A 64168-nucleotide genomic window follows, 5' to 3' on the forward strand; every position below is an offset into this window, starting at 1 on the left:
TTGCCTTTGAAGAGCCATTCAAAGGTTGTTGGACGTCACATGACTGGTTTCAGTAAAGCTAAGAGGGTGTGATGCTCCATCAGATGTGATTAGCAGCTAATTCATGTTCGTCTGTGGATCAGCTCCCTGAGACCTGAAGACCTGGGTCCTAAAGAGCTACCTGTCGTGAACGAAGAGGTGGAAGAAGAAGAGATGGAGACCCTTGTTGTGGAGGCTCCACAGGACAAGTGGGACTGTGAAACCATCATCAGTGAGTCATATTTCCAGTAACACCAGTATCAGTGTGGATTAGCTCATTAGTCTTTGTATTTTCACAGAAAACATCAAGTCCACCTTAAACGTGTCCATGTTGCTTTCGTGCCTGCGGACTTCCTGTAGTCTGTAAGGACGGAGGTCCGTGTCTGTTTGGCTCTTGTTGCTGAACCAGCCAGACGCTGGTCTACAGATCCTTCAGACACAAGAAAGCTGTGAAGTGATGATCCAACCAAAACCACGAGCAGCCGTTCGTCAGAAAGACACAAAACTTTCACAAATAAAAAACTGGACACGTTCGATGTGTAGATAGTTGTTATCAACGCCGCTGGAGCGTCTCTCAGGTCCACGCTCAGCTGCTCTCCTGTAAGACGTCCTTTTGTCTACTGCGCTAAGCCAGAAGCGGCTAGCGTCCGTCTGACTTCATTAGACTAAAGTCAGAGGGACGTTATGACCTCAGCCTCTGGTAAAGATGAAAAAGGAATGAATCTGAATTTGTTGATTCATGTTGTTAAACAATAAAACCCAAACTGCAGAAACCCTCCGCTACCCTCACATCTGAACCAGAGTTCATTTCTAGACCGACGGTGACTCTAGTCCAGAGTCTAGATGCCTCGGCGGTGGTAGATGTGTCTCACCTCCAACCAGCACAAACATTTAGACCTGATTATGTTGGTAATCACGGTTAGCAGCTACGCTAACACACCTGGTTTGTATCTTAGTTTTCCTGTTGTCTCTTCTGTCCTCCAGGTACTTACTCCAACCTGTACAACAGGCCCAAGGTCATTGAAGAACCATCAAAGGTGTGTGTGTGTGTGCGCGCGTGCGTGTGTGTGTGTGATGTAATTGTTGTACATGAACCTGAAGCAACAGAAAGGAGCTCTGTAGTTTCCACGTAAACCAGGTGGACATGGCGGTTTTTTCACTTAGCGCACAACTTCCCTGCAGAGCAAATCTCACGAGTCACGTGCTCACGTTGTACGTCTGGTAGCAACCCGACTCAAGTCAGACTGTACTTGTGTACGGCTTACAGGCATGAGCCCTGGCACCGCACATAAAACCAACACTGGCAGAGTAAAAGTAGCATTAGAAAAGGCCGAGTAGGTTTTCAGCCTTGATCTAAATCCACCACTGGTGTCCAAAATGAACATCTGCTGAAACTAGCCGTTATTACACTGTTGTCCTTCAGGAGTGCTGTAGGAGCACACACAGGGATCGTGGCGGTTGGATGAGGAAGACTAAAGAAACAAAGAATGTTTTATCAGTTAAATTGAACACAAACACGCTTTCTTCTCAATCCTAGTCATTGTGTGTGAATAAAAGTGTGTGCTAGTTAAGCAATATCACACTCGAGGTCGTGCGTCGTTGCTGAATATCAGCACTGGTGTGATTCGGTCGTGGATAATCAGCAACAACCACGACCTCGAGTGCGACATTGCTTTTATACAACAGTTCTACCTGCTCGTTTTATTTTTAGAGCAATAAGCAACAACAGATTATGATTTGTTCATTTATCAGGCTCCGCCCACACAACTAGTCCCAACACGAAACGGACTCAGACAAGGCTGTTGCTAGGCAACACAAACATTTTCTACAATAACGGTTAGAACGCCTGTGCACAGCCCCAGTGCTGTTACAGTCCAATATCAGCACTCTTGGAAAGTCTCTTGACCAATCAAATCACTCGGTCGGCACTAACTGTTGTATAATCGGCAAATAGCTGGCAAGCTGTGCTGATGCATATTTACGCAGTTCCAGTACTTTCTGGGCCGCAGCACCGCGCTCACGAGATGAGCTGGTCATGTGGTGTTAAATCACCTCTCGCTACCCTGTACGCCGCACCTCTCGGTACCCTGTACGCCGCACCTCTCGCTACCCTGTACGCCGCAACTCTCGCTACCCTGTACGCCGCACCTCTCGGTACCCTGTACGCCGCACCTCTCGCTACCCTGTACGCCGCACCTCTCGCTACCCTGTACGCCGCAACTCTCGCTACCCTGTACGCCGCACCTCTCGGTACCCTGTACGCCGCACCTCTCGCTACCCTGTACGCCGCACCTCTCGCCCCGATCGGGAAAATCAGCTCATAACAGTGAAAAAGGTAGTGTACGCCCGGCTCCAGTAACAAACTATCAGGCGTACATGTGCAGGGCTACTGATCTACACAGTTATAGCAGAGTTTGGTACGTTTGAATGAGATTTAGCTCTACCTGGGTTCTGCTGAAACAAGTAGAACATCAACGTGTTTGGAGATCACAGGAACATGGAGATGCTCTGGATCCAGGCTTTATTAAAAACATCACTATCACATGTACATGTATATATATATATATATATATATATATATAATGATGCAACTTGTGTAAAATACAGAGGCAGTGGTAATGGGGTCAAACATTTGTTTAGATGTTGGCGTTGTCAACAGGAAGTTCTCAGCCTCACTCACGTTGTCTCATCTGCAGCCAAAGCCCCTCCGTGTCTCCAGTAAGACCGGCATTCCTCTGGACGTCCTCCCCACCAGAGGTCTCACAGCCAAACAGGAAGAACGGATGACGAGAATCAACAACTCAGACCTGCCGCGAGTCTCCACTCAGACCCGGAACAAGGAGGAGAGCACAGAGGAGAGGAGGTCGAGGAAACAGGCCATCAAGGAGGAGCGCAAGGTCAGAGGTTACGGTCAGGAACTGGGTGTTTTTCTGCTGCTGCTCCACCTCCGTAGAGACCAGCTCCAACATTTCCTCAGTCATTGGCCTGTCTTAGAAGTTCTTGATGAGGGACATTAGTGTTCTTAGGACAACAACCTGAGGAAGAGCTGCAGTCTGCTGGAGTACTCGTGTCAGCTGGAACATCTCATCCTGACTGTCTCTCTTTTCTGTCCAGGAGAGAAGAGTAGAGAAGAAAGCCAACAAGATGGCGTTCAAGGAGGAGAAAGCTCGTCAGGAGAAGCAGATGTTACATCTGAGAACAAACATTCAGGGTGTGAAGCTTTAGTGTCAGTGGACTGGGTCAGAACGTTTCCATCATGTTCTACTGGAGCTTCTCTCTCTCTAATAAAACAGCTTTGTGACATCTCTGTCTCTTTGTCCTCTGCTGATAAAGATCTGAGACAACATTTATCTGATGGACCGTTCCGCACGAGCAGCTCGACACCTTCCTTCAGAAATACCCCCCGAGCCAGTTGAGCTGGTCAGGCGTCTCCCAGCAGCAGCAGTGGGCGTGGAAGTGTGTAGAGTTCAAACACACGTATGACTTCCTGCTGGAGGACAGGAGCTCCAGGCTCAAACCACTGTTGTCCCTCTCAGACAGCCTCAGTCTTAGATTACAGTCGAGTTAATCCTCACAGGTCTGGTTATTCCCCAGTGTAACCAGTCAGAGTTAATCCTCACAGGTCTGGTTATTCCCCAGTGTAACCAGTCACCATGTCTCCAACTCCCATGTCCACCTCCACAAAGTGGGAGCGGTCGTAGGGCGACACAGGCTGCTGCTCCTCGTCTTGTGAAGAGACGGACACGGAGTCCGTCCTCGTGGAGTCGTCTGTAGAGTCCTCTTCTGTCCCCTTGGACATCAATCCCTCAGCCTCCAGCTGCTGGTGTTGGTCCTCCAGCTGCTGGTGTTGGTCCTCCAGCTGCTGGTGTTGGTCCTCCAGCTGCTGGTGTTGGTCCTCCAGCTGCTGGTGTTGGTCCTCCAGCTGTGCGCCCCAGCTGTGGTACTCTGAGCAGACGCCACTCATCGAGGGTTTGATGGCAGGACTCTTGGAAGACGAGCACAGAAAGACGGGACTGATCTTCACCTTTTCCTGGGGGTGGTACAGCCTTTGATGGGGTTTAGACACCTGTTAGGAGATGAAGGTTAGAGGCATCTTCATCATCATCAGTCTTCTGTAGGCCAACAGCTCACCAGGATCACGGGTAGGTTGGATGTCTGCATGCTCCAGGCCTTCACCCACCAGATGATCACAATCAAAACGATGATTACAAGAACGAAGAGAGAACCCACGATGATGGCAGCAACCTTCTCATCCACCTCCTTCACCTCTTCTGAAAGAAAACATCAAGCTTCCATGTTCAGATCACGGTTCCCCTAGCCTGGGGGGCCCAGGGGGGCCGTGGCTCCTGCGCTCGGCAGCTGTTGCTGCACTGTGGCTCGCCACCACCAGTGTGTGAATGGATGAAGGCTACACTGTAGCTCATCACCACTAGAGTGACTGGATGAAGGCTACACTAGCTCATCACCATCGTGTGAATGGATGAATGCTACACTGTAGCTCATCACCAGCGTGTGAATGGGTGAATGCTACACTGTAGCTCATCACCAGCGTGTGAATGGGTGAATGCTACACTGTAGCTCATCACCAGCGTGTGAATGGATGAATGCTACACTGTAGCTCATCACCAGTGTGTGAATGGATGAATGCTACACTAGCTCATCACCAGCGTGTGAATGGGTGAATGCTACACTGTAGCTCATCACCAGCGTGTGAATGGATGAATGCTACACTAGCTCATCACCAGCGTGTGAATGGATGAATGCTACACTAGCTCATCACCAGCGTGTGAATGGATGAAGGCTACACTGTAGCTCATCACCACTAGAGTGACTGGATGAATGCTACACTAGCTCATCACCAGTGTGTGAATGGATGAAGGCTACACTGTAGCTCATCACCACTAGAGTGACTGGATGAAGGCTACACTAGCTCATCACCAGCATGTGAATGGATGAAGGCTACACTGTAGCTCATCACCACTAGAGTGACTGGATGAAGGCTACACTAGCTCATCACCACTAGAGTGACTGGATGAAGGCTACACTGTAGCTCATCACCAGCGTGTGAATAGATGAAGGCTACACTGTAGCTCATCACCAGCGTGTGAATGGGTGAAGGCTACACTGCAGCTCATCACCAGCGTGTGAATGGATGAAGGCTACACTGTAGCTCATCACCAGCGTGTGAATGGATGAATGCTACACTGTAGCTCATCACCAGCGTGTGAATGGATGATTGCTACACTGTAGCTCATCACCAGCGTGTGAATGGATGAATGCTACACTAGCTCGTCACCAGCGTGTGAATGGATGAAGGCTACACTGTAGCTCATCACCAGCGTGTGAATGGATGAAGGCTACACTGTAGCTCATCATCACTAGAGTGACTGGATGAAGGATACACTAGCTCATCACCAGCGTGTGAATGGATGAAGGCTACACTGTAGCTCATCACCACTAGAGTGACTGGATGAATGCTACACTGTAGCTCATCACCAGCGTGTGAATGGATGAAGGCTACACTGTAGCTCATCACCAGCGTGTGAATGGATGAAGGCTACACTGTAGCTCATCACCACTAGAGTGACTGGATGAAGGCTACACTAGCTCATCACCAGCGTGTGAATGGATGAATGCTACACTGTAGCTCATCACCAGCGTGTGACTGGATGAATGCTACACTGTAGCTCATCACCAGCGTGTGAATGGATGAAGGCTACACTGTAGCTCATCACCAGCGTGTGAATGGATGAAGGCTACACTGTAGCTCATCATCACTAGAGTGACTGGATGAAGGCTACACTAGCTCATCACCAGCGTGTGAATGGATGAAGGCTACACTGTAGCTCATCACCACTAGAGTGACTGGATGAAGGCTACACTAGCTCATCACCAGCGTGTGACTGGATGAATGCTACACTGTAGCTCATCACCAGAGTGTGAATGGATGAAGGCTACACTGTAGCTCATCACCAGCGTGTGAATGGATGAAGGCTACACTGTAGCTCATCATCACTAGAGTGACTGGATGAAGGCTACACTAGCTCATCACCAGCGTGTGAATGGATGAAGGCTACACTGTAGCTCATCACCACTAGAGTGACTGGATGAAGGCTACACTAGCTCATCACCAGCGTGTGACTGGATGAATGCTACACTGTAGCTCATCACCAGAGTGTGAATGGATGAAGGCTACACTGTAGCTCATCACCAGCGTGTGAATGGATGAATGCTACACTGTAGCTCATCACCACTAGAGTATGAATGGATGAAGGCTACACTGTAGCTCATCACCACTAGAGTATGAATGGATGAAGGCTACACTGTAGCTCATCACCACTAGAGTGACTGGATGAAGGCTACACTAGCTCATCACCAGCGTGTGAATGGATGAAGGCTACACTGTAGCTCATCACCACTAGAGTGACTGGATGAAGGCTACACTAGCTCATCACCAGCGTGTGAATGGATGAAGGCTACACTGTAGCTCATCACCACTAGAGTGACTGGATGAAGGCTACACTAGCTCATCACCAGTGTGTGAATGGATGAAGGCTACACTGTAGCTCATCACCAGCGTGTGAATGGATGAAGGCTACACTGTAGCTCATCACCAGCGTGTGAATGGATGAATGCTACACTGTAGCTCATCACCAGCGTGTGACTGGATGAATGCTACACTGTAGCTCATCACCAGCGTGTGAATGGATGAAGGCTACACTGTAGCTCATCACCAGCGTGTGAATGGATGAAGGCTACACTGTAGCTCATCATCACTAGAGTGACTGGATGAAGGCTACACTAGCTCATCACCAGCGTGTGAATGGATGAAGGCTACACTGTAGCTCATCACCACTAGAGTGACTGGATGAAGGCTACACTAGCTCATCACCAGCATGTGACTGGATGAATGCTACACTGTAGCTCATCACCAGAGTGTGAATGGATGAAGGCTACACTGTAGCTCATCACCACTAGAGTGACTGGATGAAGGCTACACTAGCTCATCACCAGCGTGTGAATGGATGAAGGCTACACTGTAGCTCATCACCACTAGAGTGACTGGATGAAGGCTACACTAGCTCATCACCAGCGTGTGAATGGATGAAGGCTACACTGTAGCTCATCACCACTAGAGTGACTGGATGAAGGCTACACTAGCTCATCACCAGCGTGTGAATGGATGAAGGCTACACTGTAGCTCATCACCACTAGAGTGACTGGATGAAGGCTACACTAGCTCATCACCAGTGTGTGAATGGATGAAGGCTACACTGTAGCTCATCACCAGCGTGTGAATGGATGAAGGCTACACTGTAGCTCATCACCAGCGTGTGACTGGATGAAGGCTACACTGTAGCTCATCACCAGCGTGTGACTGGATGAATGCTACACTGTAGCTCATCACCAGTGTGTGAATGGATGAATGCTACACTGTAGCTCATCACCACTAGAGTATGAATGGATGAATGCTACACTGTAGCTCATCACCACTAGAGTGACTGGATGAAGGCTACACTAGCTCATCACCAGCGTGTGAATGGATGAATTCTACACTGTAGCTCATCACCAGTGTGTGAATGGATGAAGGCTACACTGTAGCTCATCACCACTAGAGTGACTGGATGAAGGCTACACTAGCTCATCACCAGCGTGTGAATGGATGAATGCTACACTGTAGCTCATCACCACTAGAGTATGAATGGATGAAGGCTACACTGTAGCTCATCACCAGCGTGTGAATGGATGAAGGCTACACTGTAGCTCATCACCAGCGTGTGAATGGATGAAGGCTACACTGTAGCTCATCACCAGCGTGTGAATGGGTGAATGCTACACTGTAGCTCATCACCACTAGAGTGACTGGATGAAGGCTACACTAGCTCATCGCCAGCGCGTGACTGGATGAATGCTACACTGTAGCTCATCACCACTAGAGTGACTGGATGAAGGCTACACTAGCTCATCACCAGCGTGTGAATGGATGAATGCTACATTGTAGCTCATCACCACTAGAGTATGAATGGATGAAGGCTACACTGTAGCTCATCACCAGCGTGTGAATGGATGAAGGCTACACTGTAGCTCATCACCAGCGTGTGAATGGGTGAATGACACTGGTGAGGTCACTTGTCATGGTTAAACCTGATAGGGTGATTATGAAGTTACTCAGCCATGAAAACCAACAATGCCTTCTTAACATTATTTTCTTATGGACCCCATCATATAAATAGGTCAGCGATGTAATGGTTACCATGGGAACAGATTCCATCCTCATCTCTGAAGGACACCTGGCAAAGGCCCCTCCGGTTAAACAACACCCCTCTGAGTCGGACACACTTCGTCTGGCCCTCAACGAACGTTACGTCCACTTTGCAGATGGGATGCTGCTCCAGGCAGAGTCCTGTAAACTGAGAACAGACCGGCTCGGTCAGGATCGCCACTCGCTTTTTACTTCAGTAAACCACTATCAGCTGACTCGTGTGTGGTTTACGCGTTTATGCAACGCGTTGTCAGTGTTCTCTACACCGTACATCAATGCCTTATGAGTCCTTTCAAAATAAAAGCTATGGCGCTCCTGTTCTGAAATGCAGAGGTGGGCTGAAAACAGCTGGACAACTCCTTATTAATGATATGCACACACCTCGCTTCTGATTGGCTAACAGAACGCGTTCAGCCATGTTTCAAATCTCCTCACAGCAAAACTAAATGAAAAACTAGGAGCCTGTTTTCTATCAGAAGTTAAAGCAGGAGATGGGTGTAGGAGACTATTTTCATGTTCAGCCTGCATGAAGCACTCAGAGTGACCCGTTATGATCATTAAAACTGTGTTTTTAGTCATCCACACCTTTAAAGACTCTGAAGCAGAACTTCATGAGACCTGAACGTTTGTCTGACCTGTGAGAAATAAACGTGAGCGGTACGTACTTCCTGTCCCGCTGCGATGGCTGTGATTTGGAGCTCAGAGGCATCGTTCAGTTGTGGGTAGAGTTTGAGAGGATTCTCAAACGTCACTGATGTGAGTTCGCCCACGTCTAACTGCGCACGAGGGAAATCTAAAACACCTGAGGAGACATAGTGCAGCTGAAGCTGGAGGCCAACACCACATCTGAAGATCGAAACGCTCCACTTACATGTTTTATGCACCGTCTTCAAGTTGTTGAAGGAGAAGCTTTGGGACTTGATGGCTTCAGACTGGTGGGCCCCCTGCACGGCCTCCACGGTCACGTACAGGAAGTCCTGGTAGTGCGTGGCTGAGCGCCAGACGAACGGGCTCAGATCATACCAGGTGTGTTCTGTGGTGTTCTCCTCGTGAGAACTAACAGCAGACACATTCATCATGAACAACGGCTGTAGGGTCGGTACAATGGAGCATCCGCAATGGGATGCAGCAAAGTACTTAGTTACTGCACACAAGTATTTTACCTTATGTAGCCAGTATCTGTACTTTCTAGGTCATTACATTTTCTAAAAGTACTTTAATAGCATTTTGTGCAACAACACACTTAAATGTTGGTTCAATACTTTTTACTTTTCAGTACATTTAAAAATTCCAACTCTTAATACTTTTACCCAAGTCAAAGAATTCTTGGATACTTCCACTTTTATTTATTTGATCCTTTTACTCGAGTACAAAGCCAGAGGTGTGGGCTGGGTGGGACCGATGTGGAGGGGGATTGCCCATAATCCAGCAGCAGTTTAGCTTACCCCGAGGATCCTGTGATGGTGACTCGGAAAACGGTGCGCGGCTGCGGTGACCTGTAATCCCAGCTGACTCGGGTGTTCAGGTTCTGACAGCTCACAACTACGTTGGTGGGAGGGGCAACTGCAAAAAGAAGATGATGTCACAGTTGGACCACAGATGGTGTCATTAACCAAAACATTAGACTTCATCAGAACTGTACCCTGAAACAGGAGTGTGTGTGTGTGTGTGTGTGTGTGTGTGTGTGCGTGCGTGCGTGCGTGTGTTTTCTGTCCCCTGCCCATCCACCTCACCGTTAACCTGGTCTTCTGATCTGGCTGCATGACCCGACTAGATCCCTGAGCCTCCATCACCCTGACCTGGAACAAGTCCCGTGACTAAAGACGCCCGGGCGAACGTTACAACACGGTAGTGGCTTTTATCCTCATATTCTCTCCCAGCACTCGCAGAGCACAGATGCTTCTCTCCTTGCTCCCTTATCTTTTTTCCCAAGGCTCTTTGTCCTGTCTGCCCAGAGCGCTTCTCTGCATTTCTTCTGAAAAACCCTATTTTTACTAACCGTGGATTTAATTAACTGGTCATTCAACACGATCGATAAGATTTTTTCAACAATGAGAACGGAGCAGGGGGCTCCCACATGTCCACAGGGGACACACCCGGTGGGGTATATGCTGGATTCCTGGAGGGAATGGAGGATCGTATGCCTCTCCCAGCTGTCCATTGAAGACATGTGGATATTCGGCCTGATGATCACTGGATTTCTTCTGATTGGAGTGGGAGGATATCTGGTTTTCTGGAAATTTGGGAAGATGGGAGTGATTGGAGGGCGACCCGCACCCACGGAAAGCACCGTCCGTGTGGAGACTTCTCAGACTGGGACGTTACTCGAGGTGAATCATAAGCTGGACAATGTTCTAGCTGCGATACCGGTATTAGTGCGCAATATGGATGTAATCTTGGAGAGAGTCACCGGACGGTGTGGACAAGTTTAAAACCCAAAATTGGCTTCACTGAAGGACTGGAATGATCAGTTGAAAGACTGAAGGGAGAGAGGAAAATTATCTCAGCCTGACCCAAACAAAGTCTTGTTATCTGAATCTGACGCCCTGGTAGCCTTGAGAGGCTACAACCCCCCACGAAGAAATGCAGACAGATGCTGTGAAACCCCCCCCCCCCCCCCCCCACTCCGCCTTCGGATTGGTGGACTTCAGCCTGGCGAGGCCATCAACCTGCAGGAGTCAATGTGCTCTTCGCTTCTCCCAAGATCTCCCTCCCACCTGTGGCTGCGGTGGCTGAGCACCGTAGATGGCTGCTCTCGCTGGGGGAAACAGGATCCCAGCCCCAGGAACTTCCTGTAGCTCTGAGCTGAACAAGGAAATAAAAGTGACCTCTGCAGAGAAAGCGTGTGCCAACATGAACCTAGAAGTCACGCTGCAGTTGGGCAAACGCACAAAGAAATCATTTTAATCTAGTTTTAAACCACTACAACGGAAACATCAGAGCTTGGACCAGATTACCTGGCAAATCAGTTACCACTGATAATCAGAAGAGCCCATATAAGTGGACCTTGAACATGTTTATAACTACCCAGAAATGCTCACGGTTCAGCAAAGCACCTTCATTCCGACGTACGGCTGGGCTTCCACACCTGAACCTACACACATCACCACCTGACCGCTAGGGCGCAGGAAACATGACGTTTATTCTCATCATTATGGTATAATAAGGCAAATATCCTCTACTGATCATCATTATAATCCACCTCCCCAGCTGTAAGTCAGGGCTCTTTCTAGTCACTGGATTTCCTTTTGCAGGTCACACGCTGCTGAAAACAAACATTTATGAAACGTTAGGGAGCCAAATGTTCTCTAAGCTGACATGGTGAATCAGAGACATGTGTAGCCAGGCCTCCGCACAAGCTCCTCCCATCTAGGACAAAGTCTTGGTTCCACGCTACCAGAGCATCGTGGAGCACGCTCACGGGCATAAGCGTGTGGGGGGCTAGGGCTAAACAGGTGAGAGGTAAACATTTCATTTGCTGTTTTTCTACTAAAACAATTAAAATGGCTGAAGGACAGAAACCGTGTAGACAAGAGCCAGAAGGTGATGTTTGGTTGCCTCAAGCTGCGATCTGACGAGACGTTATGCAAGATACCTGGTCTCGTGGCTGTGCCTCCAACCAGGAAAACTGGGAAAAATTAGCCCGTTTCCACAGTTTTCCCTGGCGACCACGTGTTGAGCCCCGCAACACAGCAACCATTCACCGCGGTTCTGTAACACAACCCATCGAATGAATTATAAAATCATTTAGTCTGCAAGAGCGAGACTGGGCGCGCTGTCAGTAAACGTAAACGGTCTGTATTTGATATAGCGCCCTCTAGAGTCCTGGAACCCCCCAAGGTGCTTTACAATACAATCAGTCACTCACCCATTCACACACTGATGGTGATGAGCTACGATGTAGCCACAGCTGCCCTGGGGCGTGCTGACAGAGGCGGATCTGCTGACGCCACCGGTACCTCCGACCACCACCAGCAGGCGAGGGAGCTCAAGTGTCTTTCCCAAGGACACAACAGCAGCAACAGAGGGGCTCGAACCTGCAACCTTCTGATTATGGGGCTAGCGCTTGGCTCCTGTGCCACCGTCGCCCCACACTAGCGACAAGCAGCAAGGACTCGTATGCTGCCGATGGGGCGGCCGCGTCGGTGATGACGTCATGATCACGCGCCCTAAATCTGGCGAGTTACTCCCACAAGTGAATGCAGACAAGAATCCCCAAACCTCTGCTTTCATCGTAGTTTGTGAGTTTCTGATGGAATTTATCGACTTTCAGCCAAACCGTAGAACACGTCCCCGTGTCGTGGGACACCCGTCTTTCCGACTGGAGACTAGAATAATCGGACGTTCTGAGATGAAAAAGGTGTGATGAATGGTTTCACCACAGAGTGAATCAGCAGAAAACAGACGTGTCCCAACACTGCGTTGGTACGGTGGCGCTGCTGATGGTTCTGGTCTAGTAGGAACATCAAAACGACGGTCGCTGTGCCACGGTTAGTTCCTTAGAACAAAGATTTCTATATTTTTCTACCAATGTCCCATGCCTACTAGAGGAAGCATTTCACCCTCTGGCTCTGAATGGGTCTGGGCGTTGGGACGCAGCTCGTTAACCACCAGTCCCATCAGCCGGCCGGTCGCTCTGGCACAGTCAGCGCTCTCTGCAGTCAGGAATCCTGGGAATGTCCTGTAACACCCACATACCTGTTCTACTGGATCTCTGCTCTTTAATTATGCTGCACCTCACACCTGACTCATGGCTTCCTGCTGGGCTGCAGCTCACCTTTCACTGCTGGGATCAGCGTGCACGTTTCCTCCCCTCGTGTGCAAACGTGAACGGTGCTTTAACACAAACGTTGTTGTTGACGCCGCCTTGAGCCGTTGCAGTTCTCCATCTTTAACTCAACTTAGTTCGTTTATAAAGCAACACATCACAACGAGTCGTCTGAAGGCGAACGTTCCAGCTGAAGACACACAGCCTGGACTGGACTAAGCTAACAGTACGAGCCTGGCCCAGTCCCGTAGCTTCTGTTGTCCTTTCAAACACCGGCTCCTGTGCTGCCACACCTGACCTAAGAGAACGAGTGAATAACAGGCTTCTGCAGCACTTGATGTCCTCCTGAGGATGCAGTGCAGATGTGTAAACCAGGTGTGTTGAAGCAGAGACATGGAAAACATGCAGGACCGGACGATGATCTTTCAGCTGCAACGAGCTGCTTCTCAGGTCTTAAACAACCCGGTGGAAAGACACATCTGGTGGTGGAGAAGACGTGATCTGTGAGAGAAGAGTCAGATCACCGGCATCATGCAGAGAAAACATCTAAGGAGATGCAGGAACTGGATTAAGAACTGCCCAACCCTTTATTACTGGTATGAGTCCAGATGGACCCTGGTCCAGAGAGATGGTGCATCAGGGTAAGAAGAGAGGCAGATGAAGTGATGCACCATCATGTCTAGTGCCTACTGCACAAGCCTGTGGGGGCAGTGCTGGGATCTAGGCTTGCAGTCTCAATCGCGCCTCTGCTGCATGCCTCCAGCATGTCTGAATTAGGATTAGGCCACCTACCAGCGCCGGCGCTCCCTAAACGCATCACGCACCGTGGGTAGGGCACCGAGGGGCACCACGCAGTCAGGTTTATGGAAAAAACCAGATTATATTAATTCTAGTGTTAGCTACTGGACAGCACGCACGCACACACACACACACACACACACACACGCGCACGCACACACACACACACACACACACACACACACACACACACACACACACACACACACACACACACACACACACACACACACACACACACACACACACACACACACACACACACACACACACACACACACACACACACACACACACACACACACACACACACACACACACACACCTGTATAACCAAGCCCACGTGCTTCTCTTCGCTCTGGCTGTGAGGTGGGCGGAGCCATGAGCTTCACCTGCTGATGGGACGGGCAGGCCCGGTTCTCTCTCCCAGAACCGTGACAACAACATGACATGCTTTTATTTAGAAATGCAGCCGATTCTGACGGAGCTTCAGTCCCTAATGTGTTTAGTCTTGTTTTCACTCCTCAGCCACAGATCGCTGCTCTCACAGCAAGCTGGGCTTCCTACCGCGGTGACTCCCTCACGCCTCCTCTCCTACATAGGTTGGTTAGGCGGTGATGTTTTAATCCACCGTGTGGCCAGCGTGTTGTGAGATCAACCCCTGCTCTGTGACCAGGTCCCTGGTATGGAAGCCTGGAAAGGCCAAAATGTTTTTTCCTACTGGCTGATAAGGATTTATTGAATAGAACAGAATAGATTATTAATCCCATGGTGGGGACGTTCACTCATGTCAGCAGCACACACACTTAGAGAATAATTACAAGATTACAGTAAAACTGATTCCAGCCATGTTTGCTTTCATCACACCAATAATTTCATGATGACCACATGAACATAATCCTCTGTGTAGTGGATGCAGTTACATCATGAAGTTAGCTTAACGTGATGGATTATTTTTGCTTGGCAAAATACAACAACTGGTACTATTATGAATGACATGATGTAGGATGGGTGGATGGATAAATGATAAATCCACAAAAATAAACAGTCAATGATGAACAAGAGTCTGCTTCTAGACCTGCAGAAATGGGACACACAACAATACATCAGGAGCAAGCTATCACTGCGTCAACCTGAGGAGGAAATGTAAAATCAACATTGTTTAACTGAACAATCACACGATAATAAATCACAGTGCATTTAGTGCCCACCACAGCCTTAAGACGTGTGTTGAACGTGCCCAAGTCCATACTTATGAGAGCACCATGCGAGCACCTGTGTGTGTACACGCGCTTGTTTATGTAAGGTTTCTCTATAGGAGCGTCCAATAGAGAGTGTGAGGGACCACAGATCTGACCCCCAAAGACGTGTAGGAGATGGAAGGAGCTCCAAGTCCCAGAGATCCAGGTGCTGCCCAGAACACAGGAACCCCAAGGAGACTGCAACCAGAAAAGCCCCCGCCCCCCCTCGAGAGGCGCAGAGGATCGCCCAGGGGGGCCACAACCAGCAGCCGACAGAGTCCCGGGAGATATCAGCGGCAAGCCCACAGGTCTGCTCGCAGCCTCCCACCCCCTAGCCGGCCGAGCCCAGGACCCAGGGACGACCACCCCCGCCGGGGACCCAGCAGAGCCCAGGGACCCAGACCCCACCAGGCAGCCACCGGGATTGATCAGGCAGACGCCAAAAATCTTAAACTCCCTGACCCGGTTGCCACGAACACTCAGGCAGACCAAGGCACCACACCCCACACCAGGTGTGGCAGGGGGAGGGGAGACGAAGATCTATATCATCAAAAGAAGTCCCAGGAGAAGGGAGGAGTCAAAGGCCCTAGCCTAGTATTTCAATACCTTACAGTTTTAATTTTCAGTTCCTCTTCAATCACTTCACAGATCCTTTTAAATATCAGTGGTGGTAATATTATTATTATCATTATTACTATTATTATTATTATTATTATTATTATTATTGTTGTTTCTTTAATTGAGTTGTGGAGGCAAATTAGCTTCATGTTTTATTAGATTTCAATCCGTCGTTTTAGTTCAACTTAAATAAAGTAAAGGGAGATGCACCGATACACACGGCTGTATAGTTTTTGTTTTGGGTGGTGGGGGGCCACCACAGAGCATGTGCTTAGGACACCCGAATGGCTAGCACCGGCCCTGCCGCCTAACACTTTCATGTTAATTGTGACAGAGAAGACCTTTAAACTGGGATGGAACTAAATGACTTTCTTTCTGATTAACGAGCGGTTTAACCAGAACACACGAGCACTGGTGCTGGTTCTTCACCATCAGGATGTTTCCTCAGAGCAGCAGGGTGAGCCGCACCGACTTTAGAAAGGTGCTGTCATGTGTAGACGCTCCCTAGCTGAGTGAGCGGGTAATGCGCTCACCTGTCGGTTCGGTTCGGTTCTCACACCTGTACCCTTCACAGGTGGCTGAGTAGTGTTCTCACTCACCGTAAACGAAAGAGCCTCCGCTGACCAGAAGCAGCAGCAGGACAGTGGACGCACCCACCGGCTGGCGGCTCAATCCCATTTCCTCCTCAACAAGAATCAATCATCTCTCTTCTGCTTCCGCTCGTCTGACACAATCCACCGGTGTTGAAGCTGCTTCTGGAAAAACTCTGAACTACCGCGTCTGACGTTTACCTCAGGACATTTACCTGGAAAACACACCTGGCGCAGGCGCACGTCATCTGCGTGGCCCTTCAAAATAAAAGCACACATTTAGAATACGCGAGAAATTTCTAAAAGATCAACAATCTACTAGTACAGCCAAAGGTGTCAGGTAACGAAGCGCACTTAGTTACTGTACTCAAGTATAAATGTTGTGTATCACTGGAGTACTTATTCGTTAGTCTTTACTCCTAAAACAGCATTACTCCTGTTTCATTTCAGCCTGTCACTGCTAAAACACAAACACGTGTTCACATTAATGGTGTCATCCTTATTGAGTGAATTTTACTGAGGTTGGATATTAATTTGGTCTGTGCGACACACATGTGGAGTGTAGACTGGTGTTGCTGTTTGGTAGCTTGGTAAAGGCGACATCTAGCGGTTGTTTTCTGTTAGTTCATCTAAGGCAGTAGAAGAAGAACTCAGACAGGAAGTTGCTAAAACAGTCTTCATACATGGCAGCTACACTCTCCTGGTTTCATCTGTTTGGTGTCTGGTTGTCTTTTCACAAAGTTAAGATGCAGTAAACAACACTGATCATCCTACAGAGTCTGTGAAGTCTCTGGATCTGTGTTTAACTGTCTGAGCTAGCTAGATCAGCTTCTAGCATTTATACTGTGCACGACACAAACCCAGTTCAGTTTATTTATCAAGGGAAAAATCACAATAAGAGTCGTCTTCACACAGTAAACGTTCCAACGCAAGTCAGGTCATTAAGGTAGTCAATAAAATGTTTCCTATATAAGGAAACATGCGTTTCCAGAACATGTTTGATTTTGGCCCTCTTTTATGTTGAATCCATTCCACAGTTTTCATTGGTACACTCAATCCATCCACTCAATCCAAATGTGTTTCACACATTTGTCCTTTACCAGAATGTTTCATCTATCTTGTAATTTCCATTTTGTGTTTTGTAATTTGTATTTTGTAATTTGAATTTCTTTTATTGTTGATTTATTCAATATATTTACGTACAACTGTACAATGTTCAGCGCTTTGGGCTTCCTGACAGGGTTGCGGAAGGCGCTTTATAAATAAAGCTTTGATTGATTGATTGATTGAAAATGCATCGAGTCACTGACTAGTGTCAGAATCTTTACAGCAATCCTCATACTAAGCAAGCATTTAGCGACAGTGGAGAGGAAAACTCCCTTTTAACAGGAAGAAACCTCCAGAGAATCCTGGCTCAGTATAAGCAGCCATCCTCCACGACTCACTGGGGATGGAGAAGACAGAACACACACACACACACACACACACACACACACACACACACACACACACACACACACACACACACACACACACACACACACACACACACACACACACACACACACACACACACACACACACACACACACACGCGCGCACACGCACACACACACACACACACACACACACACACACACACAGTGTTTCTATGGTTACATTGTGATTTCTTAGTAAATATTATATTTGGTGAGAGATAAACTTTATTGCATTTATCCTAGTGGATCTATAATTAAACGGGTAAACTAGCAGTCTAAGCCTATAGCAGCATAACTACAGAGATAACTCTGGATAACCTATCCTATTTAGATGGAGGCATGTTGGAGGCAGGGCAATAGAGAGCCGTCTTTACCGACTGTACACTCCACCTCCCTCTACTCCCCCACTTGTCCAGATCTATAAAAAGCCCCAGTTGACGTCAGCAGCTCCCCATCCCCACTGTAAACAGTGTGAGCGAGTTGCTGCCTCCCTCTCCTGAGGCGCCGGACAGTTTGCCAGAACCTCTTTGGCGCCGATCGATAGTCTTTCTCCATGGCCTCACCAAACTCCTCCCATGCCCAAGATTTTGCCTCGGCAACTGCCACTGCTGCACCCCGCTTGGCTATCCGGTACCTGTCTGCTGCCTCCGGAGACCCACAGACCAGCCACACCCTGTAGGCCTCTTTTTTCAGCCTGACGGCTCCCCGAACCTCTGGTGTCCACCAGCGGGTACGGGGATTGCCACCACGACTGGCACCGGCCACCTTACGACCACAGCTAGCAACAGCCGCCTCAACAATCGCAGAGTGGAACAAGGCCCACTCGGAGTCAATGTCCCCCACTGCTCTCGGGACGTGGTCAAAGCTCTGCCGGAGGTGGGAGTTGAAGACCGTCTTAACAGGTTCTTCTGGCAGGCGTTCCCAGCAGACCCTCACTATGCGTTTGGGTCTGCCAGGTCTACGCGGCATGTTCCCTTGCCATCTGATCCAACTCACCACCAGGTGGTGATCAGTTGACAGCTCTGCTCCTCTCTTCACTCGGGTGTCCAAAACATACGGCCGCAGGTCAGATGATATGACTACAAAGTCTATCATCGACCTGTGACCTAGGCTGCCCTGGTACCAAGTGTACCGATGGGCATCCTTATGTTCGAACATGGTGTTCGTTATGGCCAAACTGCAGCTTGCACAGAAGTCCAATAACGAAACACCACTCGAGTTCAGATTAGGTGGGCCGTTCCTCCCAATCACACCCCTCCAGGTCATGCTGTCATTGCCCACGTGAGCATTGAAGTCCCCCAGCAGGACAATGGAGTCCCCTGATGGAGCACTATCTAGCACTCGTCCCAGGGACTCCAAAAAGGGTGGGTACTCTGAACTGATATTTGGCCCATAAGCACAAACAACAGTCAGGACCCGTTCCCCGACCCGAAGGCACAGGGAAGCTACCCTCTTGTCCCCCGGGGTAAACCCCAACACACAGGCAGAGAGTCTTGGGGCTAACAAAAAGCCAACCCCAGCCCTCCGCCTCTCACCCGGAGCAACTCCAGCAAAGGAGAGCGTCCACCCCCTCTCCAGGTCTCGGGTTCCAGAGCCAATGCAATGTGTCGAGATGAGTCCGACTATATCTAGCCGATACCGCTCAACCTCTGCCACAAGCTCCTGCTCCTTCCCCGCCAGCGAGGTGACGTTCTATGTCCCAAAAACCAGTTTCCTTGTCCGGGGATCGGACCGCCAAGGCTCCCGCCTCGGTCTGCCACCCGATCCACATTGCACCGAACCCTTCATGTTCCTCCTGCGGGTGGTGGGTCCACAGTTGGATGAGCCCATGTATCCGGTTCGGGCTGGGCCCGGCCGGGCCCCATGGGCGAAAGCCCGGCCACCAGGCACTCGCTCACGGGCCCCAACCCCAGGCCTGGCTCCAGGGTGGGACCCCGGTAACCCTCTGGGCCGGGTACTCCGACTCTTTGAATTTACTTCCATGAAAGATCCTTCGAACCGTTCTTTGTCTCACCCTTCACCTAAGACCAATTTGTCATGGGAGACCCTACCAGGGGCACAAAGTGCCCCAGACAACATAGCTCCTAGGATCATTAGGGCACTCAAACTCCTCCACCACGATAAGGTGACGGTTCAAGGAGGAGCCGGAAAATACGGTACATTAGAATGATTGAAAACTTGCTCAAAGCAAAATATATTTTCATTAAGGAAGTAACTAAACTTACCGATTTAATACTTTTTTATTCACAGAAAGATAGTTTTCATGAAAAAGCGCCGCAAATCTCCACACAAACTCCGTGTGAGCTTCAGGCCGCTGGTGTTCCACAGAGTTAGCTCCAGTTGTAGCTAGGTAGCTACCTCCAGTAGCTTAGCTCCCACCTCCGCATTAGCTTTGGATTAGCTTCAGGTTAGCTTGTAGCTAGTTCGACCGGGTGTCGTCATTTGATCCCAGCCTTACAGCCCCACCCTCAGTTCCACATCTCTTCCCTTTTGTGGAATTGTCTGGGCTTGACGGAACCTGTGACACGGTCAAAATGGCGCTGGTGGCCACCTCCCATTTTACCTCAAAAACTTATTATTGGAATCTATGGAAACCCATTGTCCATATATGTATGTCGATGAACTCAAGAAGAATTACATAACTTTTAAGGTGTGTGTGTGTGTGTGTGTGTGTGTGTGTGTGTGTGTGTGTGTGTGTGTGTGTGTGTGTGTGTGTGTGTGTGTGTGTGTGTGTGTGTGTTCTGTCTTCTCCATCCCCAGTGAGTCGTGGAGGATGGCTGCTTATACTGAGCCAGGATTCTCTGGAGGTTTCTTCCTGTTAAAAGGGAGTTTTCCTCTCCACTGTCGCTGCATGCTTGCTTAGTATGAGGATTGCTGTAAAGACTCTGACACTAGTCAGTGACTCGATGGAACCTGCTGGGTTCCTTATAAAGGAAACCTTTTACTGATTGGCTTAATGACCTGACCTGTGTTGGAATATTTACTGTGTGAAGGTTCTTGAGACGACGCAGGTCCTGATTTGGCGCTTATGAATAAATTTGAATTGAATTGAACTGAAGATCTTCAGGCCAGTCGTGAGTAGGCTGAGGGTGTCTACGATCTTCAGATACATCAGAAGTCCACCCTTCACCTACAGACCGGATCTCCAAGAGCTTCCACGATCCATGGTGCGTGGGTCCTCCAATGGCATCAGAGTGGTTGATATTAATCTGATAACTTGTTAAATGACATCCAACAAACAGCCAGATGTGTTTAATAAACCAGACATCATGGTTTCATTTAACATCACTGTGTCACCATTTATAATCATTAGCCTTTCATCATCATTAATATTGTAATAAATAGATTTTAATAAACTATATTTTTGTCTCTGAGCCAAATTATAATAAAGTGTTTCCCTGGAATACCCAAAGTACCGACTTTCATCATCAATCATATTAAAGTCTCAATAATACTGATAATCCATATTTTATGTATTATTACATTTAACTGAATACGTTTATATATTATGTTGCATATTTATTAAAGTAACCTCTAAATGGTTACAACAGTATTACATTTAGTCATTTCACAGAAAAAGTCTATCAGAAAGATGAGAAATGATGTGAGTTGGCCGGATCCGCGTCTCCAGCTTAAGTGCACGCTGTTTACAAGTAGGCCTGGCAGCACACGCTCACTAAAGAAAAGATCAGCGTTTTGTGTCAGATTTATGTTTATTTATGTGCACTTCCTGTCTCTTCTCATTTGTGGCTTGTATTAGACGTATTTCTTCTTCCACCCGGGCTGTACCGCTGTTGTCGGTGTACCTCTGCAGCGTATGATTGTTGCCCTGTGGGATCAGTGAAGTATTTCCACTGGGATGAACTCCTCTGCTAATAACCACGAGGTTTATTCTCCCATCAGAACCAAACAACTCTTCCCTGGAAAGTTAGAATATTGTGGCTAACTTCTTCTAGCAGTGATCCGAAAGGAATGTCTCCACATAGCAAGCCTGGGCTGCATGGTGGCGCAGTGGTTAGCACTGTTGCCTCGCAGCACGAAGGTTGCAGGTTCGAAACTCGGCAGCGGCCTTCCTGCGTGGAGTTGCGTGTTCTCCCCATGCATGCGTGGGTTTCCTCCGGGTACTCCGGTTTCCCCCACAGATCACAACATGCCCTATAGGTTATAAACTGTAAGTCGCTTTGGATAAAAGCGTCTGCTAAATAAATAAACATAAACAAAAGCCGAACTTTAGCTTACCTGTCGAGCAGAAAGCCGGGACTAGAGGCGTCTGTGGGGAGCCTAACCTTTCATTTCAGCACACGCCATCCTTGAAGAGTCCCAAAAAACTGGTCTTATTTCTCCCTTCGGATGCTTTTCTTATCGTAGACTTCAAAGACACGTTTTCTCTCGCGACTCTCGGCCCTTTTCAACAGAACAGCAAGACGTGTCGCTCTGCTCAGAAACACCAACCAAGCCAGGAACGAGCACGGACGACGACGGCCTTGCATGAAAGCTTCACCAGAATAACTGAGTTATGTGGACCGGTGGTAGAGATGTCCACCTGGAAGACAAAGGTTCTCCGCTCTGCATAACTACATAAAAAGAGGGGGTGTCTTTGCTCCATTTGTGTGAGCATCAGGGAAGCCGATGCCCTGGTGAACCATGATGGATTGTTTATTGATATCAAGGACGTCACTACCATCAGCAACCAGATTACCAGTCAACCCCTGGTCTCCTTCCTCAGAGCTGAGGACGAGGCTGGGACATGTGGCTAAACACGTCTCAGCCTTGTCCTCTTCTCAGGAGGAGCAGGAACTTGTTGGAAGGTAACTAAAGGCTTTGCTGCTCTGAGTTAAAACAAGAGAATCAGCTGTGTGTGAGCAGGGACACGTAGAAAACATGCAGCCACTGTGGCCTTCAAGGACCAGGTTTACTCCCCGTTATTCAGTATAGAGGTTGGTCTGATTTCTTCTAATGTGAGCATGTTTAGGTACTCTGTTATTACTGGTACTGTCAGCAGGTTAACACGCTGGAGAGTGTGTGTGTGTGTGTGTGTGTACTCGTCTATACATCAAAGTGAGGACCAATGATGAGCTTTTTACCGGCAAACTGAGGACATTTAGCTGGTCCACTTTGGTACAGCGTTACAGCTCTACTGGTTAGTTTTAGAGGTCTGGTGTGAATGAAGCTTTAGTTAGGGTTAGGGGTAGACTGGTTAGAGAATGTGTGTGTGTGTGTGTGTGTGTGTGTGTGTGTGTGTGTGTGTGTGTGTGTGTGAGCGGTGGGTTCTCACCCTTGACCTTCATGTCTGGTTAAACTCCTACGTGACCTACAGCTCCCAGTTTTCTTCACTAGAAACAACCTTTCCTTCAAATATTAAGCGTGTTTCCACCATTGGACCTTCAGGGTAATGTGGGCGGGACTTAGCGGCATTCACGCTTCTCCACTTCAGCTGGCCGTGTACAGGAAATGACATCAGCAGACTAAACAACTGGCATTTGTAAAATTAGAAGAGTTTCTGGTGAAACAGAAGCAAATAAGTAGTGTTCACGCTGCTTTAAAGTTGCTGTTGCTAAACTCCCAACACCAGGAAACACAGCAGAACCCGCTTTTGGCTCAGCTCACCAAAAAGAGCCGGCTCTTTCGGCACCCTAGTGGCTCCTCAGATTTTCTGTGGCGTAGAGTACATTTATAACCAAAATAAGGAAAAACTATATGTAAAATGATTTACTTCTGTAAAAGAAAGCAATATATCAAATATTTATCATTTCTATGGATTTAATAACTGAACACTTTAAGAAATCTCCACTTTCCGAACGGCTGGCGCTCATTTTCTCACCGTCTTCATCGCATTCTCCTCTCTCTCTCTCTCGCTCGCCTTTTTCCTCCTCCTCATTCCCTCTCGTCTCCCTCTTCCTGCATGTGCTCTGCAGTGTGTCTGAGTCTATCCTCCCTCTTCCCCGCCCCTACTGCTCTGTGTGTGGACAGTCTGGACACGCAGTTACACATGCTGACCAATCGCCTGTAGCTTTCACCAAGGCAGGGGCGGAGGGGGGAGGGGAGGGCTCCCAATGACGAGCCGGCTCCCGTCGTTCACTTCAAAGAGCCGGCTCTTAGAGCCGGTTCGGTCGCGACCGACACGTCGCTATTATCAAAGTCCTGCAAGGGTGGAATCTGTTGACAGCGTAGCGGACCGAGCCGTTGAAACTGCCCTCCCAGAAATGACCCTGAGGTTCCAACAACGGGAAGCCCGCCTACTTCATGGCTCAGGATAACTGCTGGAGCTGTGTCGTAACGGAGTGTGCGGTACCAAGTCGGGATTGAAGAAGGAGCTTCTTTTCTTTATTCTTCAGGGGCAGTATCAGATGCTGAAGGCTGACTCTTACAGAGCTGTTGGGAAGGTTTTAGAACCAAAGAAAAGAAAAGCAGCTTGTTTTATTTCACTTAACTGTCAGCACTTTTATTTCTTTTACACGGCAGACCTTCTAATCCATGAGCTTGAGTTTTTATTGTATGATTAAGACTTGTGACTCTTTTTCTCACACTGACTTGAAACATTTTCCTAACGAGTTGTAATTACAGAGAGAGAGAGAGAGAGAGAGAGAGAGAGAGAGAGAGAGAGAGAGAGAGAGAGAGAGGGAGAGAGAGAGAACGAGAGAGAGAGAGAGAGAGAGAGAGAGAGAGAGAGAGAGAGAGAGAGAGAGGGAGAGAGAGAGAGAGAGAGGGAGAGAGAGAGAGAGAGAGAGAGAGAGAAAGAGAGAGAGAGAGAGAGAGAGAGAGAGAGAGAGAGAGAGAGAGAGAGAGAGAGAGAGAGAGAGAAAGAGAGAGAGAGAGAGAGAGAGAGAGAAAGAGAGAGAGAGAGAGAGAGAGAGAGAGAGAGAGAGAGAAGAGAGAGAGAGAGAGAAAGAGAGAGAGAGAGAGAGAGAGAGAGAGAGAGAGAGAGAGAGAGAGAGAGAGAGAGAGAGAGAGAGAATAATGTGAGCCTGCATGGCCCTCAGGTGGCATCAGTCTCCAGCCATGGAGCACGGGGGCAGTTTAATGATCTATTCAGGTAACAGGAAAACAAGTTTTACTACTTTCAACATCATCAACAACAGGAGCTACATGCTTCATGCTTTTATTCATTCATCACTGCTGAGAAACAAGCCTGAGCAGTCCAGCGGCGTTTAAGGAGCTAACTGTAAGAAACTAGTGACACTCGTGGAAGTAGACGTCATAGTGGGCGTTTTTGCACTGCGGCTGCATCATGAGCCTGAACCTGCAAACAAACAGAGCATCAGCATCACTTCATACATGTAAACAAAGCTTTCCATCAAAGAAACAAAAACCCACAAGAGTCACTAAAATAACTCGAAAATAGTAAAAGAATTTTTAAATTACGGTTGAAAACTTTAAAATGCCTTTGATTAGATTTGCCCATGGCCTGTTTAGAGTTTCTGTCAAAGACAACAAGTTGTAACCACCGATAACCGGTCAGGGTTAACCTGAAGGATGGACACACCTTCATGGAACGAGACGCTAAATGAGTGCAGATGTTATTGTGAATGTCCTTAAATATAATTCCTACTTGATCTGGTCGTTATTTTAAAAACTGACTTGTATGAATGTCATTTGGACAATTCTGACTAACATCCTTTCTACCACCACCAGATGTGTCTGTCCACATGGTGGTGGTAGAAACGAGAACAGGTCATTGCACCAGTAATGTGAAGTACCTGCAGCAATCAGCCAATAGGAGGCTCCTACCTGTTTGCCAGGTAGAGACTTGTTTTGGCTGGGCGGTGTATTTTACCATGTGTGACAGAGGCAGAACGTAAGATTCAGGCTCCTAATGTAGCGGGTGTTACCACTGAGGGTTACTGTGGTCCTGTTGGTAAGCCAAGTGGAACCAGCTGGTAATTTCCAGTTTGCTGTGGGAGGCCAGGCGATGTGTTTGATGGGCATCTTGGTGAGCTTCATCGGAGACTTTCTTTCTGACACTGATTATTCAGATGTCTGATGGTTTTTATTTTATTTTACATGTTCATAGAAACAACACATGAAAACACAAGAAAACAAACAACAGGCACAGTATTCTGATGCCATAGAGTTCCCGACATGAGTAGAACAAGTGACTGTGACTGTGTGTGGGTATACATGTTCTTATGTGTTTTTAGGTATTTTTATTCTCATTTATTGTGGTTGTTGTATGTTTTAGAGAGCGAACATCTACCGAAGACAAATTCCTTGTAAATGTACTTTTACTTGGCCAATAAATCTGAAATCTGAAATCTGAATCTGGTCACACTGATCCACCACGTGGACCAACTCTACACAGGCGAGGTTTTGAATAGTGAGCTCTTTATAGGACCTTACACTGAACAGGTTGTAACCGAGAACTTGATGCACTACAACAGACGTTGGACACTGCAGCTTCCCATCATCAACCTAACTCTTGTTCCCAAGCTCTTCTAACTGACCACCCAATGGGCGTCTAAGTCCATAAGTTGTTTATTTATTTTATTGGACACCTTATCCATGCTCTGTTTAACTCTTCCCTAAGTCCTGGTGTTTTCCATTGGGTTTGAAGCATGCAGGGGTCCGGCCCCTACTCAAAAACCCCACAGGGATCCCTCTCTTCTCTCAAATTTTGGACCCATTTCAAAATTTTCCTTTTTTTCTAAGGTTCTAGAAAAAACAGTTTTTAATCAGGTTCAACAACTTCTAGACAACCTTCCAATCTGGTTTTAGGTGACGCTACACCACTGAATCGGCTCTCCTGAAGGTTCATGATGACAAAGTTAGGGCAGTGGTCAATAGGAAGCCAGTTGTGCTGGTCATGCTGGTCATGCTGGACCTTTGGGCTGCCTTTGAGACAGTTGTCTTGTAGGATGGCTGCTTGATAACCGGGCTCTCACATCGCTTCAGCCTTTTTATGCTTTTGGGTCACTTTCAAGCCTTTTTTATTGCTCTCAGAGGAGTTTACAACATTTTTAAACATTATAAGTGTGGATAAGATGCCGAACTACAAGAAAAGCACCACAGGGGCGCCACTGCAGCAGACGCTGTTTAAGGCTACCGCTAATGCTAGCCCCAAAACGGCCCAGCAGACGGGCCCGACAGACAACTTCGCCACGGAACCGGATGCCAGAATAATGCAGCTCCTTGTGAAGCTGGCTGCGGACCAGTCAAAGATTTTGAGGATCAAACGAAGAATTTCGCCGATATCAGGAGCCAACTGGTGGAGAGGCGGAGAGCGGTCTCAGCCTTGGAAGGGAAGCTAGCTGATGTGCTAACACGGGTAAACAGTGCGGAGGCTCGCTTAGACGTGCTGGAGGAAACAGAGAAACAGCGGGGAGAATCCCCCCTGGTGACAGCGACTGATGTTGAAGCTCTAACGTTGAAGCTGGCTGAGTTGGAGGATAGAGAAAGGCGTCTAAATCTCCGTATCTTCAGCTTTCCCAAGAAGACAGAGGGCAAGGATGCTATTTCCTTCCTTAAGAAAGTGCTTCCAGGGATTCTAAACATCCAGTTTGAAGGGGGCCTGGAGATGGAGCGGGCACACAGATCGATCGCACCACTAAAGCCTGGAGCTCCCCCGAGGCCCTTGGTGGTCCGCTTTTTGAGATTCCAGGAGAAGGAGCGGGTGTGGAGAATTGCTGGGGAGATGGGGGACGTGCGCTGGCAGGACCACAAAATCAGCTTCTACCAAGGTTTCTCCAGGGCAACGCAGGCACGTCATCAGTCCTTTGCGGAATGGAAGCGCTTGTTCCATCAGGCCAACATCCCATTCGGGATTGGATACCCGGCCACGCTGTTCTTCACAGCTCCTAACGGGACTAAGCATCGTTTTGAAGACCCAAGGAAGGCAACACAATGCATCAAAAACCTGAAATGAGCGTGGTCTAATGGGTAATGTGCAGACAATGGGAGGGTTGTTTCTTGTTTGTTTCCTATGCCTTAAATGAAGAAGCTTGCTGGCTATTTTGATTAAGAATCTAAAGAAATGCTTTTGTCTCATTTTGACATTGGGTGGGTGATATTTGGAGGCTGATCTTGACACCAGTTTTGCATGTTGTATGGCGATGTGGGTGGCTCAGCTAGCTGTGGGTATTTGGGGTTTAGTTTTCCAGATTTTGGTCCAAATAGAGTTGATGGAGGTTACTGGTAGCCTCCACTCCAAGTTTTGTTCACGAGGTTTAGTTTTTGTTCTAAAAAGTTCAGCTGGGGTTATTTTTGGGGTCCGGAGCTTAAGCTTTTAATTAGGAGGTTATCACACATAAGATGACAGGTCTCAACTGTATTTCCCTTAATGCCAGCGGTCTTAACATTCCGTATAAAAGGGGTTAGGGTTAGATTTTTTGCGAAAACGAAATACAGATTTTGCCATGATCCAGGAATCACATTTGCTGTCTAAGGATGTAGGTCGTTTTGCGAATAAGTTTTACCGTGTTATTGCTAGCCCTTCGGCAACAACAAAATCAAAAGGTGTCATGTTGGTATGTAAAAGGAACTTGAAATTTAATTTTATTGATTCTTGGGCAGACAATAAAGGGCGGATCACGATCGCTAAAATATGTTTAAATGGAATCCGAATAGCCCTTGTTTCAGCTTACGCTCCAAATGCTTATGATCCTGAATTTTTCAATACCCTAACTGTATGTTTCTGCTGCTCACCACTGAAAAAAAGTTTATCTTCACAGTTTTTTATGAAGACAGCAACAGGTGAATTAAACAAAATAAATAAATAAATAAATTTCTAAAATAAATTTTGAAAAAAACATTTCAAATAACTGAACTTAAAGTTTTTTTTAACACGTTTTTTAAATCAAAAAGAATAAAGAAGCAATGCAATGCATCACTACAGGCTAAACTCTTTCAGAGCTACAATAAGGACCAATTTGGTGTGCCTCCCCAAAACTTTCTTCGGCCCCATCTGGCCACCCTTATCAACATTTTTGGGGGGCGCTCCTGCAACAGTGGGCATCTCTCAGAGTGTCCAAAAATAAATCCACTTCGCAATGATTAGCAGTAGATTCTGAAGTCTACAAAGTGGTATAACAATCTTTAAACACCTCACTCACCTCTTTAGGACCGGAAACCAAATTACCAGCTGTGTCTTTAACCTGAGATATCAACTGAGAGGAAGCCCAACGTCTCAATTAATGGACCAAGATTACTCGGCTTATCCCCGTGCTCATAACAGGTTAAACGTGTACGAAGTAACGGTGGATCGGCATCGAGAGTAGAGCATAGATTAAATTCAGTCTGTAGATCAAATCGTCTTTTATGTAAATCAGGAGCGAGGTCGGTTATAACTTGTCTATCTATATCGTAAAGTGGTGTAGTCAAATTTTAGAGTTTGGTTTTATAATCTTTACCGGAATGAGCAGACAAAGAAAGTATTTAGCCGTGCAAGTATGCTTTAAAAGTTAGTTGTCATTATATGTCATAAAGTTGTCGAATGTGGATTTAATAAAGGTGACAAAACTGTCGTCTGACAGCAGTGAAGAATTAAACTCCGGGATGAGGAAAAGGAGAAATGGGCACCAGAATCAACTTTACTGTCAGTGCCCCAGCGTCCTGAAGCAAGAAACTTGGTTAAACACAAAGACGTGTAGAACAAAGCAGATACAGGCAGGCCACGAGAGCAGCGTCACGGCGTCAGAGATATGATTGGATGGTATTCAGACGCCAGCACCTTCGGGGAAGAGAACTGTCCACAGAAAGTTTTCAGTACTTCAAAAAATTGATGACCATGAGAAAGAAAAAGAATAAGCTGTAGTTGTAGGTATGGAAGATCTCCAAGAACCAATAAATCCGCTTTGAGACATGAATTCAGCCGTAGATTTAGACATAGACAGTTGAGACAGAGTACGACGGTGCGATCCATCCAAAACGGGATCAATAACACAACTTGAATCACCACTTAGTATCAGAAAAAGAGTGTCGAGAAAAGAGAGGCTACTAAAACGTTGTTCATGAAACTTGATTTATCAAAATTGAGCGCATACACTTTAACCAAAAGAACAGGAACATTAAGCACGTCGACTACAGCAGTCAGATATCTCCTGTTTTTGTCAGCTGTGGTCTTAAAGGCCACAAACTGTATTTTTTGTTAATCAAGATGGCCCCCCCTCTGGTCCTGGAATCAAACACTGCCCCTGCTACGGACATCTGAGCTTAGCATGATCTTTACGCTGTAGATAGTTCTCCTGTAAAAACTCCACATTAGAGTTTTAAATGAGAGAATACCTTAGATCTGGGTTATTCATACCCCTCACATTCCAAGACAAAAATCTGATACCACCGGAACGACCAAAAGTACTAGCCATGACAAGTACACAAAGATGAAATGACAAAATAAATCAAGTCACCATCCCCATAGAAGAAAAAGAGAATCACACACAAATACAAGCAAACGTCTCCCTCCCCAAATGAGCCATGTGGCTCCCCATGGAGCGAACCAAAAAGAATACGCTCCAGATAATGGATCAAACCATCTCCAACCGGCGCTCCAACAGAGCCACTGTAAGCAAAACACAAGGTGCAAGTAACAATACCAGCACGAATATTCTCCGTCTCTGGACAAGCCAAACAAAGCCAAATAGCCCTAAAAACAAGTCACTCACCTCAATGATCATCTAGTCTAAGTCCAGTTTGGCTCCAGAAGAAAGAGGAAAAGAACAAATATCGACACCAGCTGTGTCTCCATTTTGGAACCATGGTTTTGAAATTATCCCCAGCGTCCTTCGGTGAGATGAAATCCCGTTGCCCTCCTTGGCACGTGAAGCGAAGCTTAGCGGGATGAAAGATACCAAACCGAGCTCCTTCGATGCTCCAGAGTTGACGCAGAAGGTCGTTGAAAGCTGCACGAGCCCGGGCTATCTTGGCGGTGTTGTCAGGGAAGACAGAGATAACCATATTGCGTATCTGTGTTTGTCGCAGTTCCCTGGCTTCCTGAAGAAACTTGGCAGTATCCACGTAGTGATGTAAGCAGACGATCATGGGGCGGGGGCGTCCCCGTGCGGCAGGTCTTGGAGACCACGACAGATGAAATCTGTCCACCAGCAGTTCCTTCTCAAGCTGAAATGGCTCCATGAGGAGCGTAGACACATCTGCAGCAGTTACAACATTGTGATCCAGCACCTGAACTAGGCGTATGCTATTACCGTACCATGTCACATGGCACATTTGTTTTCCAACACAAGCCATCTCCTTTGACATGGCATCCGTTTTAGCTTGGACTTGAACAACATCATCTGTAAATGTGGAAAGAGACCTCTCCACTTCTGTTACCGTGCCTTCTAGTCCTGCAAAGTCCGCCCGCATGGCTGAAACATCCAAGGACAGGTCCGTTTTCAGATAGGGTTAGGGTTTCAGATAGTCCAGGTTGGGGTGTGGTCGCACCACGAGGTGGACTGAAACACACTGGCGTTTTTACCTGACCTGACTTTGACTTAAATGTATGTTTGCACATTGCCACCGCAGCAAATTCCTAGTAGAGACCTGACCTACATGGCAATAATTCTGATTCTGATTTTACCAGCTTTTTGTGACATCATTAATGTCAGGAGAACATTCCAACATGTTCCACTCAGAGCAAAACTAAATCTCAAAAACGCTCCTCAAAACATAAAATAAGACTGCAGGAATGACAATCAATGCAACCTTCGCCATCTCCGTTCGCCATCGAACCAGAAAATCGTTTGATAGGTTTTTGATGGCACCTTGTGAAAGGTTTGAATGAAACAATATTTTCCTGAGCCCTGAGTGTCATGATCCTGCCACGCCCTGACCTCCATGCACCTCATCAGCCTTCATTCATCACACCTGGTCCCCTCATCAAGCTCATGACACACACCTGCCTCTCCTGCTACAAAGCTCCGGCCTGCTCTCCAAGCATTGCCAGATTATTGAACGCCCTCGCTTTCAGATCTTCCAGCCTTCCTTCCTGCCTGATCCATCGACCATCGACCTTGTGTCCCTCCTCCACCTCGCTTAACGTCTGACCCTTGGCTGGAACCCTACCTGCATTCACTACCCACGCCCGTCCTCTACCACGTCTCTCGCCTGCTCCACTGACCTCTTACAGATCTTCCTGGTTCAGATTGATCTTAACTATTGATATTTTGGTTTTTGTGTTATTTTCTACTTATTTCAGTGACTGTGGGTTTTTCTTTTTAACTTAACAGGAACTGCATGCCAGCAAATGCATCCATGTCTGTATTTTACAAAACTCTTAGAGAATCTTAAGTGAAATATGAAAACATGTTAAAGGTGCACCATGTAAGAATGTAGTGAGACAATCCCAAAAGTCTGATGTTTCCGTCATTCTGGAGGGAAGCTTCTACTGAGACATGCTTCATATCCAGCTGCTGGGTTGTCAGTTTTTCTCCTAAAACAAAGGAAGGAGGGCCGTATCGACTGTTTACCATCAGTGAGGGTGGGGGTGCTGTGTCTCCTGCGAGCTAATGCTGCAGCGCCCACTTTGGGAAGAAGACGACGGCCGGCAAAAAGCTCCACGTTTAACCACAGGATGTGGTTTTTACTTCGTTTCTACATGATGCACCTTTAATATTTAAGATGACTCATATAAATATATAAATATATTAAACTTACACTTTTGTTAACTCCTGGATGTTCTGAGCTCCAAAGCCTTGTTCGCTGTTTAAGAAGACAGTCATACATTTATAGAAATGCACAATCACGGATAAATACACTGAAAACTTTTTATCTATTGATTATCAATAGATATTTATGGATTTGTATCTTGGGCATATTCTATCAGACTTCATGGAGAGAGGAAGCTTTGGCACACGAGGAAAGTTCTCAGTTGCTTGAACTCATTAAGCTAACAGTTGAGCCCGTTGTCCAAACCTTAAACGTTTCACACGGTTTAGCAAAACTCTAAATGCATTCTCACTCTCAAACACATTCTCACTCGTGTCGTCCATAACGGTAAACACAAGCGGCACATTCACCCATAACAAGAGCACAAATGTCAGTGACTGGACACAATCAGTCAAAGTAGATCTCACTTGTTTCAAAAGATCCAGTAAGAGCGAGTTCAGAGAGCAAACAGGTTGTTGACGGTGGGAATGAGAAAGTGTGACAACGGATAGAAGAATTCATGAGAGGACGAGGACGGGTGCGTATGCGAGGTGGGGGATGAGGAGGAGGGCAAGAAAGAGAAAAAGGAGGACGAAGAGGAAGAGCAAGATTACAGTTTGTCTCTGGTGCTAAAGCTCAGTTCCTGACACCTTGCTCCCTTTTCTCACAACATCAAACACAAAACCTCTCGTTCCTCTTGCTGAATCAAACTTTCACCACAAAACAGTTTTAGCTGTGCTCAAAATCAAACGCTTCTCTCAGATCATAAACACAATACTCTAAATTACTCTAAATTACTCTAAATTACTCAAAATTACTCTAAATTACATACATACCTGTTATGAGGCGAAAGTTTGATTTAGCAAGAGGAACGAGAGGTTTTGTGTTTGATGTTGTGAGAAAAGGGAGCAAGGTCTCAGGAATTGAGCTTTAGCACCTGAGAAAAGCTAACTTCGGCTGTAACCCCGGGTTTCCACGGGAGCCGTCAGCAGCACGTTACTGCAGCAGCACGTCTTGCTCACGTAAGCTGCTGCTTGGCCCTTCCCACGAGACGCAAAGCAGCAGGGGAGCAGCTGTCACCGACCGAGCACGAAGTCACACGAGTGACTTCGTCAGTAAACACAACAACAAGCAGGAGAAAACTACAACATGGTTTGTGTTTTATGTTCTGTCCGTTTTATAATCGCCAATACGGACCTGAAAAACAAAGGAGACCGCTAGCTAGGTGATAACTTCTCACGGGGACGCACAGTTAGTAACGTCTTTTTTAAAGTAAAGCAACCGGAAGGCAGTACGTTCTTTATTCAGAAAATCTCGGGAGCTTCTCTCCATTTCCGCGTCCGATTTCCTGTCTTTCCTTCCCCAAAAATGTCGAACTTGACCCGTTTCAGAGGCGTCGCGCGTAGAAAATAGAACCGGCGCGTAAAGGCCGCGACATGCTGCTCCTGAGACGCGGCCGACTCGCGCTGCTGACGGCTCCGGTGGAAAGCCGGGGTCAGGTTAAATTATAAATTCACTGCATTTGCACTGATGTTAGTGTTAACAATGAAACTTACTATTACATAGAAATCAATGAAAATGATAACATACACAATTTTGGCGATGAGAGTCAACACACAGTGGATGTCGTCGTCTATCTTGTCATCGGTCAAGCCTGGTGAGAGAGCGAGCGGTTTTCTAAAGTTAATGAGCCGTGGCACCTTGTTGAGATCAGAAATGCTGTGAGAACTGAACCTCCGTGCGTTTGCACGTTATTAGTACAGATTTAAGAAGGTTTAAGCCATAAAACGTACGTCTGCAGTCCATGCCACACACATTGGGACTGTTGTTGTCATTGCAAACTGGGTCCCCGGGGAGCTGGAAAAGGCCGTAAAGGGTCGCGTTCTTCTTTTCGTCCCCATTGCTCAGCAAATCGAGGGTGTCGCGGCGCTTCCGGCTGGGCCCGCTGGCAGGACTTCCACGGTCATGACTCAGCTCAGTCACAGCACTGGTGCTGAAGTTTGAACCGTTCTCCACATAACAGACAACTGAAAGATGGAAGAATCGGATCGTGTTTAGTCTCCCAGACGAGTTTTTGGCCTCACACCGTTTCTAATGTTCACTCACAAGGAGAAGCACGCAGGAAAGGCAACAGCTGAACCCGAGGACTTAACACAACTTCTCTAACCTCACCTGAAGTGTCCTCTGCCTCACAGCCTGATCAGCAAGGCTGATGATCATGACCTCTGACCCCTAGCACGTTCTCTACAGCATGATTCTTCTTCATGAATGCCTTTGGGTTGTTGGTTTGTTAGGCGGGCCTGAGTCACACGTTCTCCCACCTGAAACACAACGTAGCTGAATACCTGTTGTGATGCGGCTCGAGTCTCCAGACACTCGAGTTTCCGTTATGAAGCTGTCCTCTGGTGTCTCCGTTAACAGTTACGTCCTATTCCCCGTAAGCCATTATTATTCCTTCTGAACCTCTGTTCAGAGGAACGCAACGATGCCCGACCTAGAAACTGATCTGTGAGACGGACACTTGTGAAGAGTCTGGGATCTCGTCCTCCAGGTGCTGCGGTTACCTGACTGGAGCTTTGCAGCAGAAAACCACAGCTCTTCTCTTTTCGAGCTTGTTTCTGTTGTTTTCATCTCTGGAGCTTCATGCTGGACCCTCAGCTGTTTGCTACCATAGGAAGATTTAAGCCTAACCAGAGGTTTTAGCTACTGCTGCTATCTGTGTAAATGTGTGACTCCGCCCCTCTGGCCCACCCTCACCAGAAACTCAGACATGCACAACAATTGTTCCAGTTCTTGGAACAAGCTGGGACATTTATGTGTTCCTGTGTGGTTTTGAGTCAGTCTTCAGCGTACGTCCACCTGAACGTTGCTGTTGGTGAAAACGTTAACAGAATCACTTTGATTGGTCACGTACGTGTTTGTGAGAAATCCTGGGAAATAAAACTTCACTCATCTGCATCTGGGCTAAAGCAATGCACAGTTTCTCCTACGACCACAGTCTACTACTTCAGTTTCAATCATACTTAGACGTGCCGAGAATGTGAGATTCTCTTTCTTAAATACCCGCCAGACTCTCTGTAGCTTCAGCGGTGGTCAGCATGCTGGTGAAGGTTCTCAGGCGTCCAGGTCATGTTCTGAAGGGAACATGGGAGTGTCAAGCTTATAAGCTGTAGCTGTCTATTGTTGCTAATGAGTAGGAACTATGCTGAATACCCCTCCTCTTCACCCCCTGAGTTAGCCTCTATTGTGAGGCCGTTGTGTTGATTAGGCACAGGAAGGTGACTCAAAGCTACACTACAGGTGCTGGAAAGGAGAAATGCAGCTAGTGCAGCTTTGGATCTCATTCCTAAGCTGTTTCAGTCTAGGCCACACCTTCCTGCATCTAATCAACACAACGACTCATCAGGGGATAGAGAGGAGGGGTACTCACAGTAGTTTCTGCTAGTTAAATAACAACAGACAGCTTATAAGCGTGACTCTCCCGTAACCCAGTCAGAACTGACAAAGCTCCTCGGATGAGAAGCCAAATGTCTTCAGGAAACCAAAGAAGTCCAGTTGCCTTCATTTGAACCCTCTGGTTTGGCTGGTGGCCAACTGTTCCCAAAGACGTCTCACATAGAAATGTAAATCGGGTTGCGTTCCAGACTTTGTGACTATCTTCAGGTGAAATTTGCCTGATGAATTTTTAGAACTTGTTTGAAATTCCAACTAAATGCCAGAGTCCCTGCAGTGCAGGCGAGGACACGGACAAGCTAAAGAAAAGTGTCAGAACACCTAAGAAATTCACCTGCTGACGTCACTCATGAGTTATTACCAACTGTTACAGCTTACTGAGACGCAGACAAGTCTCACGTCTGCAAACCAGGAACCAGGATGGCCGTCAGAAGGAAAACTGGGCAGCAGAACGGGAAACTGCTGAAATTCTCTTTCAACATAACCTTCATCTCTTAGAAAACGGAAAGCGTTTTTAAACAGTTAAAGTAACAAAAAGGTGCTCACGCTTGGCCACGAAGGTGTCTGCAGTCAGTCCTGCTTGCTTAATTTTCTCTGGCAGGTTGTCGATTTTCTCCTTCAGCTGACTCTTCAGGGAGCATTTAGTCACATTCTGAGCTCCAGCCAGACTGAAGCCCAGGAGTCCTACCACACCGAGTAGCAGTACCTTCATCTCGACAGCAGAGATGTCCACGTCTAAACGCCGCTGTGCCGCATCACTGATATAACACAGCAGGTACCACCCACAGGAACAAAGCTCATGAAGAAAGACCACTCCCCGAAGGCTCCGGGGGATGTAACAGATACTATTAGAGTTTCAGGGAAAAGGTCTCATCGGTATACGCCCACTTTTATGAATAATGAGAAAAGCTGGCGAGGTGAGAGTGTCTCTTCATAAAACAGGAATCACAGCAGTGAAAACAGAGCACATGTAATACAAGCACACCTCGTGCACAGATATTAACCCTAAAAAGAACCAAACCTTATTGTTTAAAAGCTGTAAAACTTCACCAAACTGTACCTGATGGGTTGTTAGGGTGTCGTTCAGGCTTCTGGGTACGCTTTATAAGAAAACGCAGCCCCACATCCAGAAAAGCTTGATGAAAGCTACAATGCTGAACGGTCATGGTTTATGCTAACATAAGACTCAGGTCTTTACCAACAGAACACAGTTTTTTATTGTAGTCCTTTAGAGGAAGGGCAACCTGAGCTGTCTTCCTTAGTATCTCTCACGATCTTGGTCACGAGTTCGAGAATTCATGTCAACCCGAGTGAATGAAGGAAAGCCCTGGAGTAAACAGTATTAACTGTCGAGGTTTCCAGGAACCTGACTGCTAGCGAGAACAGCAGCAGGGGAATCAGGACACAGATGTAACCCACACCACTGTCCTCTCACAGCTGGAGGGTACGGGATTACCTTTCATCATAACAGAAGCCTCGGGGTGGGTGATGTGGAGCGGTAGCGCAGGTCAGGTCAGCAGCACACTGGTGGAGACAGTCAGTGACAGACCATCAAAAAACTCGGTTGGTCCACCTGGAGACCCGGGCATGGAGGACGAGGACTCGTGAGTGCCAGGACAGCCGTACTGAGCCAGGATGCTCTGGAGGTTTCTTCCTGTTAAAAGGGAGTTTTCCTCTCAACTGTCGCTGCATGCTTGCTTAGTATGAGGATTGCTGTAAAGACACTGACACTAGTCAGTGACTCGATGCGACCTGCTGGGTTCCTTATGTAGGAAACATGTTACTGACTGGCTTAATGACCTGACCTGTGTTGTTTACTGTGTGAAGGGCCTTGAGACGACTCTGGTCCTGATTTGGTGCTTTATTAATAAACTTGGATTGAACAGCTAAGATCCTGGAGTACAGAACTAAGAAACCTCTCACTAACGGCTGAAACCCCATGTGGACAAGGAGGAAAAACGCATTGTATGGCATGTAGCACAGGCTAGTGGCTGATAGCTAGAAATGCTACCAGAGGATAAAAGGCAGAAGGACCGTTCTGATCATGTGTCACATAAAATCAAGCCCCCAGACCAGGAGCGGCATAAACCAGCATCTACGGCGGCAGACAGGAACCCAAGATGATTTCCTTTTATTCAGAGCCGGGGGTCCATATACAAGAAACACACCAACACATGACAAACAACACAACAACTACAAAAACACACAATGAAAACACATTAACATGTTCAATGTCTAACAGACGTTTCAGCCAGTGATTCCACAGCTTTGATGTAAACCGGACAGTACTGTGGACAGGGTTGGCCAGTAACCCTACATAAGATACCACACATCATTACACACCCCAACACTGACAAACATGTGACTCGCACTGGAGCTCCTTGAGTATTTCAGCAGTATTCTCATGCTGTCATTGTAAGCCACCGTTAGTTTTTAATACTACTTTGTTTATATCCAGGGTTAGGGTTAGGGTTAGGGTTAGGGTCGAGACAGCAGAGCTGCAGACACCGGCAGCAGACGCTGGAAAAAAACACAAAGGAGGGGGCGCTTGGCTCCGCGCTAACGCCGCAAAGCATCATGGGAGTTGTAGTGTTTGCTGTAGAATCGGCCAGCAGGTCGGTGTTAATATAATTTTGATATTTATCTTGCGGACCACAAAAAAAAAAGCTCCGCGGGCCTTGTGTCTGACACGTGTGGCCTAGGGTCTGGCAGCAGAAGTAAACATGTTTACAGCCTGGTTAAGAAACCATTTTAGGTTTATTAGATCTAGCTTACATTCATGACAACTCTGAGGGGTGTGAGCTTTTTTGTTACTCTTCTGTTTAAGTGTAATTTAATGCTTAAAAATCGGAATAATTAATGAGCATCCACGTGACTTCTGAGCTAGCTCTGGGGGAAGGCCTCGGCCCCACGTTAATAGAAGTTCAGCCATCTTAGGTGTGTTCATGCTGTGTCGTGGTTCTAATTCCGTGCTGTCGTTCTTTTTAAAACACAGAAACAGTTTCGGTCAACAAAACAGGTAAAAAACTGTTTCTGTGTTTTAAAAAGAACGACAGCACGGAAGAAGTTCAGCCATTTCGATGTTAATCATGGATTTCTTTAGATACAAAGGGCAAGTTGTGGTGTCCTCAGCTTCTTGAGTTAGCTGAGTTAGCTAGTAGCTAGATTGGTTTCATTTGTTCAAACCCTGTTCTAAACATAACAGCCCCGCCCTCAGCTCCACCTCTTTTCCCATTTTTGGATTGTCTGGGTGTGACTTGGTCACAAAATCAGTGGTGGGAACCTCCCATTTACGCCTGGCGGAGCAATGGGTGGGCTACGTCCATATTTTTATATGTCGATAAATCCTACACAGAAAAGCTTAAAAGGTGCTTGAATCGTTGTGATTTTATTAGAGAACATATTTAATTTGACAGCCTTTCAGTTATAGTTATAATTATTTATAATTTATCTTATCTGATGGCACCATCTAGTGGCTGACAAGCATATCGCACAAATAGTTTCTCCTTCCATTTTTTTTAAGATGGTGACTTCACATTTATTTATTTGTGTGCTTCTGTGGCCGACAAACAGAGCTAAAGAGGTTAAGTATTATTCTCATGTCGTGTCGTGTTGGTTAGTTCTGGTCGGCGCTCAGTTCCAGTTTGCATGGAGCTCTGCGGGGCAGGGGGGTGCTTACATCACATCACAGTGCATGATGAGATCATCACTTTATGGATCTTGGAAAGTCACACATACATTCTGAAAGGGGAACCCTCTGGAAAGATACTTTAATGTACACATGCATGGTGTAACGTGATGAAGCTTCGTTACAGAGGGGTCATTTGTGTCACATTTTATTTAAAGTTTTAATTAACATTGTTATGTTTCCATGGGTTTGTAATGGGTTTAATGCATTGCCTTGATCTTAGTGAGGTTAGTACACATCATAGCCATAAATGCTATGGTTCTAATCATCCATCCATCCATCCATCCGTCCATCCATCCATCCATCCATCCATCCATCCATCCATCCATTTTCTTCCACTTATCCACAGTTGAGTCGTGGGGGCAGCAGCCTAAGTCGAGAGGCTCAGACTTCCCTCTCCCCAGCCACTTGGGCCAGCTCCTCCGGGGGAATCCCACGGCGTTCCCTCACCAGGTGAGAGACATAGTCCCTCCACCGTGTCCTGGGTCTTCCTTTAGGCCTCCTCCCGGTTGGACATTCCCGGAAAACCTCTCCAGGGAGGAATCCTAATCAAATGCCCGAGCCACCTCAACTGGCTCCTCTCCATGTGGAGGAGCAGCGGATCTACTCCGAGCCCCTCCCGGAGGACCGAGCTTCTCACTCTATCTCTAAGGGAGCTCATCTCAGGACCTCATCCCTGACCTGGAGAAGGCGTTCTACACTTTTCTGACTCAAACTCAGAATCAAAATCAAAGTCGAACGCTTTCTCCAAATCCACAAGTAAGGATTCTATGCAAGGGTTTATAAGTGAGATACTTGGTGGTTGGAGCATCTATTGGTTACCCATAAAAACCCACAAGCAAGTAATCATTAACAGTATATGAATAACTGATGTTAATAACAGGTGTGGTATTTATTAAGTACAGAAAGCAGGGAAACAAAACACCTATTTTTAAATGACTTTAATGTGATAAATGTATGATTCCCTCCCACGAGCATGGGGTTAATACAGAAATCACAGAGAAATCAGGCGATGAACCACCGGGAGGAAAACAGCCGGTAGAACACGGGTTGCCAGGTACTCAGCTGCACTGGCTGAAGATGTTCCCTGGATTACCACACTGGCCAGAGACATCCTCTAGGACACTCCTGCGTGAAAAACAAAGTCACCATTGAAACAGCAGCAAAACCAGGAAGCATGGGTGCAACACTGGAAACAGACGTGGTTTCAAAGTGAATGTAAAGTGTTTTCAGCAAAAGGTCAGAAGTAGTCGCCTAGACATCTAGACAGACCGTAGCAGGAGCAAAACCATCACGCTCCATCGGAGCCTTAGCAGGCTGGACCACTCTGGTGTCCTGCCAATCACAGCCCTGTATCGGTTAGGTGGGCCAATCACAGTGCTTGGTTGGTTTGGTGGGTGGGATGTTACTGTGACTAAGCAGACAACAAAGATGGCAGCGTCTCACTTGAAACATCTTTGGCATCAAATCTGGACGATTTAGACTCGGGCTTTTCGTTGAGGCAAGAGCAGGCAGACGTCCCTAAGCCCTTCGTTTAGAAAAAAGAGACATTTGCTCAGGGCTGCAAACCCTACTCATGCAACGCTCCATCGTCATCCTCATACCTGCCAAACTGTCTGAAGGATTCTGCTTGTGAACAAAAGAGAAGGTCAGTCCAGACTGAGACGCCGTGTTGGACTGGCTGCCAGCTCATGTTGTGTGATGACATCAGTGTGTGATTTAGATGTGAACCCTGAACAAACCAGAAAGACCAGGTGTGCTCGTGCCGGGACCCACCTCCAATAGCCTCGCCCCACAAAACACTTGATGTCATCCTCGATGTCGTCATCGGTGAAAGCTTCAAGCAAATGAAATCGTGTTAATGCTGAATGGTTCTTCTCAGAGAGCGTTGCTGCTCGTGCATGAACTCACCTGAGCAGTCAGTACGACACTGATTTCTAGACGGGCGATAGCCGGACTCACAGGCATGGCCGTCACTCAGCTGGAAGATCCCGTAGGTGCCCTCTTCAGAATCATCATCGTCGTCATCATCAGAGGAGTCTTCCTGCTCTTGGCTGCTGTCTTCTTCTTTTTCTTTCTCCTCTGAGTCATCCCTGTTCTTCTCTTTGTTTCCTGACCCGGACCTGTTTTTGGCGGACCTTTTCTGTCTCACGATACCAGATGGTGTGGTTGCATTGGTGGACACTGGCGCTGACGCAGTAACACTTGCAGTAGTAGCTGAAGCAGCCCCAGTCGCAGCAGCGGTGCTGTTATCAGCTGCAAACGGAGTCGGTGCGACAGTGCCAGCAGGTCCGTGAGTGCCTCCTGTTGCACGTGGACTAGTCAGTGGTTTGTTTGTGGTCTTGGGCTGGCGGTTCCCTTCTCCTATTACCAGGCTGGTGTTCAGGTTGGACATCCTCTTCAGCTCACAGACGACTGCAGCCAGTGAAAACAACCGAGACAAAACAGGAAAAGGAGCTGATGAGAAGGAGGAGTCAACACACTCGTTCAGCTAAAGGTTTCAGAGGACCTTCGGTTACTTGTCATGTTAGGGTTTTTGTGGGTGTCTTAGACAAGAGCCTAGCTGTTGCTGTCTCACCTCTCCTTCCACGCTTGACTAGTGATGAACACTCAGAGCATCATAAACGTTCTCTGATATAACACCATGTCACTCCAACCTACTCACTTCTGGCCAGCTTCAGTTCATGTTTTTGTGGTTTTCCACTGTGGGGGATGGCCTGGCCCAGCTTATCTTTCAGCTCACACACGGAGACGATCCTGCTGTCGGAGAGGCTGGGCGCCAGCGCCGCCACAGCCAGCATCAGCACCAACTCGAGCTTCATGTTGACTCTTTCTGGGGGAGATAACCACACAAGGGTTGCTGTGAACAAGTGAAGTCATGCACACGGTCTGGTGTGGAGCAACCGTTTATGAAGACATGGCAGAAATAAAAGAAACAGTTCATCACATCAAAATGTGTTTTTAAAACTAACGGTTTTACACCACAGTTCAAAATCATCACAATGAAATGTTTTGTCTCTGTTGGTAACTAACACAGAGTCTGTCTGTTAACCAAACCCCAGACGAACAAAAACCTGGATAACGCCGCTGTTAGTCAATCAGACGTCTGAGGGTTCAGAGACGATTCATCCAGTCAATAATATCAAAAATACCGTTAATAAAACAAAACTCTTACTAGGCTGGTCCTGCTGGTGGTCTGGAGGGATTCAGCTCAGTCTGGATGGAAAGCACTCCTCATGTCTTCTGCCTTTTATACTCTTTGGGTCCAGCCAGAGAACAAACTGGTCCAACCACCTGCGCTGAATTTTGCAAAGCGCATCAGAAAAGGCAATACCTCACAACAGGCAGAGGGGATTTCCCAACATGGCTCTCTTTCTTTTGCTAAGACTAATTGGTTTAACGAGTGTCAGACCTTGTATGTGTTTCTGTTCTTAAGTGCTCTTGAGCAATCATTCTCCATCCATACAGGAGATGTATTGTTTGAACATTGGCTTCTCTTTAACTCGTTCTTTGTCCGCTCCTTGTAGATGACAGTTTTTGCAACAGTCGGCCTTTTCTTCGTCACGCCACTCGAAACGAACCTAAAAGCACGTAAACCTGAGGGTGAAACCAGCGCTGTTTACACCCAAAACAAAAGAGCCATTCATTCATTTTAAGTGGTTTACTTAGCCAAGTTAGCTCCAAACTCTCATTACACCCATAACACACACTAAGCATGACTGTCATGAGATGGTGTTTCAGTTGGTTTCACAACCATTTATCTATTCTGCTGTTCTGTCAAATCATTCAAATCCACTAACATGCAGTCCAAACATCACCTCCAGGACTTCAGTAACGCGGGCTTTGTTAGATCTCATCTTTAGTCACATGTTGTTCTCCAACAGCAGGGTTGGTTAGCTTAACCACTGAGATGATGTTAAACTGAATTCTGACCAGGAGAAACTCGCTTTAAACACCTATAATTCTACTGTTACTAGTAACACTGCTGTTTTAAATGCGTACAGTGGAAAAACATCCAGATCCAGGTCATTTTACTTCAACTTGTATGGATAGTAAGAACGTTATTATGGATATCTGGGATATTATATGTACTTGTAACCACAGATTTATACAGCAGCTATCTGTAATACTCATCCAATCACCTACATGTTATCTAGGTTTGTCTCACATCAGTGCAGTTGTTGGATGTCCTTACATAAAATTTCCACTACTAACAAAATACCTGTTAGTATCTGTGTTTTCAGTCTGAGTAGTAATATAACTATTTGTACTGGGATACATGAAAATGTTGCTTTGTACACTAGAGATACAACAAAGAGGGCTGCTGTTATTAAATGTTAAAACGGTTCACTAAATTCAAATTTAGTCCACCTGCTGGTATTCTTATTATCAACAAGAATAAAATAAAATAAACACGCAGTCAAAACTTGAATGGAAGTTTCTATTTTATAGTATTTTCTGTATTAATCAGCTGGAGGTTTTGGCGAATAAATAGTTACTGGGTTAAGGTACCACTACTGTAGGTAAAATAGGTGTTTAACAACTTGTGTACATACACCAGAATGCAGGAAACAGCATTTAGCCCCCCCCCCCACACACACACACACACACACAGAGCTCTGAGGATGGCTACAGGAAGCAGCCGAAACGTCAACAAACAAGGTCCAGAACAACTTTTCTGTTTAAAAAGAACCGACAAATGCAAGAACTAGAGAAGATACACCGAAGGAGCTTTGGTGCTGCCCAAAGGATGGCACGTCTTTATTCAAATAATCTAGTCACAAACACAGCTGCAATGACAGACCACAGACATATTTTATGCTTTATTAACCCTTTAATACTCTTCAGATTAAGGGATTTTCCCATCAGTGCTAAAGGAGTCACCATCATGTAAACTTCCTCTATTTATACCAGACCACATGGTTCTGATGCCTAAAGATATGAACTCATGGAAACTCCAGGTCAGCTCTTCATCCTCTTTGGTTGTCAGACTGGTTCCACGTCACTTTTTGCAGACTTGTGATACTGACTCGTTCAACACATGACAATGACCCTTTGCACATGTAACCCAGAAGCTAGAACCTTAATGAGGTATTAACTAATTGGCTTACTAATATGATCCATCCTCAATTTAGATAAAATATAAAATATAAATTAAGGAAATTAACAATACTAATTAATAGATATCTAATTAACTAATAGATAATTTCATAATGAATTATTGGAAGGGTGAATAACTAAAATAACGAGTTTAATATTAAACATCGGTTAAAACAAGAATCTTGAACATCCCTAACAGAAACAGAAGAGGAAAGCTGTATACTATTGGTCCAGGTGGGAATCTGAAATTTCATTGGCTGAGAGAAATAAGTCCCGCCTCCGCGAAATAAAACCGTGCGACGCAGCTGAGCGAGAGGAGAGACAAACAGCTGTGCAGCACGCAGATACAGAAAGCAAAGACTGAGCGGTTAGAGAGAGAGAGAGAGAGAAAAAAAAACAACGGTCGAGGCCGTGAAGAACCCTGATTTGGGTGCCGCATAGATAGAGGGAGAGGCGGACTTGACTCCTTCTAATAAGAGCTAGGAACTTGGAACCAACGCGGTGAGTAAAGAAAAAAGAAGAGAAAAAGCTAACGATGCAACTTAAAAAAAAAAAGGAAACTTAAATAGCTTATCAAATTAATTCCATTCTTATAGATTTGTGTGGAGACGACAGAGTGAACCAATCCTCTGTAGGAGGGAACCGTTGGAGCGCGTTGGTGAGTGAATGAGATTAAATTCAGTAAATTATTAAATTCAAAAAGCTAATTACAGCAACCGAGGTGACAGCAGTGGGCTGCTAGACGTTAGATCCCAGGAGTTAACATCTCAAACTACCAGTTAACGGTGGTAGGGCATATAGGAGTTAACGGCTCAAACCGCCAGTTAACGGCGGTAGGGCATATGGGATTCCCAGGAGTTAACGGCTCAAACCGCCAGTTAACGGCGGTAGGGCATATGGGATTCCCAGGAGTTAACGGCTCAAACCGCCAGTTAACGGCGGTAGGGCATATGGGATTCCCAGGAGTTAACGGCTCAAACCGCCAGTTAACGGCGGTACGGCATATAGGATTCCCAGGAGTTAACGGCTCAAACCGCCAGTTAATGGTGGTACGGCCTAGATGTACAAGGTCCTCAGGGGCGTTATAGCTAACGCCATAGAATTAGCAATGCGTCCCTTAACCAAACATTTAATAATAAAAAAAAATAGATAAATAAAAATAAATAAAAGCTAACTGATTAGGGAGGAATTATTTTACAAAGGTGGACCAAAGGACCAGAATTTATATTTTGTTGAATTTTGTTATAGAACATTTTATTTATTTATTTATTTATTTATTTATTTATTTATTTATTTATTGTGTTACAGATATACAAGGTGTCACAATGCTGTATAGAAACACAACTAAATGTATCCTTGTTGTCATGAATGTATTTCTTGTTGAATAGTGTAGAGTAATAGAATCTAACTGAGCCTATTGAGCTGAACAATTGTTGTCATATGTAATTATATTTCCAGAGCTACTGAGAATTATTTTAATAGACAATCAAATTGATGTTATGTTAGTTGAACTGTGAACCCAAACATGATTGGCTATGCCAATAGAGTGAAGCATTTGTTAAGTCTGTAAGACTTTATGCTGTGATGTGACGAGAAGGGTCGATGCCAACTCGCTAACAGTCCTGTTGTTTACAGGCTGGGTTTTTTTTTTCCTTGGGTTTGATCCCGACTCCTATGATCACTCACTTGGAACGAGAACTGGATTTTTTCCTACCGCACCGTTGAGATTGTTCACAGAAGAGAGCAGTCTGCTCTTCAGTTACTTGAGATGTCCTGGTTCGTTCAGTGGTTAAGGCTCGCCATCTCCCTCGTCAGGAAGAAATCCAGTTCTCGTTCCAAGTGAGTGATCATAGGAGTCGGGATCAAACCCAAGGAAAAAAAAAACCCAGCCTGTAAACAACAGGACTGTTAGCGAGTTGGCATCGACCCTTCTCGTCACATCACAGCATAAAGTCTTACAGACTTAACAAATGCTTCACTCTATTGGCATAGCCAATCATGTTTGGGTTCACAGTTCAACTAACATAACATCAATTTGATTGTCTATTAAAATAATTCTCAGTAGCTCTGGAAATATAATTACATATGACAACAATTGTTCAGCTCAATAGGCTCAGTTAGATTCTATTACTCTACACTATTCAACAAGAAATACATTCATGACAACAAGGATACATTTAGTTGTGTTTCTATACAGCATTGTGACACCTTGTATATCTGTAACACAATAAATAAATAAATAAATAAATAAATAAATAAATAAATAAATAAAATGTTCTATAACAAAATTCAACAAAATATAAATTCTGGTCCTTTGGTCCACCTTTGTAAAATAATTCCTCCCTAATCAGTTAGCTTTTATTTATTTTTATTTATCTATTTTTTTTTATTATTAAATGTTTGGTTAAGGGACGCATTGCTAATTCTATGGCGTTAGCTATAACGCCCCTGAGGACCTTGTACATCTAGGCCGTACCACCATTAACTGGCGGTTTGAGCCGTTAACTCCTGGGAATCCTATATGCCGTACCGCCGTTAACTGGCGGTTTGAGCCGTTAACTCCTGGGAATCCCATATGCCCTACCGCCGTTAACTGGCGGTTTGAGCCGTTAACTCCTGGGAATCCCATATGCCCTACCGCCGTTAACTGGCGGTTTGAGCCGTTAACTCCTGGGAATCCCATATGCCCTACCGCCGTTAACTGGCGGTTTGAGCCGTTAACTCCTATATGCCCTACCACCGTTAACTGGTAGTTTGAGATGTTAACTCCTGGGATCTAACGTCTAGCAGCCCACTGCTGTCACCTCGGTTGCTGTAATTAGCTTTTTGAATTTAATAATTTACTGAATTTAATCTCATTCACTCACCAACGCGCTCCAACGGTTCCCTCCTACAGAGGATTGGTTCACTCTGTCGTCTCCACACAAATCTATAAGAATGGAATTAATTTGATAAGCTATTTAAGTTTCCTTTTTTTTTTTAAGTTGCATCGTTAGCTTTTTCTCTTCTTTTTTCTTTACTCACCGCGTTGGTTCCAAGTTCCTAGCTCTTATTAGAAGGAGTCAAGTCCGCCTCTCCCTCTATCTATGCGGCACCCAAATCAGGGTTCTTCACGGCCTCGACCGTTGTTTTTTTTTTCTCTCTCTCTCTCTCTCTAACCGCTCAGTCTTTGCTTTCTGTATCTGCGTGCTGCACAGCTGTTTGTCTCTCCTCTCGCTCAGCTGCGTCGCACGGTTTTATTTCGCGGAGGCGGGACTTATTTCTCTCAGCCAATGAAATTTCAGATTCCCACCTGGACCAATAGTATACAGCTTTCCTCTTCTGTTTCTGTTAGGGATGTTCAAGATTCTTGTTTTAACCGATGTTTAATATTAAACTCGTTATTTTAGTTATTCACCCTTCCAATAATTCATTATGAAATTATCTATTAGTTAATTAGATATCTATTAATTAGTATTGTTAATTTCCTTAATTTATATTTTATATTTTATCTAAATTGAGGATGGATCATATTAGTAAGCCAATTAGTTAATACCTCATTAAGGTTCTAGCTTCTGGGTTACATCCTCCCCCATTAAATATCATGCACGTCCCTGTGCATTGTTTCTACGGGGTACACAACTTCTTGAGTAAGAGAGTCAATAAAAGCTTTATTAAGTCCTTGGAAAAGGGACCTAACTACGGTCACTAGTGGATTGCCCAATTGAGAGTAAGTTAGTCTTTGAGGAGGCTGACTACTTCGTTCAGATCTCCTGACATACATCTTTGGTTGCACAGTATCATGCTCATCCGTTTCGGTTTGATTCTCAACTGAGACAGGACGAAGTGAGCTCTCTGTTTCCGACAGAGCTGATGAGCTATTCTCTAAGACTTTGGTCTTTTCAGATGTATGTGTCTGATCGTGTATGATGGGTTCAAAACTTACATCACGTTGCTGCGACTTTAGGACACCATCCAATTGAGGTAGGTTTGTGTTAGTTTCATCCCCCGTTTCTACGTCAGGTAAGTATACTTCGTTTTTTTTCGTTTTTTCAGGTAAGTATGTTGCTGCTTCTTTCACTCTTTCAGGTAAGAATGTCGCAGTTTCACTCATTCTGTCAGGTAAGAATGTTTCGGTGTTGATGCCTTTGTCAAGTAAGGACAATTCAGCATTTTCATTACCAGCTAAGGTTGGTTCCTTGCGATCCCCTGTGTGTAAGGATAGTGTGTTTTGTTGTTGAATATTATTTGAATCTGCTATGAGTTCCCTATTTGGCAAGGTGACCGCTATTTGATAGGATGGTCGGTTTAGCACTTGTGGAAGATCAGAGTAATAAAACTCATCTACCTCTTCGTCAAGTGGCTCATCTGGGTCAGGTTCTAAGGCTGAACTCTGTCTTGTATGAGGTCTGCTAGGTTTCGTAACGCGTTCTGTTTCATTTTCTAATGAAGAGAGAAAACCACAAGGCAGTAAAAGATCTCTGTGGAGTGTTCTGTTGGGTCCTTCTCCGTTCTCTGGTTTTACAGTGTATACTGGCAAGTTTTCCATCTGTTTGAGAACTATATACACTGTTTGCTCCCATTTGTCTGCTAATTTATGCTTTTCTCTTAAGCGAAGATTTCGGACTAAAACACGATCTCCCACACCTAGTGTGGACTCACGAATGTTTCTGTCGAACCGTTCTTTGTTCTTCCTCGCTGTTTTTTGAGAGTTTTTTATGACAATGTCATAACTCTGTTCCAGATGACTCTTCAGTTCTTTAACATACTGAGAATGAGTTATAGAGGGCTTGTTCAAATGCGGTAACCCAAAGGCAATATCTATAGGCAACCGAGGCTGCCTACCGAACATTAGCTCGTAGGGAGAGTATCCCGTCACGTCATTTTTTGTACAATTGTACGAGTGAGTAAGTGGTTTTACAAAATCGCGCCAGTGATGTTTCTCAGTGGCTTGTAAAGTTCCCAACATGCTGAGTAATGTACGATTGTACCGTTCAACGGGGTTGCCACGAGGGTGATAAGGGCTCGTTCTGACTTTACGGATACCAAGTAAAGAACAAAGTTCCTTGATTGTACGTGATTCGAAATCCCGTCCCTGATCACTATGAAGACGCTCAGGAAACCCGTAGTGGACTAAAAAATGTTCCCACAGGTTCTTCGCGACGGTGGTGGCTTTCTGATCTTTGGTTGGGATGGACACTGCATACTTTGTAAAATGGTCTGTAATCACTAAGACATCTTTAGTGTTCTTACTGTCTGGTTCTATGGAGAGAAAATCCATGCAAACTAACTCCATAGGTCTGGTGGTGGTAATACTCACCATTGGAGCAGCTTTGTCAGGGAGGGCCTTCCGACGGATACATCTTTCGCAAGTTTTAACTTTGATTTCGATATCACTAGCCATTCTTGGCCAGTAAAAACGGGACCGAATGAGATCTGTCGTACGTTCAACCCCAAGATGCCCCATATCATCATGTAGGCTTTGCATGACTGTTGAACGTAATGAATCAGGCAAGACTAACTGCAATGATGTCTCTGGTCCTAATTGGCGTCTCCGGTACAGTAAATCATTTTGAAACTCAAACCGTTTCCACTCTCTCAAAAGGTTAAGAACCACCGGGGGTTCTGCAATAGTATCAGTTGGCGGTTTATTGTCAGTCATAAGCAGCTGAATGACTCGGCCAATGGTTGGATCTTTCCTCTGCAAGGAGACAAGGTCAGCATGGTTATACTTGGGCACAGCAAAGAAACTGTCACTATTGTCTTCCAACTGGAATAGGTCTGGAATGGCCGCTGCAGACATGGCAAGTGACTGAACTAAACCACAAGGAGAATCAGTCTCATCCAAGACCATGTGCTTTTGGCATGTTGCCTTCACTGCTTCGGCTTGAAGTTGAAGCTCGACTTCTTTGACAGAGGATAAAAGATGAGATCGGAACTCATCTAGTCGTTGGCATTCCTCAGTGAATTTTGAGTTGTCTTCAGGTTTATCATGCAGCCTCCTAGACAGGCCATCCGCGTCAACGTTCTGTGTACCTGCACGGTATCTGATGTCAAAATTATAGGTGGACAACGCAGCTAGCCAACGATAGCTCGTTGCATCGAGTTTTGCCGTTGTTAAGAGGTAAGTTAACGGATTATTATCAGTAATGACAGTGAATGTGTTCCCATACAAATAGTCATGAAACTTATCTGTTATGGCCCACTTTAAGGCTAGAAACTCCAACTTGTGCGCAGGGTACCTAGTTTCACTAGAGCTTAAACCGCGACTTGCATAAGCGATTACCTGTGTGACACCGTTTTGCACTTGGTATAGCGCTGCACCGAGTCCGGTCGTACTAGCATCTGTGTGTACTAGATATGGGAGTTTTGCGTCAGCGTAGCCAAGAACTGGCGAAGTGGTAAGTTTTTCAATAATAGTTTGAAAGGACTTCTCACAGTCTTGGCTCCAACGATTCCCAAAGGGTTCTTTGGGGTTCAAGTACTTTGATCTACATGGTGGTGTTTTAAAGTTTTTCCGTTTGGGTGGATAACCAGCCGTGAGAGATGTTAGTGGCTTGACAATATTTGAGTAATCTTTAACGAAGCGTCGGTAATAACCGGTGAATCCTAAGAAAGATTGGAGTTCCTTCAAAGTCTGAGGCTTCGGCCATGTTTTGAGTGCTTCCACCTTATCTGGATCGGTTTTTATGCCATCTCGAGATACTATATGTCCAAGATAACGCACAGATGTCTGGAAAAAACGACACTTATCTGGTGATAGCTTGAGTCCGTATTCTCTAAGCCGTTCAAGAACGTGAGAAAGTCTGGTTTCGTGTTCTTCCAAGGAGTTGGAAAAGACGATCAAGTCGTCTAGGAAAACTAACACTTCCTTCAGATTAATGTCCTTCATACACTTTTCCATAACCCGTTGGAAAGTGCTTGGAGCATTTGTTATTCCTTGTGGCATACGGTTAAATTCATAAAACCCAAACGGGCAAACAAAAGCAGTTTTAGGTTTATCCTTTTCACACATCTCTATTTGATAGTAACCTGACTTGAGGTCCATCACAGAAAACCACTGTGATCCAGCGAGAGCAGAAAAGGACTCCTCCAAGTTAGGCAGGGCATATGCGTCGCGAATGGTTTGCAGATTAAGCTTTCTATAGTCTATACATAGACGTACCTCACCATTCTTTTTCCGAACTACCACTATTGGTGAGGCAAATGGAGACTCCGACTCTCTTATTATACCGGTTTCCAAGAGGGCTTCCAAATGTTTTCTCACGGCTTCATAATCATGTGGATGGATCGGCCGAGATTTCTGTTTGAATGGGGTCTCGTCTTTTAAGTTGATGTGATGTCTTATCTGTTGTGTATGACCAAAATCAAGATCGTGGTGCGAAAACACATCGGAGTAAGTGTTAAGTTTGTTGGTGATCCTCCCTTTCCATTCTTCGGACAAGGGCGAAGTACCGAAGTCAAAACTGAGAGGAGGGTTTGAAGGTGAAGTCTGTTGCTGCGAACTACACGCCGCAAGTACTTTCTGATCACTTTTGTCAGGTTCTGGATATGGCATAACACGATCGGCTTTAACTAACTCAGCGACCACACAGTTAGTGGGTAATGTGATGTCATGGTTAGTTTCGTTTCTTAGTACAACAGGTACTTTGTATGGACCATGTGAAGGTAAGGAAATGAGGCAACAGTCTACAATTATACCCCCTGGTAGAGAACCATTGGTGGGTTGTTCAATGAGTGCATAAGGCTCATGCTTGTTTTGGCTGGGTTGCATAAACCCTTCTAGTAACAGTTTTTTATTTGCAGGGAGAACTTCTTGGGTTCTCCCTCGAAGCTTCACCACACCAACTCGTCCATCTTTGCTTTGTTTTTTTCTGACTGCTAAGGCTTTTAGCACGTGTTGGTACCCATAAGAGAGTGCCTTGGAATCAGGTAAGTTATTGGCAGACAATTGCTCATACAAAGGATCGAGTGTGTTTGTGCCAATGAGTAGTGGTGTATCAGAGTTTGAGCTTATATCCGGAACCACTAACGCAAGGGTAGGTAACTCAAGTCCAGACTGATCGAGCTCTTTTGGAAATGTGACACTTATCTCTATGTATCCTAAATAAGGAACTGCTTGACCGTTTGAGCCCTCGACTTCTAACAGATTACTGATGGGTTTAATTGAGAGGTCAGGTAAGTGTTCTTGGTAAAAAGAATTGGCAATGGTGGTTACCTGGGACCCTGAATCCAGTAAACAATTACATTCAACACTGTTAACTGAGACTGTAGCTGTGCATCGCCCACCCACTAATCTTTTGGGAAGTTTTGGCACTGAATGAGCATGAACTGGCTTGCAAAAAAGTCTCTCTGTCCTTTCCTTAGAGGGACTTGGTTCTACTTTAGCACCTATCTGTCCCACGATAGGAGCTTCTACCGGTTTAAAGGAGGAGACTGAGCAATTGGCTTTGACATCTCCCACTCGCGCTGCTTCTGTCTAAGAGCAAGTCTTTTAGTTGCAACTAGTGCTGGATTTGGCTCGTTGCTACAGCTAGAAGCTATGTGCCCATCTTCTCCGCACTTAAAACAGTATCCAGGCTTTGGTCTGGGCACCACTGCTGTTATCTGCTGAATCTGTTTGGGCTCATCTGGAATTTTAGTCCCCACACGGGGTTTTGACTCTTTTTGAGTTTTCTTTGCCTTTTTATCTGTGTTGTTAACCTTAAGCTGTGCAATTTGGCTCCTGAGCTCAGCGATTTGTTTGCGTAAGTCATCACAGTTATCATCTATTTCCAGTTCACAAGTGTTTTTACTCTGAGAGCATGTTGTTTGCACATTTGAATACACTCTAGTTCGTTGTGCCCCTAAGTGTTGTTTCATGCGTGCTGCTTTAGTAGCCTGTTTGTCTTCTTCAGTGCGCAGTTTGAGGAGAAGTGCTGTAAAATGAGGCGGGTTGTCTTTCTTTTGTTCGAGTTGCAGGTTTGAAATCAGCGAGCTGTCCCAACAGCCTCTGCAAAACTGCTTGAGCAGCTGCTGGTCGGCGTCACTGGAGGAAATTCCATTCCTCTGAATAACTAGGTTTAACAAGGTGTATAACCTCTGAAAGTAATCGGAAGGTTTTTCACCACTGTCCTGGTTTGTGTTTAAGAAGCGAGCAAAGAGCTCGTCGCCGTCTTCGACAGCTGCGTAAGCTGAATCGAGATGTTCAAGGTACGTTTCCGGGTCGGATTTTGGACTAAGAGCTTTAACGATGCTCGCTGCTGGGGCTGACAGACTCTCCACGATTCTTCGTACAATTTGGGACTTGGTGAGTGAAGGATCATTTATGCATAACACTACACTACTACGCCAAGTATCATAGTCAGTTTCAAAAGAAGGGTGTGGAACTCGCCCTGAGAACGGTTTTAGTCTGTATTGTGAAGTAGGCGGAGGGATAACCTCACTGCTTTTAACAATGTGTTCCACAATAACTCGCTGAACCTCAGGTGTGTTTAAAAGATTTGGTGGAATGCAAGGGTTTTGTTTTCCAGTCTCTGTAGGTGGACAATTGTCCTTTGAGTTGTTCATATAGTTAACTTCTGGTGTTAAAGGCAGGGAATATGTAACTTGGTCACTATGGAGCATTGGCTCTGGTTCAGTGACTGGTTCAGATGCATGGGTATCCCTTCCTAAAGATTCCCCAATTTTTGCCAGTTCCTCCATTAGAAGGTCTTTAAATGATTGATTGCTACGCGCAGCTATGTCCCTGAGCTCTGACAGATAGGCATCAGTGGCAGATGTGCTAGTTTCTAGACTGTACGCGCTGGCTAGGTCTTGAATATGGAAGAAAACATCTGGGTTCCTAGTACAAGGTTTGTCATAGGGTAAACATTGTTTCTTTAATTCCTTAACAGTGGCTTCATGTTGAAACTCCACAATAATCTGATCACAGTTTGGTAACTTAATGCGCCTGTTAACTGGTCCGAATCCTTCCATAAACCCAAAGACTTCGTTATCAAGGTCTGTATCAGTTAACCCACTGATTAAAACAGCATTTGAAACTTTGACCTTTTCTGTTTTTACAACTTCCATTTTAAAACACTCAAAAGTACCAATAATGCCAAAATGGCAAACCACTGTGACCTCCAGGCACTCTTATGATGTCAGTCAATGGTTAGCTAAGGTAACAACTCTACAATTCTCCTGGCTGGCTCGCCAAGTTTTATGTAACCGGATTACAGGATACAATAAGATAATTAAAAGAAAAAATAAACAAATGGGCCAATAATTAGGTTCGGGGAGAATTGGAGGTTGTTTAAGAATGACTGGAGTCACGGGTATAGCATGAAACGGTTTATATACTAAATTTTAATAATAATGGGAAATATAACATAAAGATAGCACACAAAAACAGATGAAAACAATCGACAATAGTAAAATGGTCGGTATGAGATTTGATCATATGAGTCACAAGTCAGCCGGCGTCAAGTCAAATCCCCACGCTTGGGGTGAAAGTCAGAGTCCGGTGGTGCGATTTTTTCCTACCGCACCGTTGAGATTGTTCACAGAAGAGAGCAGTCTGCTCTTCAGTTACTTGAGATGTCCTGGTTCGTTCAGTGGTTAAGGCTCGCCATCTCCCTCGTCAGGAAGAAATCCAGTTCTCGTTCCAAGTGAGTGATCATAGGAGTCGGGATCAAACCCAAGGAAAAAAAAAACCCAGCCTGTAAACAACAGGACTGTTAGCGAGTTGGCATCGACCCTTCTCGTCACATCACAGCATAAAGTCTTACAGACTTAACAAATGCTTCACTCTATTGGCATAGCCAATCATGTTTGGGTTCACAGTTCAACTAACATAACATCAATTTGATTGTCTATTAAAATAATTCTCAGTAGCTCTGGAAATATAATTACATATGACAACAATTGTTCAGCTCAATAGGCTCAGTTAGATTCTATTACTCTACACTATTCAACAAGAAATACATTCATGACAACAAGGATACATTTAGTTGTGTTTCTATACAGCATTGTGACACCTTGTATATCTGTAACACAATAAATAAATAAATAAATAAATAAATAAATAAATAAATAAATAAAATGTTCTATAACAAAATTCAACAAAATATAAATTCTGGTCCTTTGGTCCACCTTTGTAAAATAATTCCTCCCTAATCAGTTAGCTTTTATTTATTTTTATTTATCTATTTTTTTTTATTATTAAATGTTTGGTTAAGGGACGCATTGCTAATTCTATGGCGTTAGCTATAACGCCCCTGAGGACCTTGTACATCTAGGCCGTACCACCATTAACTGGCGGTTTGAGCCGTTAACTCCTGGGAATCCTATATGCCGTACCGCCGTTAACTGGCGGTTTGAGCCGTTAACTCCTGGGAATCCCATATGCCCTACCGCCGTTAACTGGCGGTTTGAGCCGTTAACTCCTGGGAATCCCATATGCCCTACCGCCGTTAACTGGCGGTTTGAGCCGTTAACTCCTGGGAATCCCATATGCCCTACCGCCGTTAACTGGCGGTTTGAGCCGTTAACTCCTATATGCCCTACCACCGTTAACTGGTAGTTTGAGATGTTAACTCCTGGGATCTAACGTCTAGCAGCCCACTGCTGTCACCTCGGTTGCTGTAATTAGCTTTTTGAATTTAATAATTTACTGAATTTAATCTCATTCACTCACCAACGCGCTCCAACGGTTCCCTCCTACAGAGGATTGGTTCACTCTGTCGTCTCCACACAAATCTATAAGAATGGAATTAATTTGATAAGCTATTTAAGTTTCCTTTTTTTTTTTAAGTTGCATCGTTAGCTTTTTCTCTTCTTTTTTCTTTACTCACCGCGTTGGTTCCAAGTTCCTAGCTCTTATTAGAAGGAGTCAAGTCCGCCTCTCCCTCTATCTATGCGGCACCCAAATCAGGGTTCTTCACGGCCTCGACCGTTGTTTTTTTTTCTCTCTCTCTCTCTCTCTAACCGCTCAGTCTTTGCTTTCTGTATCTGCGTGCTGCACAGCTGTTTGTCTCTCCTCTCGCTCAGCTGCGTCGCACGGTTTTATTTCGCGGAGGCGGGACTTATTTCTCTCAGCCAATGAAATTTCAGATTCCCACCTGGACCAATAGTATACAGCTTTCCTCTTCTGTTTCTGTTAGGGATGTTCAAGATTCTTGTTTTAACCGATGTTTAATATTAAACTCGTTATTTTAGTTATTCACCCTTCCAATAATTCATTATGAAATTATCTATTAGTTAATTAGATATCTATTAATTAGTATTGTTAATTTCCTTAATTTATATTTTATATTTTATCTAAATTGAGGATGGATCATATTAGTAAGCCAATTAGTTAATACCTCATTAAGGTTCTAGCTTCTGGGTTACACACACACAGCCTTTAGTAGCACAGTGTGAGACACAAATAACGGCCATCTAAAGACTGAGTCAGGTGAAAAACAGCAGTGACCTCCACACAACAATGTACGTTGAAATTAGTGAACATTTTTCCTGAAAGGAAACAGGTCCTAGGCGAGGGATCAGATAAGGAGCAGCCCAAAGACCTCATGAAAAATAATAAACATGAAAACCGTGTTCCCTCGCCCGGAAGCAGGTCACTGGGGCCCCCGTCTGGAGCCAGGTCTGGAGGTGGGGTACGTTGGAGAGCGCCTGGTGGCCGGACTTTCATCCATGGAGCCCGGCCGGGCTTTCATCCAAGGAGCCCGGCCGGGCACAGCCCGAAGAGGAGACATGCGTCCCCCTCCCACAGGCTCACCACTCGTGGGAGGGGCCAAGCAGATCAGGTGCAGTGTGTATGACAGGTGGTTGTCGGGCGGGGACCTTGGCGGTCTGATCCTCAGCTACAGAAGCTGGCTCTTGGCACATGGAATGTCACCTCTCTGGTGGGGAAGGAGCCTGAGTTGGTGTGCGAGGTTGAGAGGTTCTGACTAGATATAGTCGGACTCACCTCAACGCATGACTCTGGCTCTGGAACCAGTTTCCTTGAGAGGGGTTGGACTTTCTACCACTCTGGAGTTGCTCCCACTGAGAGGCGCCGAGCAGGGGTGGCCATACTAGTTGCCCCCCATCTTGGTGCCTGTACGTTGGGCTTTACCCCGGTGAACGAGAGGGTAGCCTCCTTCCACCTGCGTGTAGTTTGTGCTCATGCACCAAACTACAGTTCAGACTACGCACCCTCTTTTGGAGAATTGGAGGAGGTGCTGGAGAGCGCTCCTTCTGGTGACGCCCTCGTTCTGCTCATATATATAAATACACTCACCTACAGGATTTTTAGGAACACCTGTTCAACTTCTACTTAATGCAATTATCTAATCAACCAATCACATGGCAGTTGCTTCAATGCATTTAGGGGTGTGGTCCTGGTCAAGACCATACCACTCCAACATTTAAAACGCAGCATGGGAGCCACCCAAAGTGCTGCACAGGCTGGACCAAATCACAACTAACCAAAGCAACAAAAACAGGATAAAAATACTGATCAATGACAGCTAATAAAACATGAGGAATACTAAGAACACATTAAACAATAATACAACAAAACGAGTCATTGTCCAAAACCAAGTCGGAGAAGTGGGTCTTTAAACGATATACCGCGAATGATGGGGCCTGTCGAACTATAACAGGTAGAGTTCCACAGCTTTGGGGCAGCATGTACAAATGCTCGCTCGCCCCGTGATTTGTAACACATCCGGGGAGTGCTAAGCAGCAGGAAGTCAGCCGACCTCAACGTGTGCGGGGGTACATACGAAGTGAGTAGGTCAGAGAGATAGGGAGGTGCCAGGTCGTTGACTGCTTTAACCCTCCCACTGTCTTTATGGGTGACCTCGTGAGGAAAGTTGACCATTGATCAGGATTGATGGTTTATTCCATGTGGCAGGGGTGAGGTGGTGCTCACTCCTCACCCCTGCCACATGGACCTCAAGGGATAAACCATCAATCCTGATCAATGGTCAACTTTCCTTGCGGGGTCACACCCATTAGGACAGTGGGAGGGTTAAAGACAAAAGTCAATGGCTTAAACTGTATTCAGAAAATGACAGGGTGCCAGTGAAGATGTTCCAAGACAGGAGTAATATGGCTACGTCTGTGCATGTTGGTCAAGAACCTGGCAGCAGCATTCTGGACAACCTGCAGCTGATTAAGGGCGGAGAACTGAGCACCAACTTGGAGGGTGTTTGCACAGTCCAGACGAGAGGTAATGAAAGGACAGCATAGCTGGTAGAACCTCGGGTCAGAACCAAACATGGTGAAGATGCATTTAGTTACTTTGCTGCTCACATATGGACTCAGCTTCCCCATGACCTCAGATGTACTCCAACCCTAGTGTTGTTTAAAACAAAACTAAAACCCTCATGTACTCATCAGCCTTTACATGAACTGTTTCTTATGCTGCATCGTCTGCTCTGTAATCTGATGTAACGTTGTCTTGTCCTTTATCTCTAAACTGTAATTCTATCTGTGTGTATTTTAATTTGTGTTTTCATATCATGTCCTGATAACAAGGCCGGATTATAATACAGGCTAACTGGGAACAGGCCCAGGGGCCCACAACCACAAGGGGGCCCACGCGAGCAGCAGTCTGTTTTTTTATTTTTTTATTTTTTTGTACAGCAGTCTTAACGTTGGAGAAAAAAGTTGACAGTTAATTAAAATTGCGCCCACATTTTCTAAGTTAAACACATCTCTTCTAACAATGGTAGTTTCTGCATCTTTGCTGTTTCCTGCTTCAGTCCTCTCCCCCCTCCCCCTGCTTCAGTCCTCTCCCCCCTCCCCCTGCTTCAGCCCTCTCCCCCCTCCCCCTGCACAGCGGCCGCAAACTCACTGATGCGCCTGCAGCCTCTCGGAGTTCCTGCTGCTCTAAACATTAAAATAATTATTTCATTTTCTGTTCCTCACTTCTGATTACCTTCAATGGTGTCTGTTTGTTGCAACCAGCAGGTACAAAAACTAACTTGTTTTTATTTGACTATTTTTCTGTCCTGCCTGTTTATTATCTTCCTGCATCTCCTCTCAATCCTAAAGAGAAACTGCTACCTGGGTTCATATATATTCACCTCATGAGTTACCTTTGAACTGCAGTTCTAAAAGATCTACCGACCGCAAAAACAGCGGAGTGCGCGCCGGTCGCACCGGTGAGGTGAAATCAACGGAGGAAAAGACAGGTGATGCGCTCCACTCTGCAGCAGTGAAATGCATCAGGCACAAATAAAAGAAAGAATTATAAAAGGAAATGAGCCAACATAAACGATCGAGTGTTTACTTTGTTTTTGAGGTGGCGACACTTTGAGAATGTTACTGTGGCCGTGCTCAAGATGCATCTGTCTGGAGCGCATCAACTATCAGAGCTCTGCGCCTGTCAGCTCTAAATAATCCCTGCAGAGTCTACATAGATAATGTAATATAAGTAGAACCAGGATAGTTTTCGGGCTAAACAATAGTCCACAGTCCATCTTCCCTAACGTGTTTGTGGCCCTGCATATTTTTCTAACTCTACCAGTTACAAATTGTGAAGGGGAATGATCATTTTCACAAATGGCAAGAATAAAAAATGAACTGAGAACAATGCAAACTCAACAGCACCTCAGTGCACTGTCACTGATGGCTGTTGAATCTCAGCTTGTCAGGAATCTGGACTTTGATGACATTGTAAAAGAAAGGCCAGAAAGCAGTTTTTCTGAAGGAAAGAGACGAGACCAACAAGAGGAGACAAAAAGAGGAGGAAGGAGACAGGAGACAAGATGAGGAAGCAGACAGGAGACAAAAGGAGGAAGGAGACAGGAGACAAGAGGAGGAAGGAGACAGGAGACATGAGACAAGATGAGGAAGCAGACAGGAGACAAGAGGAGGAAGGAGACAGGAGACATGAGACAAGATGAGGAAGGAGACAGGAGACAAGAGGAGGAAGGAAACAGGAGACAAGATGAGGAAGCAGACAGGAGACAAGAGGAGGAAGGAGACAGGAGACAAGAGGAGGAAGGAGACAGGAGACATGAGACAAGATGAGGAAGCAGACAGGAGACAAGAGGAGGAAGGAGACAGGAGACATGAGACAAGATGAGGAAGGAGACAGGAGACAAGAGGAGGAAGGAAACAGGAGACAAGATGAGGAAGCAGACAGGAGACAAGATGAGGAAGCAGACAGGAGACAAGAGGAGGAAGGAGACAGGAGACAAGAGGAGGAAGGAGACAGGAGACATGAGACAAGATGAGGAAGGAGACAGGAGACAAGAGGAGGAAGGAAACAGGAGACAAGATGAGGAAGGAGACAGGAGACAAGAGGAGGAAGGAAACAGGAGACAAGATGAGGAAGCAGACAAACAAAAAACATGCAGATATTTTGTCTTTGCAAACCTTTCTATAACTATATAATCTTTTAACCCTCCCACTGTCCTAATGGGTGTGACCCCACGAGGAAAGTTGACCATTGAGCAGGATTGATGGTTTATCCCTTGGGTCCATGTGGCAGGGGTGAGGAGTGAGCACCACCTCACCCCTGCCACATGGACCTCAAGGGATAAACCATCAATCCTGCTCAATGGTCAACTTTCCTCGTGGGGTCACCCATAAAAACAGTGGGAGGGTTAAACAAACCGGCATTACTTTCTGTTGCAGTTGGACAGTGGGATCTCATTTACAGCAGACTCACTTGACCCCACTGTCCCACAGATTGACAACACATTGTGCCCAGGGGCCCCTGCAATGATAATCCGGCCCTGCCTGATGATTGTTAAGCACATTGAATTGCCTCTGTGTTTGAAATGGGCTCTAGAAATAAAGCTGCCTGGCCTTGCTGATAAAAAGAAGCAGAAACTGCTTGGGTGGTATGTTAGTAACCACAGCTTGCCCCTTTGTCCAACTAACTCCATGATTAAAATCCAAACACACACACACACACACACACACACACACACACACACACACACACACACACACACACACACGCACGCACGCACGCACGCACGCACGCACACACACACACACACACACACACACACACACACACACAACTAAAGTTCAGAGAGTCAAAATGGCTGTTGCTCTAGTAACGTGAGGCTGAGGCCTCTCTCTGGAGCTAGCTCTGCAGTGACGTGGCTCTGATGCTCATTAATTATTCCGATTTTTAGGCGTTTAATCCACTTAAACAGAAGAGTTAGAAAAAAACTCACCCCCTCAGGGTTGTCTTGAATTTAAACTAGATCTATTAAACTTAGAATGGTTTTTTGAACCAGGCTGTAAACATGTTTATTTCTGCTGTGAAGCTGGCTTTTGTAACAAGGGAGTGAATGAGGATCTGCTCACGTGTGCTGCCAGCCCCTAGTGGATGAGGGTGGAACTGCGGCTGTTTGGGGCTTGGTGTTTCTTTGTCTCAGCAGTTCTGTTATTCATTGGATCTATATTTGCATTGCTTCTCTGTTGTTGTTTTGTTCTAATTACCAACATTTTTTAAAATTAAATTACAAATAATGTGAAAATGAAAGAAATGATATAGGAAAAAAGTCAAAGCAGTAATTCTTAGTGCTGGCCGATGACGTCATGGTGATAGCGCTACCAGGGGGTGTGGCCACTATGGGCTCTGTTTAGAGCGGTGCCTAGGAACCTTATCCAGCCCACACACACCTTTGTTTGGCTGTCTTGTTTAAATGTGACTGCTGCTGCTGCTGCTGCTGCGGAGTCAGAGGTGTCTCTGATAAGTTTCACCTGACCCACCGATGGCTGCTCTGTGGGTGTGTATACACGTCCTACATCCTACTCTGTATCTCTTGTACTATGTTCCTTTGCAGTTTGGCAAAAGGTAACTGCAAATAAAAATATTCACGGGGAATTATCGGTCCTTCTATCAGCATAATGGCCTGAAAGGAAAGATAAGGAGTTAGAATTCCACCGTTCCCTTTTTCCTAGCCGGTGGTGGAGAACTGCATCGTAGCCATCGCTACCCTGGGGAAGACAAACTACTGCTATCAGCCCATCTGACCCCCACCAATGTGAAAGTCAGGTAAAGTGTGTGACACAACACAAGGTTTTCCTCCTCACTGGACCAGCTCTATCTTCTGAGCTACTGCTGCAGCCAATGAAATAGAATCAGGCAAGTATAAATGTCTAACTGTAGTTGGTCTGCAGACGTTGGGGCTTTACCGTGAAACCTAACACGGACAACAAAAGCACACGCGATTGCTGACATGCCTTGGGGAATCCGTCTTCATGTCCGTGTCCCTTTTCTCCCACCCGGCCTGCCCCTGACCTCCAGCTGTGACTGATGATGTCGCTGACTTCTTCCAGAATGTTTAGAAACGGTAAAAGTATAAAACCTCTTGGGCCCAACCAACGGTACACATTCCTTCTGACTCTGTCCGGGTCCACGCCTCTCCTCAGCAGCCCCACCCTTAGTAAGCCCTGAAAACAAAGGTGTGTGTGTGTGTGTGTGTGTGTAGGGGGGGGGGGGGGGTGTCATCAGGGGTTATGCATGGAAATGTTTGCACTCATTTAATTTTGATAGCGGTGCTGTACTGCTTTGTGTATGCAGACATCTCTGACTGTGAGGACCATAACAGTCTAAACTCACCTGGGCGTATTTTACACAACAGCACGTCCACATTTCTGTCTGGAGACACGGTGAGAAAGAAAAAAATATGTGATTACAAAAAAAATAAAAAAACATAAGGAAAGAGAGAGAGAAAATAAACAGGAAAGAGGGAATTCAGTAGATCCTGGGAAAGGAGGAACACAAGCAGAACAAGGAGAGGGAGGTGATGAAGGTCCCACCAAAGCCTGAACAGGTGAGTTTAAAGGAGACCACTGGGTCCTGATCTCAGGCTCAAGGGGAGAGAGGCCCAGAGTCTGGGGACCACAGCAGCAGATGATCTGTCACCTTTGACCTTTAGCCTGGTGGCTTTGGTCACTGGACCTCAGGGACCTGCTGGGGGTGTAGAAGATCACCTTTAATCAATCTCCCTCTGGGATTAATAAAGTATTTTCTTTAGCCTGGTGCGTTGCCACTCTAAGTTTAACATGCAGGTTCAACATGAAAATAGTCTCCTACACCTATCTCCTAGAGTAGTTTCTGATAGAAGACAGACGGTGAAACTCTAGGATAGAAAATCCTGACAGATCTACGTCACCCTGTCACTAACATTCATGGACTCACCCATCTGGACTCATAACGGGGAATACTATTGGTTTAGTGTCCAGGAAACAGCAGAGAACATCTCAGCTAGTAGAAGCTAACTGTTAGCATTAGCAACTCCACCACACAGCTTGTGTTATTTTTGAAAATGATCGTAGCAGAGCAAATAGAGTAAGTAGCAGAGTCGTGTTGCTGTTAGCCAATCAGAGCAAGTGGTGCTCGCTGCAGAACCACAAAGGCGGAGCTGCACCAGAGTCAGCCCCGCCCATTCCATCAGAGTCTGTCCAATTCCTTCCAGTTGTCAGACATGATAGCATTCTGGAACCAAAGAGGGTTTTATAGCTAAAAAATGCAAGATTGAGGACGGAGTTGAGAAGTTAACTGAACCGTTTTTGTAAAGGTTTAATCTAATTAAAAATCTAACTGTTGGAACTTTTTACCGTGATATATCGTCATTTCCTCATAAGAAACAAGCCAAAGCCATTTTTGGCC

The 64168-nt window shown here is 45.8% G+C and overlaps 4 protein-coding genes across 5 annotated transcripts in view; 1 reads left to right on the forward strand and 3 right to left on the reverse strand.

Moving 5' to 3' along the window:
• ltv1 (LTV1 ribosome biogenesis factor) overlaps positions 1-3321 on the forward strand; it is an 8244-nt gene extending 4923 nt beyond the window's left edge. Inside the window, exons 8-11 of one of the 2 annotated variants that reach the window (XM_015977115.3) lie at positions 123-250; positions 1003-1055; positions 2715-2915; positions 3133-3321. In XM_015977115.3, the coding sequence (XP_015832601.1) occupies positions 123-250; positions 1003-1055; positions 2715-2915; positions 3133-3243 (493 nt within the window). In that variant the 3' untranslated portion in view covers positions 3244-3321. Of the gene's footprint in view, positions 1-122; positions 251-1002; positions 1056-2714 lie in introns of both variants that reach the window. The other variant, XM_054734416.2, reaches the window with a different exon arrangement.
• Positions 3322-3645: 324 nt separating this feature from the next.
• Positions 3646-16519, reverse strand: ifngr1 (interferon gamma receptor 1). Its single transcript, NM_001360865.1, has 7 exons — positions 16306-16519; positions 9727-9844; positions 9153-9337; positions 8947-9083; positions 8273-8429; positions 4150-4289; positions 3646-4084 (listed from the first exon to the last, which is right to left on the reverse strand). Exons 1-7 carry the CDS (start codon positions 16382-16384, stop codon positions 3647-3649), a joined length of 1254 nt encoding a protein of 417 aa, NP_001347794.1. The 5' UTR covers positions 16385-16519; the 3' UTR covers position 3646.
• An 8338-nt stretch (positions 16520-24857) lies between these two features.
• On the reverse strand, positions 24858-36548 carry LOC107397198 (alpha-lactalbumin). The gene is made up of 5 exons (XM_015977122.3): positions 36348-36548; positions 34142-34375; positions 33939-34002; positions 32358-32402; positions 24858-25014 (listed from the first exon to the last, which is right to left on the reverse strand). The coding sequence occupies exons 1-5, from the start codon at positions 36511-36513 to the stop codon at positions 24945-24947; spliced, it is 579 nt and encodes a 192-aa protein (XP_015832608.3). The 5' UTR covers positions 36514-36548; the 3' UTR covers positions 24858-24944.
• A 3867-nt stretch (positions 36549-40415) lies between these two features.
• Positions 40416-42758, reverse strand: LOC107397197 (uncharacterized). The gene is made up of 5 exons (XM_015977120.3): positions 42665-42758; positions 42155-42322; positions 41401-41904; positions 41266-41326; positions 40416-40617 (listed from the first exon to the last, which is right to left on the reverse strand). The coding sequence occupies exons 2-5, from the start codon at positions 42309-42311 to the stop codon at positions 40551-40553; spliced, it is 789 nt and encodes a 262-aa protein (XP_015832606.3). The 5' UTR covers positions 42312-42322; positions 42665-42758; the 3' UTR covers positions 40416-40550.
• Positions 42759-64168: the final 21410 nt, after the last annotated feature.

The sequence above is a fragment of the Nothobranchius furzeri genome, chromosome 7, assembly GCF_043380555.1.
Source record: "Nothobranchius furzeri strain GRZ-AD chromosome 7, NfurGRZ-RIMD1, whole genome shotgun sequence".
NCBI classification, from domain to species: Eukaryota; Metazoa; Chordata; class Actinopteri; order Cyprinodontiformes; family Nothobranchiidae; genus Nothobranchius; species Nothobranchius furzeri.

Coding starts and splice junctions, on each gene's coding strand:
- LOC107397197 (XM_015977120.3), bottom strand. CDS start 42,311: ATGAAGCTCGAGTTGGTGCTGATGCTGGCTGTGGCGGCGCTGGCGCCC. Junction 41,905..42,154: donor TGAACTGAAGCTGGCCAGAA/GTGAGTAGGTTG, acceptor CACTGGCTGCAG/TCGTCTGTGAGCTGAAGAGG. Junction 41,327..41,400: donor GTGTCGTACTGACTGCTCAG/GTGAGTTCATGC, acceptor ATTTGCTTGAAG/CTTTCACCGATGACGACATC.
- ifngr1 (NM_001360865.1), bottom strand. CDS start 16,384: ATGGGATTGAGCCGCCAGCCGGTGGGTGCGTCCACTGTCCTGCTGCTG. Junction 9,084..9,152: donor GAAGACGGTGCATAAAACAT/GTAAGTGGAGCG, acceptor ATGTCTCCTCAG/GTGTTTTAGATTTCCCTCGT. Junction 4,085..4,149: donor CCAACCTACCCGTGATCCTG/GTGAGCTGTTGG, acceptor ATCTCCTAACAG/GTGTCTAAACCCCATCAAAG.
- LOC107397198 (XM_015977122.3), bottom strand. CDS start 36,513: ATGAAGGTACTGCTACTCGGTGTGGTAGGACTCCTGGGCTTCAGTCTG. Junction 34,376..36,347: donor AGACACCTTCGTGGCCAAGC/GTGAGCACCTTT, acceptor TCCATCTTTCAG/TTGTCTGTTATGTGGAGAAC. Junction 25,015..32,357: donor ATCCAGGAGTTAACAAAAGT/GTAAGTTTAATA, acceptor GTTTGTTTGCAG/GTTCAGGCTCATGATGCAGC.